The sequence below is a fragment of the Taudactylus pleione genome, unplaced genomic scaffold, assembly GCF_031769625.1.
Source record: "Taudactylus pleione unplaced genomic scaffold, aTauple2 ptg001314l, whole genome shotgun sequence".
NCBI lineage: Eukaryota > Metazoa > Chordata > Amphibia > Anura > Myobatrachidae > Taudactylus > Taudactylus pleione.
Window position 1 is genome coordinate 6606 of NW_028285714.1, and position 72089 is coordinate 78694.

Consider the following 72089-nt stretch of genomic DNA (forward strand, 5'->3'; position numbering starts at 1 on the left):
AACTGTCGTGGGAAACCCTGCATGGGTGACGACACCACTGACTGCTGGGATAAACCCATCGGTGTAAACGCGGGCTGCGGAGCTAACTGGCCCACTAAGGATGTAAGCGCCTGAGCGAAACAAGCCCAGGGCGGCTCCTGTACCGGTGCTGTAACCGTAAGAGGCTGCGCCATGGACAAACACTGCCGGCAAAGGCCCTCCGCGCTACCCTCCCCCTCCGCTAACGGTACTTTACACGTAGTACACTGTAGCCGGAGGGGAAAATCACTTTCGGACATGATGGCACCACGTATGTGACCTCTCTCATCAATTATAACTTAAATAGGCGAGAGACCACCCTGCAGCACCGCACCGCAAGGGCTTAGCAGAAAGAGCAGGGACAGTAATAAAGCTGACAGTTTAGAGAAAAGTTACAGGCAGCAGCGCTAGCACAGTCACATACAATGCAAAGAAAATCAATTCCTGCACTAACAGCGCTGATCACTCAACTACGCAGACACAGGGCCTGGTAGGACACAGCGCTGCATACACAGACCTGACCACAGCGGAGGAGAGGTATGCGGGGGGACCCAGACCACGATGCTTCCGTCCAGCGCTTCCAGCAGCGTTCACCATGCGTTCTGGAAAAGATGGCCGCCGAGGAGCAGAGAGGAGGCTGGCCTGGGGGAGGAGCGCTGCCACAGGACCAGTCGGCAGCGTGGAGAGAGGGGTGTGTGCAGCGGGGGAGGCGCCGGCTGTGAGACAGGGAAGGCGTGCTCCCCTGGCATGCATTTAACCCCTGGGACGCCGCAGCGATACCGCTCTGCTGCGGTCCGCTGTCCCAGGGGGTAGTGGAAAGCGCAGGTTGGTCGCCTGGCTCCACGCTGCAGCCAGTCCCCAGGGAGCCCCCTGCCTGGGGACTTAGGACCATGTGACCAGCGGGTACCCACCGCGGGACCCCGCTGCTTACCTTTGTCCCCCTTGGATCCGGCCATGGTCCGGAACATCTGGGGTCACAGCTAGCTGTGACCCCAGATGCTCACCAGCATCCCCAGATGGGTACCGGCGTTCTGGTACCGGCGGGGGTGTAGGGAAGACAGCATGGACGTCAGGACTGACTGTCCATGCTGTACATCCACTGAAGAAAGCTTCAGGGGCTCTTCTAGCCCCCACTCCGACAGGTGCACTCGACTCCGGCCGGGCACCAAACTAAACTGAGGTGCCTTGGCTCGGGGGCGGGGTATAGGAGGGGGACCCTAGTGCATCCTGGGAGGCTGAAAAGATTAACTCTATGGTGCCCAGTGACTGACGTCACACCTATACCCCAAGGTATCCTGTGGATACCCTATGGACCCTGAAGTAGAAATAAGCCAACATGAAGGAGCCATTTGCGATATCATACACACTTACTGCTTCCATATCAATAAAGTAAGTAATTTTAGCCATGTTGTGGGAAGCAAATGCAGTTCATTATTTGATCAAGAACTGCTAAAACTATAGATCTGGAGCATTCAGGCTTGCAGAATGTCAAAAAGAGGACACCTGTAATAACTTTGTAATGTAATAAAAATGGACGTGGTTCACTCTGTAAGCCTACAGACACCTGCCACCACAGTAAATTCAAGCCCTGATTCGACCATGAAAAAAGACTAAACAAGAGTGGCTTTCCTACAATTAGTACTTTCTTGCCAGAATCTTGCATCTTTCAAAGTATAATCATTTATGTGATAGCACCAAGTGATTGTATGTTGTACAAGCTGTTGCCCGTGGTTTCACCCACAATAACATCTCATCTAACCAACATTTTTTTTTTATTTGAGGGGACATGTCGTGGGAGTAGCAGCGCTGTACAGACTGGTGACCCACCACTGACGCCAATTTTACTGTGTGCCCTGTGCACAGAATGCTATGTAATCTATCCTATTCAAGTGAACGTGGGCCCAAAGCACCTCTCCCTCCACCCCATACAGGCCACAGCATGGTGCCAAACCTTTTTTGCATTTAGGTCAATACATTTAGTTTTTGTTACTGCTCAGCTTTAACTTAACGGATCGATATAACACAAAGTGCATGCGCATGGCATCTATTCATCGGTGGTGATCGCAGCACCGCGGGTGGGGACCGCACCCGGCAGGTTGTCTTAGCGAGGTGCCGCCAAAAGGGCAGGGCGCATTCTACTCTCTTGAAATCAGACGAGGTGTACCACTAAAACAACCTAGCGGGAACGCTAATCCTCCTTACATGCCCCTCTGAGGAAGATGGCGCCATAGAGTTCTGTTCAGCTGAAACCTGCCAAGGAGGGATAGGGCAGGAGCCAACTGCAATGCATTACTGGCAGAGGTAGTGTTCATACTAGCACACTGCACCTGTTAAAACTTGTGCAGTTCCTCTTTCCCGCCTGGAGTGTCGCTCTCTGCTCTGCTGCTTCTAGCACACTCTGGTCTTAAGCTCAGCAGTTTGTTGCATCAGCTGGGTGTACTAGACGAATCACAAGCAGAGAGCGACACCCCTAGCAGAAAAGAGGAACTGCATGGGTTGTGAGAAGAGCAGGGTGCTAGAATGAACACTAAGGGCTCTATTTACTACAATCCGCATACTGAATGCAAATTGTAGTGTGATATTACCGACTGAATTCGCAAGATCACAGGGATTTACTAAAAAATCCCTTGCAGGGACAGAGCTTGCAATAAAGCTCTGTTCCCTGCAAATCCCCTCTGCACACTTATCACGGTATTTTTGCAAAAAATACCGTGACAAGTGCAGACGCATGCACTGACCGACCGTCGCTAAGCCCCACCCTCCGCGATCGCGGACCCCCCCCACGTCCCCACCCTCCATTAATTACACTTACCTGAAGTGATCGGTGCTCCGGTGATGTCCTCCGTGTCTCCGGTCAGCTGACATCCCATCCTGCACTGTGACCCAGTCAGGTGACGACCGGACCCCAGTGCAGGCTGGGAGACCAGCTGACCGGAGGGGAAACATCACCGGACCCCCTAATTATTTTATTTTGTTTTTTTACAGTGTATTAGCGCATGGTCTGTTTAGACCACACAGCTGATCACTGGGGCCGGCTCCGGGCTCTGCTCTGCCCGTTAGAGCAGATCAGGAGTCTGGTAACCGGGGAAGACCCTGGATAATGCCACCTCCAGGTGGCGTTATCACAGGGCTTTCCCCAGTATTTTTTCACAATTTATTTTTAGTAACTTTGGCCAGATCACATTTCCCATTACAATTATGGGAAATGCGATCTGCTTACTAAAAATAAGTGATAATTAGGGCTTGGAGTAGAATTTTTCGAATTCTACTCCAATTGCCCTTTAGTAACTTTACGTGATACTAAAGTAATGTGAAAAGGGTGTGAAAACACCCTTTTTCACTTTATTTTAGTAAAAATAATGTTAATAAATAGAGCCCCAAGAGGGGCGAGTATGGAGTCAAAACACCAAACACACTCCTGCAGTGGCTGTTTAACTAATACCCTTTATCTGCGGAGCAGCTGCTTCCTCCGGTCACAGAATCACCCTGATGTGGTGCTGTATACCGGGGAGTTTGTGCGAGAGTAGCAAACCCAACGCAATCTCAGCAGTAGGCTGTGGCTGTCTTACTAGACTCAGGAGCTCCTCCAGATGGGTGAGCGGAGATCACTCTTAGGGAAACAATGACATTCCTACAGAGCTGGGCACATGGTGGGAGGAGAGAGTGCACCCCACTCACTATCTAATCTGCACTATGGCTGGCGCTCTGAGCCCTGTAAACAGAGACAAAGACGCAGGGGAAAAAAAAAAACATAAAAAAAGAAAAAACTTGCACTAAAAACATGCCTTGCTCCTAAGTCACTTTGCAAAAAAAAAAATGGAGGTCCAGTGGAGGTGGGAGGGGATAGAGCTTTACACTTTCCTTTGTGCCTAGACTCCTGTTCCAGCCCTCTACCCCAATGTCAAGACTGTAGTGTCCCCCAGATTGTATGTGAGTGGAAATTAGCAAAGATATTAGATGCGAAACATTTGCTAAACTGTTCCAGAGGCACTTCGAGGTCATCGCACTAAATTGAATCCTGCCCTACGAAAATCTTTGGTATAGTTTGCTCACAAGCTAACACATGCTACAGTATAAAGTGTAGTTGGGCGATTTCCACACAAGAAAATAAAAACTTTCTGAATCTTGGAATGGCTCTTGAAATGTCATCCATCTAATGACTTTGGAGGTGAAGCACTCATGTGAGTGGGGGAGAGCACGGTCTATCCCATGGTGGAAGCAAAATGATCACATGGTGTTGACTGCAGTGAATACTCCCTCCACTGATCTCAGATGATCCTTAGATCAAGTGATGCAGAAGCAGCTGCTCCAATCACACTCTACTTTATAAAACAGAGCGTTATGACAGCTCTTATTAAATAGCTATCAGACTGGTGGCATAAAGCAGTCTGCTGGCCACAGTAAAAGCTCCCCATTGCACCTCCTGCCCATCAATATCTCAAGTATCATGCTTACACTTGATTACAGTTTTGAGTGGTATTTTGGGAGTCTCAATGCACAAAAAAGAAAACTAAGAAAAGTAGAAAGAGCAAAAAACTAATTAAAAAAATATATATATTTTTACCCGTTTTGGTCCACTGAATATTTTCCGGCCCCCATCTTTGTTTTTATCTCCATGTCTGGAAGCAGGCTTTTTGAAGATTTCAGGTACTGTATATGGATCTTCTAAAAACTCTAAAGTATTCCAAAATAAAAACAAAATATAGCTGCAGTAAACAAATTAAAATTATGAAGGGCAAAGTTAACACACACATTATTTATATATATATATATATATATATATATATATATATATATATATATATATATACATACACACACACACACACACATATACATATATATATATACACATACATATATATACACACACACACACACCTACTCGAGTACAACAAGACATTTAGCACTGGTGTACTGCCAACTGCCACAAGAGCTTAGCACAGCCTCATCTGACGAAGTGGTAGAAATCCACTTTTGTTGGATCTTCTGACTATTCTTGTAGTGTCCCAGTAATCAATCTAAATATAGATCTAATTTAACAGGATAGCAAAGCATCCATTCACTGGTACTAGGAGAGAACAAAGGAGCCTTTACCAGACTACCCACTAGCAATTAGAGGAATGTGTTGCCAATGACAAACTAATACACTGGTCTGATTCCTCCATTAGCCCATACACACTTTATTAACTAGTTTCAAATTCTTTGAACATTTCTGTTACAACAACAGAAACTAAAATATTAAATTGCTTATTTTGAAAAAAATAAATAAAAATACACTAATTATGGAGTGGTACCTTATGCTCTTATACTAAAAAAAGGAATTTCTAGGAATTCAAGGAATGCGTGAGGTGGATGATTTAAATGCAAACTATAAAACTTATTGAAGATTATATCTACCCACAAAATAAATTAATTACCAGCATCTCCAACTTATAGCACTATGGAGAACACATTCCAGAGACTTTGGCAGTATATAAGCTATTGCACTGGACACTCCCTGCTTCAACAACAGAGAAGGCAGTGCCTCGTAAGCAAATCCAGTGCAGCTGTAATAGTATTGAGTACTTCTAGACGGGTTGGGTACGGGATCCCAACAGTGTTAACATACACAGACACTCGTTGGTCGATATGCTAACCCTCCCACTCTCCCTACCCCTCCCTTTTGGTGCCTAACCCTAAACCTAACCTCCCCGCACACTAAACCTATCCCTCTCCCCCTTAGTGCCTAACCCTAATAGTAACAAAGTAAAAACTTCCCAGCGCTTCTAAGCGATCCAACACAGAATAGATCATTTTGTATTTAAACAACAATTTGATTCACATAAGTCTGTACTGCATAAAATTACTTTTAGATATATAAATGCATGAAATACCTCAAAAGAGGGTGTATTTAAAAACAACTAGTAGAATCCACTGTTGATATTGCACAAAATTTCTTAAAAATCATACATATGTAATAATGCACTTGCTATATTAAAAAGTGGGCTTCTATAATCCTAATACCGGTATACATACACAAACAACGACAACATATAATTTATTTAATTCCAATACAGCAACGTTGCATCTGTATAAGTTCTTGGCAAGAGAGGGTATGAATAAAATATAATGAATCCGGTTGTATAATCAAAAAGTTAATACTATATAAATTCCCAAATGTGAGATCGCAAAGTGTGTTGCTCTTGGTAGTAAAAGATTAATCTCCTCCGTAACGAGGATATTCCAGGGGTACAGGAGGGGGGATACACCTCCCGGTGTTTAATTACTCACCCCACTGCCCCAGATTAGTGGTTCTTCAAAGGCGCTCCATTCTGCGGGCCATCCGACTCACGGTGTCACTTGGACTCCTTGCCGTGGTCGCGGCTTTGCAGATGGGCGGTGCAGGGTCTGCTGGCAGACAATACATGCCGACGCTCCCAGCGTGTGTTCGACTTATCCACTATCGACGAGTTTTGCCTCAACAAGGCTTCTTCAGGATGATCGGACCCTGCACCGGCCATCTTAGTTAAAGTCAAGTGTTTAAGCTATCTGAATGCAAAACACTAATACAAGAGACAGAGGAAGACAAATATACAAGTTGGCCACTTTTCTCTATACCAAAAGCATATGGGGCAAGAGAACATCTGACACTACAGCCTTGGACTGTCACTCTGTTGAGGACTGATTCTTCAGTCATCTTTTAAAGGTTTACCTTCATTCCCTCTATGAATCAAGACATGCACTTGCCACATGCAGCTCTGTCCTAGCTAATTTAAATCCCCAAAGGCAGTGATTCTCAACTCAAATTTTGAGGATTTTTGTCTGTGGAAGCAGGTGGGATAATTACTGATCCAGCAACATAGATTAACTCACATGTGCAGGATTAACAAAGAATGACCTGCTGGGAGTACTTGAGGAGTGGAGATGAGAATCACTGACATAAGGGAAGCATACTTAACTCCTTTTGATGGCTATACTGTAAACATTCCAATGATCTGAGCAGCAAGAAAAAGGAGTACATAAAATTAAAACAGTAAGTTGCTCAGGTCTGTGTGAAATACCTGAAAAGTATAAGAGGCTTCAAATAAATAATTCAGGCTATAAACTTACATAAAGGGGATTGGTTATACAAGAGGTGGGGGGGGGGGGGGGGGGGGGAGCAGGTTTCTACATTATAGTTGGTGCAAGTATGCCAAATAGTCCACCGTTACCCTGACAAGAATATCTAAAACGTTACATTTAAACAAAATACCATGAAAGGGATTTAGTGGCTATATTTAAATAATTTAACAAATAGGGGGCGATTTGATTGTTTTTGTGTGCCAGTTGGCCTGTATTCAATTGTTATACCTATGGGCACAAATGCTGCGGGCACCCATTACTTATCAAATGCACAGGGTTTAGTCATGTAAAGCAGCAAAACCCATCTAAAATACTGGATGCCACTAGGTAAGTGCCGTTTGGGCGCCCAAAAAATGAACTTTTTCGCTGATTTCTGCACACCACCTCAGTGAATTAGACCCCCTCTAATTGTGTAAATAGGTAATAAAATAAAATAACTACAATAAAAAGGATACAAATTATGTGAAAGGGTACATTGTGTGACACATCATATTCACAAGGATAATCAAAAAAGTGATTAATAAAAAAAAAAATTTCAAAAGTTGGTGCCCACCACCTATTTTGTGGAGTTATTCAGCTAAAGAACACTCAACATACCTTTATTTTTGCCAGGAAGAGGACTGCTGCTGGTTTGAATGGTAGGTGGTTTCTCTGTAAAATGTGGCGCAAAATATGCATTTTGATCTCATTAAGTCTAGACAAACCAACTTGCAAATCTTTCATCATATATCACAAAACAGTATCTCAATAATGTATACTTACCCATGTTATTTGTAGCCTGAACATTTTGCAGATTCGAACAAGCTCCTGATCTAAGTGCACTGCACTCTGATGGGGCTGTGGTACTCTTTGCTTTCTTCTTTGCTTTTCTCTCTTTGTGATGCCAGTCATCTTCATCTTCATCGTCACTTTCACTCAAGTCATCAAATCCAAAATATTTAATTCTATAACTTGACTGCCCAAACACTTTAGAACCACCATCCTCACCAGCTCCATCGTCTTGGTCAAACCCAAAAAACTCCAATTTGGCATCTTTTTTGGATTTAGTATTGCCAGGGCGAAACCTTGTGGTTGTTTTAGCTGTCGCAAGATCAGCTTTCTTTCGGAGACGCCCAGCTTCCCCTATATCTGTAGACTGGTTTGTAGCAAACTCATCTATACTTCGTTCCATGCTATCCTGTATTGTAACGTTACAGACAGATAAACAAGATGGATGGAGAACGGTGTAATCTCTAGTCCGTCCAATGGTTCTGGTGCCACTGCTTTTATTCACAGTGTTCCCCTTTTCTGCTGCATTATTAGACTTGGTAGTTGTAGAACTTGAGCCATCTAAAACTCTGTCAAAGTTTGAAGAACCCTGTGTAGATTTTGATTTATTAGACCTACAATATGTCCTACAATTACTGAGCTTAACACCACCTTGGAGAACATCCTCACTCATTTGCTCCTCTGGGTTGTCCATTTGCTCCTTAGCGAGGGCAAGAATGTCATCTTCAACTTTGGGATCGGAAGGACTGCTTCCATCCAGACTGAAGTCAAGGTCAGGCATTTCAGAATCTTCTTGAGTCATATCCTCCCAGTCATACAGTACCAGTTTTTGCACACTTCTGGTCTGTTCATCTTGTACTGGAGAATCCAGCCTCTTTACAGTGTCTAACTCCCAATCATCGGTCTCTGTGGTGAAATCAGAAATGAATGGTTCCACATGCTTCTGGCTATTCCAAGACTTTGTGGAAAGACCCAAATGTAATGGGTCTACAGATTTGTTGATATCGTTATCAGTCTTCTTTGGAGCAATGCAACTATTTTTGTCATCTATAAGATTCTGTACATTACCTGTTAAGAGATAAACTAGAAAAGTAAAACTTGATAACAATTAGAACAATAAAACAAAAAACAAGACTTCAACATGCCATGTTTAGAAAAACTTACAACCAACTATTCAAAGTTCTACTTGTTTGTTATTATAGCTTGCATTTATTTTGCTAAGAAAAAAATTAAAGTTTCATTGAAAAATGCTCAGTGATGCACATTTGACAACGGGAATAGCTAATCTCTCCTCAGAATTTGCTTAAGCTACAAAATAAAAAAAATGTAAAAAAAAATTTCAAATTGCTCTACATACTGTAAACCTAAGTCTCCTGGAGGGTGCCTAACCACAACCTCCTCCCGGGGGTGCCTAGCCCTAACCCCCTTCCCCTAACCTAACCCTCCTCCCCTGCGGCTGTCTGCGCCCAGCTTACCTTCGATCGGTATGCTGGGCTCCCGGCGTAGGTATGACTGGCGTCGGGATTTTGACGACTGTCATTAGTACCCTGCCGGGATTTGACAGTCGGGAAGGCTTCCTGACTGCATCCCCCCAAACCAGAACTTTGCATGGATTTAGGCTAAACTCCAATTTCCATAACAAGTAGAAAAAATAATTGTGACCCGTTGCTCTACATGTCCAACCCTCTTATGACAGGCGGCTCGCAACAATAGCAGCAGGAAGTGGGGATAGTGTGATCAGCTATAAGGGAATCTCTCAAATTATCTATTGAAGCAACCAGTATTTGCATGCGCCAATCAGATAAAAGGGGCATGCGCAGGCTGGTAATGTAAGCTTGTTCGGTTCACAAATGCAGGCTGCCACTGCATGTGTAATGAAGATTAACATATAAGCTAAAACTGTAATGACCAATATAGTATTAACACCACACCCCAAAACATTTATGTATGAATCATGAAATTGCTGGCTCCTGACGGTTTGAGAATTGTGTTAAGGTATATCTTAAAGTAAAAATGATTTAAAAAAGGACAACGACCTAAAGGAAATATATTCCTGTAAACACCTGGGGGGGATATTAGCATAGTGGGGGTTCCAAGGTTAAGTGCCCGGAGCTATTAGCTCATGCTGTAACCCCCAACTACCAAGAAAGCCACACTAGCTAGTGCCTCAGGGCTAGTTGCAGCATTACCGCTTGCTGCAACAGCATCACATCTGGCACCTAACCTGGGAGATTTAGTTTACTGCAACTAAGCCTCGGAAAATAGGTGCAGTGACTGCACATCCCAGGTTAAATGCCTCACGTGATAATGTCAACTGAAGCTCTCCGGGCACTTAAGCAGAGAGTTACATCTTCGCAACGTTAAATTAATTTCTTTCCCGGTTACTCGGCAGAGGGAGCTAACCATTTTATGTAAATTGTAAAGTTACACAGTACAGGTTGAGTCTCCCATATCCGTAATTCGTAAAAACGAAATATTACAAAAAAACTGAATATTTCAGGGCAGCTGTGACGTCACTAGTATCAATTGCCAATGGCTAGCAGCGTGGTCCACACACTCGACTGCCTCCCACAGCACACGCCAACCCACCTCCAGCAGCACCCGCCAGCCCCACAGCGATACCTGCCAGACCCACTCGAAGCTCACGTCAGGCCTCCCGTGACACCCACCAGGTCCCCCCCAGGTATTTCGAAAACACGCAATGCTCCTGGTCCCGGGCATTTCGGATATGGGAGACTACCTGTAGCATACATTAAATGTATTAATTCCACTAAAGTTCACCTTGACTATATTGTCAGTTTTGGCTCATTTTTAATGTTGGCAGTGTAATAACTACACACTATGTATTGTGTGGGAATATGTATATACACTAGATGTGTAGATTTTACCTGTTGTCTTTATATGCAAACATTAAGAGACTTAAAATTAGGACACTGCAACAATAAAAAACAAATTCATTGTGCAGAGCAGTCTCACAAATGTACTGTGGTTGCAGTTTAAACTCAAGCTGCTTTTATGTCTTTTAAACCCTGCAGAAATAATAAATTATGAACATTTGTATTAATCTCTTATTTCAAATGTCAATACAAAACTTAGGTTCAACAGCAACATTGTATCTAACTGTTCCTCTCTGAATGAAAAATAGAAAAAACACTAGCTGATTAATTGCTATGGTTTAATCTTTGAGCAATTTTAGTAAAGAACCTGCATATTATTTATATAGGCACTTTAGTAAACTACAAACAGTTCTCTAATAAACACTATTTCTGCAACAGAAGAGCACAGTCATTGTCCTTAATAGACCTAAGGGCAAAATGTTTGCTTTGTATACTGAACAAAAAAAAAATCTAAAAAAACAGTTAAGTCAAATACCTACAATTAAACTCATCAAAAAACAAACAAAAAAAAGTTAGTTTATGTAAGAGCTACAAACATTCATGCATATTGCATATATATGTAAACAATCTCATTGAAGTAAAATGGACAAACTTTCATACATGATAAATGTGGGTGGGGTAAGAGGGTTGATATACTGACTTAGGTCAGGTATACACTTCGAAGATACCGGCCAAAATTTGGTAAAATCGAAAAGACAAATCATGATTGTTGATTTAGGCGCAGGTGGCTCATCCTCCTCAATGATCAGGGCTGCTTTTACAGCTTGTATTAGCCCTGGAATATAATATATATATAGCGTTCCCGCTAGGCTGTTTTAGCAGGGTGCGGCACCCTGCCCTCCTTCTGGAGGGCAAAAAGCACCCTGCCCTCCAGAAGGAGGGCAAAAAGCACCCTGCCCTCACAGGCTGCGGGTGCAGTCTTCACCCGCGGGACGCAGTGTCCCGTGGGTGGATAAATGTGCAGTGACCCGGTCACCGCCGGAGAATAGACGCCGGGCGCATGCGCCCGGCATCTGTTCTACCTGTCTGCAGTGCTTGGGGGCTGCCCGGCATGTCCGGAAGTGCCGGGCATGCCCCCAAGTATGGTGAAAAAGGGGACGCGTCTTATACACGCCCCCTTTTATGGCCACGCCACCTTTTCGCCCGCGCGCACAAAGTTGCCCTCTCTAGCTCCGGCACCTTGCCTGCCGCCGGAGCTACAGTGAACACTAATATATATATATATATATATATATATATATATATATATATATATATATATATATATATATATATATATTAGACTTGACCCCCGCCTCCAGAGGAGGTAGCTCAGAGTCAGACTCATACACCAGTGTGTATGCCGATTGCGCACTCCCGCGGGTCGCATGCTATATCGGGTCTGTGCATCATGAAAGACGAAACAAGTGATTGTTCTGTCGTTCATTAAATCTGCCTAGTGCGTACTGACAATCTTGAAATCGTCCGGAGAAATGGGTAATCACACCAACCATTGGCAAGATTGCTGGTCATTCTAGTGTGTACCCACCCTTAAAACCAACATGTTAGACATTGAAAGTTTTTTTATAAACATTCCCCAAAATTGAAAACCTGCACTAAAATCATAACATGAACTAAAACATTTGATTTCACAATTGAAAGAAATCTAATAGCCGATTGGTAAGTATGGTTTGGTCTTTGAGCAACCTTAATACTCTCATTGGGTTTACCCAGGTTATTCAATAAAGCATAAACCATCATTTTCTTTTATCTGCCATATCTAATTTATGCTAAGCATGCACTGTTTAATTATCCACCCGATCAATGGATAAATTAAGAGTTATGGTAGACTTACCTTTGTTAACTCTATTTCTTCGAAGTCCATAGGATCCACAGGGACACCATGGGGTGTGTGGTTGGAGTGATCCAGGCACCAAACAGTTAAGCTTTAGCTCCCAGGATGCATCGGTCCTTCTCCACATATACCTTGCCCCCAGCCACAGGCAGACAGTTTGTAAACAAGCCCAAGGCAGGAGCAAGAAAAAAGAAGGAAGAAAATTACTCTCAAGAAACTCTCCCAGAAAATAAAAGGAATCTGTGTTTAAGAGAGAAAAATACCCAATGAGGCCAGGTGTGTCAGGATGGGCACCCTGTAGATCCTATGGACTTCAAAGAAATAGAGTTAACAAGAGTAACTCTTAATTTCTTCTTAAAGGTCCATAGGGGATCCACAGGGATACCATGGGGATGTCCCATAGCATTGTCCCTAAGGGTGGGGCGCTCCTGAGCAGAAAGGAGAATCCTACGCCCAAAAGGAAGCATCCTGAGTGGCAAAGGTATCAAAGGCATAATACCTCAAAAAGGTCTGGATAGAAGACCACGTGACCACCTTACAAAGCTGTACAGCTGAGGCACCACGACAAGCTGCCCACAAAGGACCCACAGACCACGTAGAATGAGCAGTAACAGAGGGCGGCACTGGAAGGCCCTCATGTGTGTAAGCCTTAGAGACAGTCATGCGAATCCATCGAGCCAAAGTTTGTTTATTGGCTGGCCATCCTCTCTTGTGGAAACCATAAAGAACAAACAAGGAGTCCGATTTCCGAAGAGAACTGGTACGGTCCACATAAATGCTGAGGGCACGTACCACATCCAATGAGGCCTCCCCTGCCAAGAGGACTGAGGAATAAAAGGAAATAATTTCTTCATTAATGTGGAAACTAGAGACCACCTTAGGAAGGAACCCAGGGCGAGTTTGAAACACTGCCCTGTCCATATGAAAAACTAGAAATGGGGAACGACGAGAGCCCCTAAATCAGAAACTCTTCTGGCGGAAGCAGTAAGCCATTTGAGATCCACTGCTGGAACCACACTGAAAGGGCCGAGATATGGACCTTCAGTGTAGCAAGGCGGATACCAAGGTCTAAACCTGCTTGCAGGAAAGCCAACACTCTGGGTATCCTAAATACTTGGGGGTTGGGACGACACCATTCAAAGTAGGTATGCCATACCCTGTGGTAAATCTTGGCAGAGGCAGGTTTCCGTGCTCGGAGCACGGTGTTAATCACAGAGCCGGAAAAACCTTTGGACCTTAGGAGGGATGTCTCAAGAGCCACGCCGTCAAAGACAGATGACCGAGATCTGGGTAGAAGCAAGGACCCTGAGACAACAGTTCCGGACATTGAGGCAACAGTGACGGAGTATCGATGGAGAGACTCCTAAGATCTGAGTACCATGGGCGTCGGGGGGGCCACGCTGGAGCCACCAGCAGGACCATGCCTCCATCTTATTTGAACTTCCAAATTACTTGAGGAAGGAGGGAGATTGGAGGAAACAGGTACACAAAATAGGAAAGTTCACTTGACTGACAGAACGTCCACCAAGAGCACTGGCGTTTCTTGTCCTGGTCTCGTACTGATGCAGCTTGTGATTTAGTCGAGAGACCATGGAGGTCCACGTCTGGAAGCCCCACCTGTCCACTAGGAGTTGAAACACTTCTTGGTGAAGAGGCCATTCCCCTGGATGCACATTGTGTCGGCTGAGGAAGTCAGCTTCCCAATTCAGCAATCCTGGACTGAACACAGTCGATACGGCTGGTAGATGGCCTTCCGCCCATGTCAGAAAGCGTGACACCTCTGTCATTGCCACCTGACTTCGAGTTCCTCCTTGACATTTTAGATAAGCCACTGTCATGGCATTGTCTGACTGTACTTGCACAGGTTTTCTGTGAAGCAAAAGCCTGGCTTGCTGCAGAGCCCTGAAGACTGCCCGTAGTTCCAATATATTGATTGGAAGCACAGATTCCTCTTTTGACCACCTTCTCTGAAATGTGTGGACAAGTCATTGCGCCCCAGCCCCGAAGACTGGCATCCGTCGTCAGAAGTACCCAGTCTGAGATCCAAAAGGGACGCCCTTGGTGAGGTGAGCCGTCTGTAGCCCCCAGGTTAGCGACAGGCATACCTGCGAAGAGAGCAACATAATTTGAGTCCGTCTATGATATGAAAATCTGTCCCACTTGGAGAGCATCAATAGCTGCAGAGACGGGAATGAAACTGGGCATACTCCACCATGTCGAATGTCGACACCATGGATCCCAGTAACTGCATTGCTGAGTGGACTGACACTCGGCAATTGTGAAGGCATCTGCATACACGCGTCTGCAAAGTGGAGATCTTTTCTGCTGTCAGAAAAATCCTTTGCTGTTGTGAATCCAACAGGGCTCCCAGATGGAGCATCCTTTGAGACGGAATCAGTGAGGACTTTTTTCAATTTATCAACCTCCCGTGTACCTGGAGCACAAATATCATTAGCTGCAGGTGGGTGGTGGTGAAGTACCTGAGGACCCTGCTAGTAGCAAGAGTTTGTCTAGATATGGTAACAGGCGGATCCCCTGTATCCACAGATGGGCTGTCATTACCGCCATGACCTTTGTAAACACCCGAGGTTGGCAAGGCCAAACGGCAGAGCCTGAAACTGGAAATGTTGTTGTGACACAGCGAAACTGAGAAAACATTGGTGAGCTGAAACAATCAGAATATGCAGGTATACATCCTGAATATCCAGGGATACCATAAAATCCCCAGGTTCCACAGCCAGTATAACTGAGCATAGGGTCTCCATTCTGAACCTGGGTACCTTGAGGAATTTGTTCAGGGACCGAAGATTGAGAATAGGACGGTAAGAACCATTTGGCTTCTGGACTAGAAAAAGGCTGGAATAATACCCTATTGCTCTTTGAGACATCGGGACCGGTACAATGACTCCTGTCTGCAGCATGGATTGTACCACCTGTTAACTAGTCAAAGCCTTGTCCGAGTTTTTCGGTAGCCCTGTGCAAAAGAATTGATGGGGAGGCCTTCTGCGTAAGGAGAGGGCGTACCCCAGAGAGACCACTTCCTTCATCCATGAATCCGTGGTAGTTTGACAGCAGTACTGGGCAAACTGAAGAAGTCGGCCTGCCACCCTGGGGTCCCCCCAGGTGGAGGCCCGTCCCGTCAAGCGGAAGGCTTGTCACCAGGCTTTGCAGCCGGACATCTGGTACTCCAGGGCTGCTTCTTAGGCCTGGCAGATTTCTTGGTGGTGGATGACCTGGGAAAGGATTGAGTTTTAGCCTTACCTGTGGTACGACAGGTCAGAGAGGACGGAGTTGAACCCCGAAGAGGCCAGAGCAGAAGGCAGATCAGCAGACTTAGCTGCTGCTAAAGGTATTCAGAATCTTGACCAGATCAGGGCCAAACAAGACTTTACCATCATAAGGCAAACATTCCAACCCCTTCTTGGATTCCACAGCTCTCCAAGAACGGAGCCACAGAGAACGGCGAGCAGCAATGGCATTTGGTAGGCCGATATCCAATGCTGCCTCATTTATATAGATAGCCGAATCTCAGATTTCCCACCAGATTCAGCTGTTCCCTGGTAGCATTAGAGGCTAAGGATGTTTCAAGGCTATTAGCCCAACATTCCATGGCCCGAGCCAACCAGCAAATTACCATAGCTGGTCTGCACACAGCCCCCCAAAAGGGTATAAACAGATTTTAGGGCATACCTTTCTATCTAACATCCTTAAGGGACGACATGGAAGGCATAGGAAGTGTTGCGCTTCTTACCAAGCATGTGACATGGGAATCCACCACCGGTGGAGACTCCCATTTGGATAAATAATTCTCAGCAAAAGGGTAAGCAGAGACTAGTTGCTTCTGCGGTTGATACTGCTTTCCAGGCATTTGCCAAGCCACCTCCAAGTGATTCACCAATTGGTTAGACAATGGGAATGTAGCCTCAGTCACCTTTTCTTCCATGAAATATGCATGCCTAGGTTTAGATGCAGGAGACGACTCCTCCTCAATGATCAGGGCTGCATTTACAGCTTGTATTAGCCCTGGAAAATATTTATATCTATCTATATATATCTATATATATATATATATATATCTATATATATATATCTATATATCTATCTATCTATCTATACATATCTATCTATCTATCTATCTATCTATCTATATATATATATATATATATATATATATATATATATATACATATCTACATATCTATCTATATCTATCTATATCTATCTATATCTATATCTATCTATATCTATATATATATATATATAAGACTTAACCCCCGCCTCCAGAGGAGGAAGTTCAGAGTCAGACTTATCCAGAAGCAGTCTATCTTCAGATGACACATCATCATCATCATCATCATCCCAGGATTGCGACGATAGCAAGACCCTTTTAGCTGGTCAGCTTATAGGTGCGTCCTGCTGACGTATCTCAGTCGCATCCTGCAATATAGCAGGAACTGTATTAACCCACTGAGGGGGAAACACCTGTGAAGGTGTAGGAGGTTGCAGCAGGTTTTGTGCTGGCAAGAGGTGCCATTGTTGAAAACTGAACTGTGGATACATAGGCCCTGAAATGGTTGTTAGTGCTTTTGCAAAGCACTCTCATGGTGGCTCCTGCTGAACGGCAGAAGCCTTAGAAGGACCCAGGGCAGTGTAACACCGGAAACATAACTCCCTCAACACTGGAGGAAAAAGACAGTCTCAGCAAGCACCACTGCAGTGTGTGTCGCTTACCTGCACCCCGTAGCATCCATCCGCAGTCTAGGAATCCTCCGATATCCCTGCTAGCAAAGACCCAAGGCCCGCCAAGAGGCACGGATCAGTACCGGCTTCTCAGCACCAGCAGGGTAATGATGCGGCCGTGCGAACTTCCACTGGATTGTTCACGCTAACCGCACTTAAAAAAAAAACTTGACATTTTCAGGGCTGTTAGTAACAGCCCCACTGCAATACAGTGACCCGACACCGGCCAATCACCTAACGAAACAAAGGGGCTTCCAGTCCCAGGGCGGGGTATAGAGGGAGGCACCGTTGCATCCTGGGAGAAAAAAAAATTAACTGCATGGTGCCCGGATGTCTTCGCCATCACCTATACCCCAAGGTTTCCTTTGGACCTTCTATGAACCCTAAAGTAGAAATAGGAGATAATGGTCAGCTGTTCTCTGGAAACACTGAAAAAGTATTTTCAAGTGCCCCTGTCCATTCTTCAATGGCCTTAGCTACCAAGGCCGTGGCCAGGTGGGTAACAGTCCCTGACAGAGAAAAACCCGCCTTGAGACAGGCTTCAAGTCTTCTATCTGTGGAATCCTTAAGGGAGGATCCAAATGTATTGGCAATGTGGTGCTCCTAACCAGATGTGCCACATGAGCATCCACAGTTGCGAAACTTCCCACCTAGCGCATTCGTCAGCTGGGAGGGGGTATAAAGCTGTAACCTTCTTTGTAACATGAAATCATCTATCCAGAGAACTCCATGCTTCCCCCATAAGTTCAGATTTGGGAAACTCCACCTTAGCGACCTTCTGGCGCTTGAACACCAGAGCCTTCACTGGCTCTTCACTATTTATGTGTAAAATAGTTTTGACGGCCCTAATCAAGGAGGGAACAACCGCTGTTGGAAAATGGTCCTCCTCTACTGAGAGAGACTCCCGAGAGGAGCCCTGTATATCTTCAAATTCATCTGAAGATGCATAAGAATCTGCAGGCTGTACGGACTGATAGGAAGAAGCCGACCACCTTCTGGTCTTAAGCCCTGCCTGCCTGCACCATCTGCTGGAATGTAATAGGGGACGGAGCCATACTCTGGCTTGAGTGGGCATAAACATCCATCCAGGACGGATGCATAGAAGGCATAAACATAGTAGGTTTTAGCTGCTGAGGGTACCCTATAGTAGTGCTTAGCATGGGTGTTGACTGCGCCATTATCGGGGAAAAAAGCCCAAGGGGGTTCCTGCCCATGAGCTGGTAGGCTGGACTGATGTGGTTACTCCTTAGAATAGTGACCACATAATACATCCTGTATGAAATCCTGACAGGCCATACAAGAAACCAGCACAGGGGCTTTAGCCTCCTGCTTCTCTTTCTCTTTAAACATAACACAATACAATGTGACAGTGTTCACCCCCAAAACAACCCACACACCTATAGCAGAGGGTTATGAGGATAAATAGAAGTGATAGTTGTAACTGACAGTTATTCAGGAAAAAGGAAGTAGAACACACAGCAGCTTACACAAGTCACATACAATTCAAATGATATAAAATATATATATATATATATATATATATATATATAAAATAAGCTCTTAGTCAACTACGAACAGCACAAAAGCTTAGTAGGATATTGAGCACTGTATAACCTGACCACCTAAGGAAAGGTATACAGGACTGACCAAACCTCATGAGCTGATTCGCAACTACAGAGAGCACCTGAAAGTAGTCTCTGGGCGACTCATAACAGGGAGGAGCAACCCGGACGCGGGAAACCTCATCTCTGGACCTCATCTCTGGGTTGGGGGAGGGGCCGCCAGGGGAAGCCTACCTCCCCTAGGCTGTAAGGATCCACCAGGCGCACCAGGCGCACTGGCTATACATGGTCGCCGCCTTTTACTATCCCCAGTGCCAGAATTTTATGCCCCAGTGGTCTAGTGGAGAAGCAGTCGTCCCTGGTTCCTCACATCAGCGGCCTCCGGCACGTCACTACTGCTGGAGGCACGGACTGCCATGCGGTTCCAGTGGGGAACTACCTTACCTGCATCCCAGATGTCTCCGGCTGCAGTACTGGGCCCAGCGCTATCAACTCCGCTGGCGTCCGCCGAAATCACCAGTTCCCTCACTGGTGTTGTGGCACCGGCGGGGTAGACTGAGCAGCAGCACAGTCATCCATACGGACGCCTAGGGCTGCTTACTCATAGTGGAAAAAAAAAAAAAACCTTGCTTGGGACTGCCAAAGCAGTCCCCTGTTCATAAGGTGCACTCCTGCGCACCAAACAAGAAAACTGAGTGCCTGTAGCCAGGGGCACGGCATATATGAAGGAGGACCCAGTGCATCCTGGGAGCTAAAGCTTGTAACTGTTTGGTGCTTGGATCACTCCAACCACATACCCAAAGGTAATTCCTGTGGACCCTATGGAACCCGAAGAAGAAAGTGAGGGCGTGCACTGCACAAAGCTCATTGGTAGGTGACTGCTCTCTGTGCACTGCACGAAGCTCTAATATATTTATTGGTAGGTGACTTTCCTGAACCGACCACCTTCCCTGGAATGTGTTGTGACCTGTCACCGCTCCCCATCCTCGCAGACTTGCGTCTGTAATGAGAAGTACCCAATCTTGCACCTATAACGGACGACCCTTGTTTAAATGAGTCGTCTCCAGGAACCAGGCAAGGGAGAACCGAACCTCTGGCGAGTTGCAATTCATCTGGGACTTTACCTGATGATACTGACCATCCCAATGAGCCAGGATCCATTGTTGCAGGGAACTGGAGTGGAACTGGGCATAGGCCACCATATCGAATGGAGCCCAGCACCTGCATTGCCAAGTGTACCGACACTCTTTGCTTGCAGAGCAGACTGCGCACCAGAGATAGTAGTGCCACAATCTTGTCCTCCGATAGAAGAATCATCGGTCCCAGAGAATCCAGCAGCATCCCCAAGTGCACAATCTGCTGATTTTTTAGAAAGAGATGACTTCTTCCAATTTATTACCCAGCCGTGCTCTTGTAGACAAACAATGGTCATCTGGAGATTACATTGTAACATCTCCTGAGATTGTGCTAATATTAGGAGATCGTCCAAATATGGCAGTATCCTGACTCCGTGTCTCCTGAGATGAGTTGTCATGACTCACTCGCGGTGCTGTGGCCAGTCCAAATGGTAAAGCCTGAAATTGGTAATGTTGCTGATCTACCGCCAATGTAAGAAATCTTTGGTGGGATCGTGTAATCGGAACATGCAGAAATGCATCCTGTATGTCCAAGGATACCATGAAATCCCCAGCATAATTGACCATAGGGTTTACATACAGAATTTTGGCACATGGATGAACCTGTTGAGAGACTTCATATTCAAGACAGGGCGATGTGACCCATTTGGTTTTTGAACCAAAAATAAATTTGAATAATAAACCTTTCCCTGTTGCATCACAGGGACGGAGACTATGACTCCTGACCTCTGGAGGGCCCCAATAGACTCCCGGTAGATCGAAGCCCTGCCCGGGTCTAAAGGAAGGTTTGTAGCCACAAACCTCTGATGGGGATATCACATGATGGCATAACCCTGGGAGACCAGCTCTCGAACCCAGGCATCCGTAGTTGTCTGATACCAGGACTGGGAGAACTGTATGAGTCGTCCTCAAGCCCTGAGACCCCCCAGGAGGAGGCCCGCCCCATCAGACAGTATATTTAGTATCTGACTTGGAGGCAGGACGTTTGCCTGACCAAGATTTCTTGGGGTGACGTGTCCTGCGGGGCTGACTCTGTCTAGAGGAAGAATGACCCTTCGCCCTACTCTGTGGGTGAAAGGACCGAGCTGCTGGCTGCCTAAATTTAGGAGTAGTCGTGGATGGCAATTCAGCTGACGTCGGTGTTGCCAGAGAAGTCATTATGTCCTCCAGCTCTGGTCCAAACAGTACCTTCCCAGCAAAAGGCAAAGATTCAAGAGCCTTCTTGGATCCTGCATCCGCCTTCCAGGTCTTTAGCCAAAGGGATCTACGGGCTGCAAAGGAAGTCACGAGACCCTAGAAGCCAAAATACCTGCGTCAATGACCGCTTTCCCCATATACACAGCTGCTTCCCACATCTGATAAGAGAAAAGACTCCTGTTCTCTGGTAGCATCAGATACAGTACCTTCTAGAGCTGTCGTCCATTCTTCAATAGCTTTCGCTACTCAGGCTACAGCCATAGCTGGTCTGGTAATAGCTCCAGATAATGAAAATATTGATTTCAAATGATTTTCAAGCTTCTTATCCATAATCTAAAGAGTATGCTGCAGGAATGGGTAACGTAGCATTTCTAATCAACCTCGTGACATGAGCGTCTATCGTTGGGGGAACATCCCATTTGTTACACTTACCCAGTGCAAATGGGTAACGAGAGGTTATATTCGTTGTAGCATGGAAATGCTTCCCAGGAGTACTCCATGCCTCAGACATAACATTCGTCAATTGTTCAGACTGAGGAAAAATAGTACTTAGCCCCCTTTTGATGCCTAAAGACCACCTTGGTTGTCGGCAGGGCCTCCTCTTACTCTATACTGAGGACAGTTCTAACCACTTTCACCAGAGAGGACATTCACCAGAGACGGAATGTCTTATACCGAGTAAAACCCAGAACAGAGTCAGAATCTGAAGAGGAGTCCGGGTTGTCATGAGGCAACTGATCGGAACCTCTCTTATGCCCCTGCTTTGCCGCCACCTGTCTATCTGGCTGCTGAGGAGCTATAGACTGTGGTATACTCTCTCTAGAGTGAGCAGTAGAATTAACCCAACAGAAATTCATGGGGGGCATATACATGGAAGGATACAACTGCTGTGAATACCCCATAGCATGGGGAAATACCACAGCCGGAGCCCGCGCTTCTGTGACTTTGTCCACGAAGTGCGATAAAACCTGATACCACCCGAGTGGTTCTAGCGCTTGAGCTCCACATGTATTGGCTTGAACAGGTAGCGGTTTACAACAGAGGCTACACAAATGATCCAGGTTAAAAGCCTGCTCAGATAGGCCTGCCAAACAAGACACACATGATCTGAGTACTGGCATACCATCCTTCTCACCTACACCTTTAGACATGACAAATGTATAAAATGGTATAAGGTGTACAGCGTAAATGCAATGTGACTCCCTATCAATGAAACCCCCCACACCTTTCAGAGGGATGAGGAGAAACAGTGACAGGTACAACTGACAGTTTGAAACAAAAAGGCAGTACAATACAGCAGCTAGCATTAAAGTCACATACAATCCATAAATACGCACAAATGCTATTGCAAATGTTACTCTGAATCAACTAGCCAGCCCCGGCGGGGTAATAGTAGGATATAGAGTGCTATATACCAGGAGACCGACCAACCTCTGAGACCAACAGCTACAGCAGTACACATACACAAACGTGATCTGCAAGTGTCTCACCACGAGGTGGTCAAATATAGCAAACCAGACGCTGAACTCTGCCCCGGAAGTTGCATCTGGTTCAGGGGTGGAGCGCCTTATCTCCCCTAAGCTGCGATTTTGACGGTACAGGTACGCTGGACCCATAGTAGTAGACACTTACTAGTGCGTCTACTACCCATTTCCGGTGACAGACGATAAGGACCCGGCCGTCACACAGATGCGTCTCCTACACCAGATGCTAGGGCTGCCGCGCACTTACCCGTCATCTCCGTGCCAGACCTGCAGTCCAGACCTCAGCACAGGTGCTAGCTAAGCTACACTGAGGCCCGCCAGGAACCTCAGGGCATAAAGCGATACTGTTTTTTTTGGCCCCAGCGGAGGTAGTAGGAGTCGCAGTAACTGCGTCTTTAACGGCGCCTGGTACTGCTAAACTCGGTAGTCATTGAAACTAAGTAAATCATAAAATAAAAAAGCCTGGGACTGCCTAGGCAGTCCCGCTGTTATAACAGGTGCGTCTGGATACTTGCCGCGCACCACACACAAAAAAAAAAAAAAACTGTGTGCCTGTGGCTGGGTATATAGGGAGGAGGACCGATGCATGCTGAGAGCTTCAAAGCTAGAGCTGTTTGGTGTAATGGATTGTTTCCACTACATACCCCAAGGTAGATGCTGAAGACCCTATGGACTCTGAAGAAGAAAAGGGGAGTAGCAGTCAAACTTACCACACCAGCAGGAGAGAGCAGGAGCATGCTCCGGCGCGCACCTCCACGGAAAGAATCGAGGAGCCTGGGGGTCATGGAAACAGCTACAGTGCAGGGAAAAGACATCACAGGTGGGGACCGCCTCATCAGCTAAGGCCTCGGGCACCCCAGCAGATTCGGGTAAGTTCAGAGATGGGTGCGCAGCATGCGCTGGCGTTACAGCCATGGAGCCTCCCGGTTCCAGCAGGGGAACTAACAGCCCCAGAAAGAGACCACTAATGTCAATCAGAGAAGGGGCAGTGCAGGCAGGATAGAGACGCCAGCAGCAGTGGTACACTGCAGAGTCTCTGGAGACTGAGCATGCTGGCAGGCATGGAGGAAGAAAGGTAGTAGTGTCAGGCGGTATTTGGATCAGATGCTGCCGGCAGCTGTTGGTTAATGAGAAGCCGCCGACTGGTTGAAAAAAGCTGGCGGCAATTGGCTGCTGCACACAGCGCTTCCTGAGAGACCCGGTCAATTTTATAAACTTTGTCCTCAACTTCCTGCACCGCGTAAAAACGCACTATAGCGAGTATTTTGCGATCACTGCAATGCATATAAATATACTTATAATGGGCACTAAATCAAATGCTCAAGCCTCCAAGGGCTGGTAGAACTTGTGCGCTGTATAACCTGGCCCCAGAGAGAGGTACACAGGGAGACTGGACCCAACACTCCCGAGACCTGTAGCTTCTGAAAAGCATTAATTAATGGCTACTGAGCGTCTCATATAGGAGGAGGGTGAGCAGGAGGAGCATCCCTGAAGCGGGAGAACTCTTGAGGGGGTGCCACTGGCTTCACCTGGTCCCCGACACAGCTTTTAACTGCCCCGGTGGTCTAGTGCGGAGCGGATGTACCAGTCACCCCACTACAGCGTCTTCCGGCGGGTCTCCATCACCGAAAGTAAGGACTGCCAACATGCAGTTATCCGCAAGCGGGGAAATCGCCTTACATGATCCGCTCCATTGCCCAGCTGCAGCCCTGGTTCCTCAGTGGAGCGGCTAGCACAGCCCCATTGGCGCCCGCTGAAATCACCAGACCACTGAAATCACCAGACCACTTACTGGTGTTGCGGCGCCGGCAGTTGGAGCAGCAGCTCAGGCGCCCATCAGGACGTCTTGCTGCTTGCTCAGAAGACAGGAAAAAAAAAAAAAACCTAATAAAATTAAAAGCTTGGGACTGCTAAAGCAGTCCCTGTTATAAAAGGTGCGACTAACGCTGTCCAGCACCAAACGAAAAACTGTCTGCCTGTGGCTGGGTATAAGTGGAGGAGGACTGAGGCATCCTAGGAGTAATAAAGCTTAACTGTTTGGTGCCTGGATCACTCCAACCACACACACACACCCCATGGTATCCTTGTGGATCCCCTATGGACCCTGAAGAAGAAATAAGCCGAACGGGGTGATAACTTAACGGTGTATTGCCACAACCGAGCTGCAATTATTGGTCTGTCAGACATGAAAAATGGTTTCCGTACATCTGGTTGCAGTCCAGATCGCAGCATTGCGGCTAGCAAGCTTAGCCGCGATCAGCCGAAATCACCAGCCCAGTTACTGGTGTTGCGGCCCAGCGGAGGTAGATGGAGTGACAGTATATGAGTTTTAATTCAGACGCTTAGTACTGCCAACCCAAAAACATAAAATAAAAGCTTAGGACTGCCTGAGCAGTTCCCCGTTACAAAACATGCATCTTGATCCTGTCGCACAAAACGAACAACTGAAGTCCTATGGCTAGGAGTGGGGTATATATGGAGGAGGACCTAAGGCATCCTGGGAGCTGAAGCTTTAATGGTTTGGTGCCTGGTATCCAACCATAATATTTCCCATGGTATCCCTGTGGATCCCTATGGACCCTGAAGAAGGAAGATTTGATAATTGATGCTCCTATTTTAACTATCTGACATGCTGATATCATCCAATAGTTGTCAGCATGTCAGAACTGGACTGTAGGTGTGACAGATATTTAAATCTGAATGTGTATGCCCAGCATTAGAAACCCAGTTTACTTTAATGGACCTAAATGCAAAATATTTGCTGTGAATATTGGAGGGGGAGGAGCACTAAATTTGCAATTTTATCTTTAATACATACAGTTGTGAAGAGTCCCTCTAGAACTAAAATACAAGTTTCTACTTTGAATAGGTCTACTAATTATATAAAAATTTATCTATCTGAGACAATTTCCAATAAGGTAATAGTGTAGAGTAGAAGGTATATTTTCATGTACTTAATATTTCATTCCAATAAATTCATTGAAGGAAATTAGGTCTTTTTAGCAATTTCTTGCATAAAATGACAGCTTAGTAAATGTCCGATTCAGACTTGTACACAAAACAGATGGTTTGCATAAAAGTCACATGGTGGGTGGGCTGTGCACGCGCAGGACTCGTTCTGCACAGCATCAATGCACGCAGTGCCCCCTAAGCTGCAGCCCGACTGACAGGTCCTTGGGGGACGAGGAGGGGGCAGCGCTACCAAAAATGGACACGTTGTCTCCGTTTTCTTGGACTGCTGAGGCCAGGGTCTGCGTCTTCAAATGCAGATTTACTGGCCTTGGCAGTGCAGATAAGGCGGACAATCTGAGTAACCTTAGGCTTATTCAGATGGGCGATGCTGACATCACGACAGGTGATCCGATCCTGCATCTTCGGACACAGCACTCTGATCTGCGATGCCAGCAGGAGGTGCCTCTTGTCCTCAGATGCCTCTTGCAGCATTAGCATATTTGCACACAGCCGCTGCATTCAAAGTTGCAGATGCAGTGTGCACAGTGTACAACTCTGAATCAGGCCCTATGTTAATCAAGTTTTGTTATGGGAATTTCAAAGCTGAATTACCCATGTGTCTCTTCTAATCTGGTAATTTCACTATCCAGAGTTGCGACATGCAGCAGGAGGACCAGTCTCTGGATTGTAGCTCCTGATTTTTCTCCAGCCATCAGATCCCCACAGTCACACTTTGCTGATGTTACTGTGACAGGCAATCACAGAGATCACTCCCATCAGAAATCCCTCCCCCAGAGGCAACCCACGCAACAAGGATGGCGGAAACATTGCAGAGAGGGTAGATGGGAGTACAGACATGCACCAGCATGAGTTGCTGGACACCATTCTATCTATGTCCAGCCAGTAATTGGGCAATATCTGCAAGAGTTTTTAAAAATATTATCAATATTTTTCATTATTGCGACGTATTACAGTGCCCCCTCCCGGCTATTTCTTAATGGCAACTGGCTGGCAAATTTTTGGGGGTGGAGAACACTGTATAAGTACAGCGTCCTTCCCAAAAAATGTTGCTAGCCATGTGACAATTACAAAGTAGCAAGTTGGGGGCAATGTGATCTGTAGAACTTTTTAAATACTATATTGCCCACTTGCTGGCTGGACAGCAACACACGCTGACACACAGTAAACGTCTGCACTCTCTATCTACCCTTTCTGCAATGTTCTTGAAGCTCATTACATGCATTTCACGGTGGGAGCTAAGCGCAGTCTCTAGTCCAGTGGTGGGCAACAGGTGGCCCAGGAGCTCTGCTCCGACTTGTTCTCTGCCTTACTAAAAATCTGAGAAAATACTTATTCTCTGATTAATAAACTTCCCCTTGTGTAAGTGCTACTGAGGGTGGGAGGTGTGCAGCTTCTGATCAAAAAAAAAAAAAAAAGAGAATGAAGGTAACACTCAACACTCCCTTAGTGCGTGGTTAAGTGTTAAAGCTACTAAAACATTGTTCATCACATTGTCATCAGATTCCACACAAGCTATATATCTGTCAGACAGGACATACACAGGCATTGACTGCAAGTGAAACCTAGGTTCATAAATCCATCTGAATGTGGTAAGAACAGATGTCATCTTTAGAGATTTTAGAACTAGCACTTCAAGTATTGCTGTCACATTAATCAACATTACTTATTGCTCAACCTGTGCACATCCTCAGCACAGTGCCAAGGTCTTGTCATGGAAACCCATTACATCCTAATGGCACAATCAAAAGTTCACTCCGTCCGACATTACCCCAAAATGCACCAATTGAGAAAGTGTGTTCTTCCGCCTTTTATTTTATTGCGACTTAGAGATCACTGACTACATTTAATAACCACATTTACCATATGTGTATTTAGTGATACATCTGTATCAAAATACCACTAACTTATTGTCATTTTCATTAAGTTTATCTGGTGGGCAATTTATCCATTCTTGTTGCGGTTTTCTATTTGACATTTCCCTACTCGACAGTAACAATCTACATCCCACATACTTTGGGGAAGATTCATTCACTGGGAGTTGAATAGAACTGGGAAGTTGGTCCCAGAGCTATTCAGTTCAGTGTGCTGTAAGGGCAACTAAATGGTTTCTTCTTGCACCCTCCTGTGCAGGCCTAATGCTTAACGCATCGAGAACAGTCTTGCGGCCGGCACCCAGGTTAAGTCGTGAGAACTGGCATTCTCCGACTTAACATGTAATAGTCGTACTAAGCAGCACGCTGAATTTAATAGCTCTGGGACCAACTCCCCAATGCTATTCAACTCGCACTGAATTGAATCAGCCCCTTTATTATTCTGACGTATGCACACAACCTCATTTAAGTCAAATTACAAATTCTACTACTTATGTACCAGTTAATCAATTACACTGCTCTATATACTTCCTCTGCAGGTTGCCAGCTCCAGACTAAATATAGTATTCTGACTAAATAAGATAATGAGTGAGGAAGTTTTAACAGCATAGGAGGATGGTCTGCGTGGCAATTGTTGGGTATTTTAGATTACATGTCAGATCTAAGATCATGTGGAAATGTGAGAGTATTCTGTAGCATGTACTTTGGAGAAAGTGGGGGGCATGTTTAAATATGCAATGCATACACTGTGGTCGTTTTGGAGCTACTTTTAAATTATCAAAATAAAGTCCATTTTGAACACATGCCTTTGAAGAACGTCAGGGTTCCCATCAGTGGTCTAGTCCATAATACGGTTGGGGGGGGGATTTAATTAGCCCCTATATATAGAAAATGCACAGAATCCATGAAAAAGTCACGGACCTATATTTTTGCGGCCGCGATAATGGGACTGATTATCGAGGATTTTTTTTCACCTGTCTCAGACAGACAGGTATAAAAAAAAAATAATCCCCAATAACTGCTATCTTTGGGATAATGAACAGCCGCCGGGGTATAAGTTAGCAGCGGTAAATTACCACGGTTAATTGAATTCCCCCATAATATTGTCACTACAAGTACACTTCAAATGTCAGGCAGAAAAAGAATCTGAAATATGTTAAAGTGAAACCTAAAACATGACCTAGCACAAAATCATGACCTGGTTAATCGACCACATTTAATTTGGTCCCCAGCTGAAAAAAAAAAAAAAAAAGGGGCGTTTGATTTTTAGTAAATGTAAAATTTTGAACATTTAATGAAGTCTGCAAATTAGAATATATTTTGCATAGCTGAACTGCACTAGAGAAAGTAACATGCAGCAACCAGAGGAAAGATGAGCTGATCCCAAAGTAATACTGTACATTATAGAAAGAAAATTGTTTACATTTCTATCTGAACTCTAACGTCCAACTTTAAAATTCTAATTGCTCTAGTATTAAAAAAAAAAAATTATCTTAACATTCACAGATTTACCATTCCATAACTTCAAAGTGTGCAGTGACATCTATAATTAATGTAAACAAAAAATAAATATGTCTAATGAATACTACATACCTGTGCTATTTTTCTTAGGCGAACTGTGATGTCTTTTACCATCTTCAATGAGCCTGTTAGCATTTTTTTCTTTCAATCCATGCAATGTTCCATCCATAGCAATAAACTTGTATGACATGGTGGTTTCTGCAGAGATGGTATGATCTGTTTTGCTATTTGTTTCCACTACTGGACTGAAGTTCTCAGATCCAGATCCTCCCAGACGCTCTGAAGGGAGCAGAGCTGTACTTTTAGGCTGGCTGACATTTTTAGAAGATATTGGCTTTGACTCTTCATCACTATCGAAGCCAAATGGATCCTCTGTGAGGTTATCATCATGAACTCTAGCTCTCTTCGGGATATCTGCAACTTCTGGTTTATGATTCTGTCTCTTCTGACTGACTTTGGCCACAAATGTGGTCTCTCCCCATTTTGTACTGAGAGTTGTTCGTTTATTGGAAAACACTTCGTCAAACTTGGAATTTCCATTTCCACCTTTGCGGCTGTATGTTTTCCCAAACCTGGATGTCATGTTGAAGCCTGTTTCATATTCTCTGTAAGAAAACAAATCATAATTATATGAATTATAAAAAAAATATATATATATGTTTGAGCAGACAGTACAATAATTATTTTTTTTTATGACCAATAGTTGAACCCATAGTCTTATTTAAAAGCACAAGCCAATATTTATAAAAAGCTTAATTTAAGTTCTCTAAATGTGGACATTGGTAAACTATATGATGGTGAAGAGCTTTACACATTGCTTAACCAGTTAACAGACTACCATGATAGTTTTACGGCAAGCTATTTAACTTTAGTTACCTCTGTTATAGAGGACCATCACTGGACATAGGCCATCAATGACAGCTGAATAATCAGTAACTACTGCATGCATTGGTATGACAATGTTAACTAACCAGGACTTCTCTTGTGGTGGGTGTACAAATGGTAGCATTGGATAGGTACTATTAAATCCAGTGTTAACATTAACGTAAAGCAGCTTGCTAAGCCAAGAAAGTGCATTATCCATTAAGGTGGAGGGGAGAGTTACTGTAGCTTAAAAAAAAAAAAGCTCCACAAGACTTCAATTGTTGACTCCATGACAAGATCTCATCATGTATTTCACATGACACAGATTCTGTAAGAGTGTAATACAAACAGAACACGATTGTCATGTCAAATCTCTCCAATTCCAACACGAGACTACAAAGACATCTTCCCCACCTTACCCTTATACCTTCAAAGTTTAAAAATGATGCATATACTGTATATCAAATCTACCATAATGGAAATACAGCAGATCAAAGAAAATTAATACAAAATTAAAAATAACTTTAAAAAGTTTACATTCCCATCTTTGTTATTTGTCCATATACTATAAACACAGTATACCAAAGAAATTGCTGAAATTAAAAAAAATAATAATACTTAATGGTTCCAAACTGAAAATTTAACAAGTCACAATAATTTCACATAGGATATTGTAACTTGATGTATGAATATCAACAAACAAGTAGTAGACTAAACAAAAAGGAATGGGCTTCCAAACAGATAAGTAATCAAATAAGATTGGAGCCATATTAAAATGCTGTACTGTACTGACCAGAATTGCTGCAAGGGGAGACTTCAATTGGACAGATTCTATTCAGTGCGCTGTTAGGGTACAAGAAAAAATCATTTGCTCTATTTACGATGCGAGGAGAAATCCAACTAAAGTGCTGGCCGTGAGGTTGTTTTCCGGCTTAGCGCGGCGCTAAAAGCTGCATGGCCAGCACTTTAGTAGGAAAATGCCGGTTTTCACGAATAAACACCCAAGTTAAGTAGCGAGAACCGCCATTCTCAGACTTAACAGACTAAACAACTCGATTAATTGAATAGCTCTGGGAGCTCCCTCCAAGGGCTATCAACAACACGCTGAATTGAATCGCTCCCTTTAACTTTGAAAGACGGCTGAATGTTGGGAACCATATAGCTAGAACTTCAGTGACTACTATAGTCAAATTACTAATATTGCACGAGTATAGGTCTTCCCTAAATGGAACTCCAAGTAAAAAACATCACCAGCCAAGAGCAACAATGGGAGAAATCCATTACTTCATGACTGTAATATCTGTGCATTAATTAAAAGAGAAAAAACAGGTAAGTAACACTGCAAGTTTCAATCTGGGCCACAGAGTTCTGTGATATGAGCACAGACGATCAAGAACTCAGCAATAATGGGAGGGTTACAGGGTCGGAGAAATCACCCTTCATTATTTCTCAATAAATCGATGTGTGGGAAAACTAAAGGAACTTTACAGCCCTGAGTGCTTGTTTGTCATAGTGAAGGGTTAGAGTTATGGCTGTTCCATTATATTGGAGGTGCATTATCCCAATATGGGTAGGTTGCAATAATTCCCTTAAAAAGGCAAGGTCAATGCTAATACTGAAACCAACTTAATAATGAGTGATCATCTTCACTCCATGTTGCCCCATTTCCTTCCTGGCTGGACAAAAATGACGATGTCCAATTTTGCAAAGCTGTCATCCACAAAGCACAAGTGCTCACTCAATGGCTTCACAAGAATGATGCTAGTCTAACCACAATGAAAATCAAGAGCCTATACAATATATTCTGGAAATCCCCCAAAGACATTTTCACTTTCAGGGGTCAGTGACTTTCTTGTATCAGAATTGAGCTTTATGCCTGCTGCAAAATTACAGATATTGGCAGACTCAATGCCATAGAACATACATGACACACCATATTAAGGGTCATAGTTAATTCATAGCAATCATGGATCACAATGTGCAGCTGCGTACTACCGCTACTTGCGGTAATCCAACAGTGGTCATTTTATTGTGCACTCCTGTGGCGGTACAAAGCAAAATGAGTCACGCTGCAGTCACAAAGTCACACTGTTACTAGTATTCCAACACCATTCTGATGGTACATCACAACCATCACTCTGAAGTAAACCCTATGAGAGCAATTTAATTTGTGGCTTGCCCGTGACGCAGGAAAAGTAGTGACAATAAGCTACCATAATAAGTGAAAATGTGAGCAGCTGAACACTGTGGTGAAGTTTGACAGTACATTGCCAATCAAATTGCAACCAGTTTAATTTGTTTCACTTGCGTTTCTTTTGTGTTAACTACTTGAAATTATTGTTTATCATAAAAAACATTTCCAAGTAGATTTACGAATTATGTCCACAGATTCCGACATAGGAAACTGAAGGGCTGCTCCATACAGCCGTTTTTCCCAGAGCTTTTACACCACAGCCATGGGCAAAGCTGAGGTTGTACAATGCTGAATAGTGGTATTTGTAGTAGATCAGTACAAAGCCACAACCAGTGACACTAGCTATCAACTGATCTAGCAGCCACATATCTTTCCAGGTGCCGTTCTAAAATAAAAATCGCACCCCCATGAGTAAGCGGTAGTGCAGCTATACAAAGGGGGGGGGAGCCTAAAAAGATGAAACTAACACAAAAACTGTCATTTATGACAAAGGTAACAGTCAAAAAATCTTTCAGATGATAGCTGCAAAACTATCCCTTCAATGGGCGGTATTCAATTGTTATAGCGCGCCCTTTCTCCCATCTAAAGTGACAGATGGCGGGGCGCTATTCAATTGTTGATGTTTTTGGCGCTGATGGCACCCAAAGTGGTCGGGTTTAGCTGTGTAAAATGGCTACCCCCAACCAAACTGCTGGGAGCAATCGCGAAAAGTGCTGTTTGGGCACCCAAACAGGTCACTTTTCGCCCATTTCAGCTCGCACCCCCCTGGGGCTGCGAGCTGAAATGGTGCACTGGCAGCTGATCGCGCCCTACAGGAACAAACAATTGAATAGCTCCTGTCGGGCATGTAAAGGGGCGAAACAATTGAATACCACCCAAAGGGGCAGATTCAATTAGCCGCGGGATTTACCCCGCTGCTAATTGCCGTGCTGGACCTATTCAATTAGTGGGGAGTCCCCGCTGTCTGATTTTTATCTCGCACCTCATATAGGTGCGAGGTAAAATCTGTGTCCAAACGACCAAATCAACCTTGCGCGTGAGGAAAAAACACATTGTTTACGTGGAATCGTGTTTCCGCGCGCGAGTCCCGATTTTACGGCGCGGGAAAAAGGCTATTTAATTGAATAGCTTCTCCCCGCGCCGCTGGAATTTAGGTCGGTAATTAGTCGCAGGGTAAATCCCACGGCTAATTGAATCTGCCCCAATGTGCCAAAGTATAACTCATTTAGTACAATACTGCCCACAGCAGTTCCATGGTACAGCATTGACGACTAGATACAAATAGTAATGGGACAGGACATCAAATAAAAACATAGGAAGTACCAACGTGTTTAATATCAGTTACAAAACATTGTTATAAAAAAAAAAAAAAAAACATTGGTTCTAAACACCGATATTTACAGATGTTTTAAATCAATAATGATGTGTCTGACTCCATTCCGGTCACTCACTACCCCCCCTTGACGGGCTCTGAGCTTAGCCAACTGGTTATCAGTGTCATCACAACAAGCACCCAATGACCGAAACCAAAGTCACATAATCAGAGGCTCTGGCTCTTAGCGCGCTACTTAAGTTCACTACAGTCAGCAGCAGCTCGCTGACTCACTGAAGAAAATGTCAGGTGGGAATTCCATTGTTTTCTTGCACCTGTAAGTAATGGGAGCCAACAGGAGATATGAAATTGTTTTGCCAACGGGCGTGAGTGCCGTTCAGACCTATTACTTATCTTGCACCCAAATCCACCGTGTTTAGACAGGTAAATTGGCTAAGCCTATGCAAAGTAATGGGCGCCCAAAAGTCTGACTTTTCACAGATTTCTGCTCAGGGTGCGAGCAGAAACAATGGGTACCCGTGGCACTCGCACCCATTAGCATAAACATTTGAATAGCTCTCAGTCACTTTAGATGGGATATCAGATGCCCTAAAAAAACAATTGAATCCCCCCCCCCCACAGTCTACAGTAGTAGTAGTAGGGACTCATTCAGCATGAACCTGCTACTTGCCCACCATCTGAAAAAAAACTAAAGATGGCCACACACATGGCGATCTGCACACGATCAGTCGATGTTTACGATTTCCCTTGAAACTCTCCCCGGCAGCTCTGCACACGATTTAATGACCAATCTTCATACGATCTCTCCTGCATCGCCTCCTAGATTGTCAGATCTGCCCTACTGCACGGCAGATCTGACGATGCGATGTGTGACCAGCGGGGACGCGCATCGCATCGTGAGTGGGGACTCACTATTTACTCTCAATTTGGCCATATGTTACACGATCTGTCATTCCAATGTGTCGGAATCGGCCAGATTGGGTAAAATATCGCTATGTGTGTGGCCAGCTTAACAATGGTGAAGAAACATTGGATCCTCATCACTGCTGGGTCATCCATCTGAACCAATCCTTTGATGGTTCCAAATAAACATTTCGACTTCCATGCCCAATCCTAAGGAACCAAAATGTCACAAATTATATCACATGCACTTTTCAATACGGTAAACTACATTTCATGACATTATCACACAATTCATTCCACAGGGGTTAGAGAACCCATCACAAACAAATCTAAGCTCCCGAATGTCAAACGCGACACACCCAAGACATCCCAATAACACAGCTAGGCTTATTTATAAACAACCAGCTAAATTGTGTCTAGAAGGCTAAACATAAGCGATTTGTTTTGATCTCAGCAGGCACTTTCTATCAGGACACACCATATAATAACAATCACATAAAATAATGCAGCCTTTATATGGACCTTATTGTACACACAGACCGAATCTGAAGACCGTGAGCCACCCTCCCATCTCTGATGCTAAGAGGGTCCCCAGCGCAGTGTGTACCCCCCTATACAGATTCTGGGCCAGTGTTGGGGGAAGTATGATCCTTACTACAGGGCAGCACAGGTGCGGGAGCTGCTGTCACAGCGGGGGGCAGTACAGTTACAGTTCGGGGGTCAGTACAGGGGCACGGGAAGTAGTTGCTGCCAGGGCCGCTGCAAAGTTTCCTGCTCCCTCCCGCAGGCCGGGGGCAGCTCAGGGAAAGTTCCCAGAAAGTCGGCCCTGAGAAGCCGGGGGCGAGCCAGGCCGCAGCGGCCGGTACGGGGGTGACAGGCCGGGGAGGGGCGGTAACAGTGCAGCCCGGCATGCGGTCTCTCCCACCTCCAGCCCCCCCCCAGGGAACAACTCACACGCTCTAATCCCCGGGGCTCCTGGCAGAGCTCGGCCTCCTCCACTCCGCCGACGCCCGGTGTCACTGCCGGCAGAAGCCGGAGCTCCGCTCTTCCACCGCGACAGAGAGCGCAGACCGAGTACGGGAGACAGAGCGGAAACCTCCGGCTGTTATTATTTAAACAGGGCCCGGGAACATCCCTCCGCCATTTGCCCCCCTTCCGTCACTACGCTCTGCTAGCGCCCGACCAGCCAATCAGCGGGAGGCTTACTCAGCCATTAGCCAGAAGCGGGCAGTGCGCAGGCGCGGCGGAGGGCGGGGAGGTAGGGTGACGCAGGGAAAGGTACAGTCGCGAGGGTACAGGGCGCCCGGATCACACCCGGAAGCCGTGCTGCATGCCGGGATACGTAGTCTTTCAGTGGAGTCCGCTACAGTAATAATATTTAGTACTACCGGTAGTAGTCCGTCGTCTACTAATCTTGTCTCTTATAGGATATAATTCGCTTTAGTAATGCTCTGTACTTAGAAAAGTCTCTATTGTCTTTCTACTGACTCCATGGCTGTCAGTGCCTGTGGTTTACAGTTCCACAACATTTATAGGCATACCTAAAGGCCCCCATACATCAGCAATTTATTGCAGCTATTCTGTAATTTGCAATCGATTGTGTATAAAAATCTTTCCCTTTTTGCAATCGATTGCAGAATTGCCACAATCGATTGAAAAAGGGAAAAAAATGTATACATAATCGATTGCAAATTGCAGAACTGCTGCAATCAATTGCTGATGTATGGGGGCCTTTACTTACTAGCTGCACTAGCTCAGCTTTGAGATGCCTTTTTTTTTTTTTCTTTAGTGATGCAGCAATATTTATAGGTGTAAAAATGAAATGTGGGCACCCTCCTAATCACATCCACAAACATATGTATCGACTGTAGATGGATCGACACCAGTGGGGCAAGTAGAAAAAAAATTTAGCGATCAACGGGCGACGGGACCCTGCATAGGCAAGTGCATATACACTTGCATGATGCAGTAGGATGCCATGCTGCTTTTCGCAGCATGGCACTGTACACAATATTTTCTAATTGACCATGCAGCACAGCCAACCAGAAGATATCGCTTGTGACCGCGGGAGTGCGCAAATTGGGCGTACACACAACAACATGCCCGATTTGTCGTTACGATTTGCTCGGGAATGACAAATGTGTAGCCTGATGACTTCAGTTACACTCCACGTGGACATAGATTGGGAATGAAAACCTGTGGCGAGTGTAGTGTTTTATTTTTTAAATATTTTTTTATGCTCTGAGTAATAGGTTCTTTTACATGTCAGAGCACATTCACAAATGCATTTTCAACAGTTTCATATTAAGATATGATACAAGCTGATATTATGACATGATGCAAGTTTTTCCCAATTACACATGTAGCACAGAATGATTATAATTGTCTCACTATACTTCCAGAGATTGGAGATGGGTACTGTTGCTGTACAGTAGGTTTTCAAACCGACTGCTCCCACCTTTGTTATCGTTTGACAAAAAAATATAAATAAAAATGTCTTTACGATAGATTAGATACACCTATAGTGCTAATGAGTATATATATATATATATATACAGAAAACAGCACTCACCATTGTTAAATCACTCACCATAATACATAAATAATGGGTGCAAGTGGCTTACCATAATACATAAATAATAGTGTCACAAGCCACTTGCACCCCGTGCCTGGGAATGGTGAATGCAGGTTTGCACCCAAAACTGGGAGTGGCGAGTGCAGTGGATTTCTGACTTTGTTTATTTGGTTAATTTTTTATTAACCTTTTTGTGATCACAGCTTTCTCATGCACCCCTGTGCAAGCTCATTTATATTAACCAGTGTCAGCTGCCTTTTTGGTAGTATGATAGAAGCTATTTTGGTGACGGTCTTGCCTTTAAAGCCATAAGTTAGTTGGCAGGTGAGCTTTAAACCAGTTAACATTTTTTCAGTTTAAACTCTATGATAGCAGCTACCAGGTTTCCATAAGTATGACAGATAGTAGGATCTGCAGATAAATAAGGTCCCGTCATGTGGGCTGCAGGCTTAAATGCATTGATCAATCCACGAACCAAAACCCCATTATTTATGTATTATGGTGAGTGATTTAACAATGGTGAGTGCTGAGTTTTCTGTTTTTATTTATTTAAGCAATGTGGTCACAAGCCACTTGCACCCTGGGTCTGGGAATGGTGAGTGCAGGTTTGCACCCCAAATCTGGGAGTGGTGAGTGCAGTGGATTTCTGACATATATATGTATTTTGCTCTTTAAATCTATCACAGTTCTGAAAAGTGACCAGGAATATGGAATGCCCCCCTTCCAGCACCTGACCTCCCTCCCATAGGGCTTGCACTTACTAGCATATTATTCTGTGACAGTGACACCATTTCTTTTAGTCACTGCCCACTGCTGCTTTCCAGACTCCAGTGCTCTCCACAGAGTGACAGCCACACCGTCCTTCTCTTAGAATGCCTTCACAATCTCCCGGCGGATCCTCAGTCAGGCTAAGCTCAGATTCGCGGCCGGATGTTACGTGATGTCCGTGGCCTGAGCAGGGCACGGCTCAGAGTTCAGGTTATAGAGGAGGAGCTCCACTGATGCTGATCGGTACTCCGCTCGGTGGCTTCTCTGGACAGTAGGAAGGACACGGAATGGGGGGACAATGGAGGAGTTGCCCTTGGCAACTGGCTCCATTGTCTCCCGCAGTTCCACCACTGCGACTGCACTGAACACAATGACGAGCAGAACTCGGCTTGCTGCAGCCTAAGCTGGAAATTTTCATTTAATGGGGGCGTGTGATGTTCTGGGTTGTTTGTGGACCCGGGGTGGTAGCAGGAGTGATCACAGAAGCAGATTTGAAAATAAAACTAGGATTTTTAATAAGTGCTTGAGTAGACATATAATGGCAGTAAATAAAAGTCCAGGAATATATAAATGTGCACAAGAGTTCTGTGGTGGGAGTAAAAGGGTTAATGTCCAAGTAGAAACAATTAGAGCTGTCCAGGTGTGCAGGTAGTGAAACTGAAAATAATCAAACCAGGTATGCAGGTAGTGAACTGAAAATAAACAAGCCAGGTATACAGGTAGTGAACTGAAGCGCAGGATGTCAGCAGGCTCAGGCACTCAGGTATGGGCAAGGGTGGTGGAGGAAGCGGGGTAGTCCAGTGGGAGCTAGGAGCTGACTGGCAGACAGCGAATTCACAGGAACAGGAAAGCACAGAGAACTCCCTCTCAGCTAGGCTGAGATACACGTTGCACTGGCAAAGAAGGAAGGCACTGACCCTTCCTAAATACCCCATGCCGTGCTGTTACTGGCCGGAGGGAACATGTGACTCACCAGGATTGGCAAGCCGCATCACATGGCCAGAAGGCAAGATGGCGGCGCCCATGCCAAACGGAATGGAGACGCCGCCAGACCTTACCAGCGCAGAGTGACAACAGGCCCGCACAACAATGCGCGCAGCCAAAGCCCCCCGCCAGACACCAGCTCCGCCACCAGACAGCCCGCGCCACAATGACCTCACAGGTAACACTCGCCTACCGCCATGCTGAAATACCCTGGCCGTGACAGTACCCCCCCTTTTGGGGTGGCCTCAGGACACTCACCAGGCTTCTCCGGATGGGCAGAATGGAATCTCCTGATGAGCGTGGGAGCGTGGACATCACGAGCATCGGTCCAGCAACGTTCCTCTGGACCGTAACCTTTCCAGTCCAGCAAATACTGTAGATCACCTCTGTGTAGACGAGAGTCCAAGATCTGGGTGACCTCAAACTCAACTCCTCTCTCCGTCTGGACTCGAGGAGAAGCAGGTAGAGCACTATGGAATTTATTCAGGACCAGGGGCTTCAATAAGGAAATATGGAAGGAATTAGGGATTTTTAGGTATGGGGGTAACTGTAGACGATAGGCCACTGGATTAATGACTTCTGTTATGGAGAAGGGACCGATGAAGCGTGGTGCAAATTTCATAGAAGGAACCCTCAGACGAAGATTCCGGGTGGATAACCAGACCTGGCTTCCAACTTGCATGCGTGGAACTATTCTACGCTTCTTATCGACCTGGGTCTTATAGCGAGAGGATGCCTTCAGCAAATCAGACCGTACTTTAGTCCAGATGGCAGCAAAATTCTGCACCGTGTCCTCCACGGCCGGAACATCGAAAACAGGCAGGCTTCGGAATTCGGGAACACGAGGATGAAGGCCATATACAACCTGAAATGGCATTTGGTTAGTTGACGAGTGGTAGGAAGCATTATGTGTAAACTCAGCCCACGGCAGCAAGGCAGCCCATTTGTCCTGGGAAGATGGCATAAAAATTCTTAAGAAAGTCTCTAGATCTTGATTAACTCTCTCGGTGGAGCCGTTGCTTTGCGTATGGTAGGCCGTGGAAAAGTTTAACTTCACTTGAAGAACAGAACACAAAGCCCTCCAGAATTTTGCAGTAAACTGCACATCACGGTCAGAGACAATTTCAGCAGGAAGGCCATGTAGACGAAATATGTGTTGGACAAACAACTGTGCCAGGTCAGGGGCAGAAGGTAACTTCTTCAACGGTATATAGTGGACCATCTTAGAAAATCGGTCTATTACAACCCAGATATTGTTGAAACCTTGAGAGACTGGCAGGTCTGTGACGAAATCCATGGAGAGATGCGTCCATGGACGTGATGGAGTAGATAATGGAAGCAATTCCCCAGCTGGAGCTTGTCGTGATGATTTATGCTGGGCAGGGCCGCCATCAGGGGGGGACTGCCGGTACTGGAGTCCCGGGCCCGAACACTTGGGGGGCCTGTCTGGCACCTGCTAGTGCCAGTTCACCCGCTACTACCCCCTGCAATGACAGACCCAGTGGCAGTACGCTGCAGGCATGCAGCCACCCGCACAAGTGCCCACCACTATTCCCCCGGCCGGGCCCCCCCCGCTGCACAATACTGTGAGTAAATGACTCGATGTGAGTCATTTCTCACCCACCTGCGCCGCCTCCCGCTCCGCCTCCCACATTGGCTGCTACCCTGCCCTCAATAAAGTTTTGTTTTTTTTTACACTGAAGCAGGCGCGGCATGTCGTCACACCGCGCCGCTGAATGAGAGAGAGGAGCAGCGGTGGGCGGGTAGTGTGAGGAGCCGGCGTCCGGAGCATACAGGTTGACAGAAGAAGAAGCGAGACAGGTAAGTTAAATGTGTGTGTGTGTCCTTTCTTCCAGGCCCGGGCCAGGCCATTATGTTGGAGTGTTTAGTACATTTCAGGCAGTTGAGACAGTCGATGGGACAGAGTCTGGGAGAACCAGACTCAGTCCTTGTGCTTAATGGAATTCTACCCTCCCATGCTGCCTGGCAGACTCCAGCATTACTGTAAGTCTCTGTATTGGGCGCTAATTGCACATCAGCAGAGTACTTTAATAAAAGGTATAGGTGGCCTCCTGCACATTATATCAGAATATAGGGGGTCATTCAGACCCACTCGCGAGCGGCAGTTCGCTCGCAAGAGGGTCGATGTTCCCCACTGCGCATGCGCACGACGGAGGGAGCTCCGTCGTGCGCATGCGCGAGACCCGGCGAGCGAAGGACTTTCCTTCGCTCGGAGTCTCGCATCAAAGGGGGCGTGCTGTCAATGTTGATTGACAGCACGCCCCCTTTGGTGGGCGTGCCGGGGGCGTACCTGCCAGACGGAGGCGTTCCTATGGGAACGCCTACCATCTGAAGCCGGCCCCACTGACATCACTAGTGATGTCAGTGGGAGTGATTTTGGCTCTGATAGAGCCAAAATCACTCCTGGCCTTGCGGTTGAGAAACCCGACCACAGGGTTTCACTCGCAAGTCCGATGGTCGTGATGGTCAAGACCATCGCGACCATCTTGTTGGACGCTCGTATATGCTGTGGGTGGTGACCCACAGCTATACGAGCGTCCAGGAGGACGCTCCATTTTAATGGAGGTTGGCCCTGATTCAGAGCGAGCGCTCTGGTCAGAGCGTCCGGCTCTGAATCAGGGCCATAGTTTCTAATGACCAACATAGAGGATACAGTAATTATGTGCAGTTGTATAGTGGGGGGGGGGTGGAGAAGGGATGGGGGCCCTGCCTACTTTGTCAGTCCCGGGCCCCATAATTTCTGATGGCAGCCCTGATGCTGGGCACAGGAGGAGCAGGAAGAGATAAACTCCATTATATCTGCCTTCATAGAAGGCCACCAATAGTGTCTTTTCAGGAACTCCAAGGTCTTCCGAGTGCCTGAGTGCCCTGCGAAGTGAGAGGAATGTGCCCAAGTGAGAAGCTGCTTCCTTAATTCCGGGGCCACAAATGATTTTCCCGTAGGAGGCTGAAGTTGTAATGCGGCGAAAACTCTTGATTCCAAGACAGGGGAATTGCTTTGATTTTCAGATTGATCATCACAGAGGAGAGATCTCGATAGGGCATCAGCCTTCTGATTAAGTGCTCCAGACCGGAAGGTCAGGGTGAACTGAAACCTGGCAAAGAATATTGCCCAGCGGGCCAAACGAGGACTCACACATTGGAGGTTTTTGAGAAATAGGAGATTTCTATGGTCCGTAAATACAGTAAATGGAAACTTGGCGACTTCTAGCAAATATCTCCATTCCTTTAACGCCAACTTTACAGCTAGTAGTTCTTGCTCACCTATGGCGTAGTTCCTTTCGGCAGGTGAGAATTTTTTAGAAAAGAACCCACATGGATGGACTCGGTTGTCCTCATAACGTTGAGACAAGACTGCTCCCACAGCTTCAGATGATGCGTCTACTTCCAACAAAAAAGGCCTGTCCAGATCTGGTTGTCGAAGAACTGGTGCTGAGATAAAGGCCTGTTTTAGAAGATGAAAGGCAGACTCTGCCTCAGGTGACCATTGGGCAGGATTAGCACCTTTGCGGGTCAAGGCTGTAATGGGAGCCAGCAGTGTAGAAAATCCCTTAATGAAGCGTCTATAATAATTGGCGAAGCCCAACAATCTCTGGATGGCCTTCAGTGTCTGAGGTCGGGTCCAATCCAGAATTGCTTGTACCTTCTTGGGGTCCATTTCTAAACTGGAGCCAGATATTACATAGCCGAGAAAAGGTACACTGGGCACTCCAAAGACGCACTTCTCCAGTTTGCAGTAAAGGTGGTTTTCTCTCAAACGGGTCAGAAGTTCTTTAACATGTTCTTGATGTTTAGCCACAGAGGGTGAAAAAATCAGTATGTCATCCAGATAGACAACAACCGAAACATATAACAGATCCCGGAAAATCTCATTAACGAAACTTTGAAAGACAGCAGGGGCGTTACACAATCCAAAAGGAATTACTAAATACTCGAAATGTCCATCTCTGGTACTAAAAGCGGTCTTCCATTCATCGCCAACTCGGATACGAATGAGGTTGTAAGCCCCTCTTAGATCTAATTTAGAAAAAATGACAGAGCCCTTGACCCTATCAAACAACTCAGTAATCAGGGGAAGAGGGTATCGATTCTTTACAGTTATGTCATTAAGGCATCGATAATCGATACATGGTCTTAGACCACCGTCCTTCTTGCCAACGAAGAAAAACCCAGCTCCGGCAGGTGAAGTAGAGGGGCGAATTAACCCCTTTGCCAGGTTGTCCCGGATGTACTCGGTCATGGCTTGAGTCTCAGGCAAGGACAGCGGATAGGTACAACCACGAGGTGGTATCTTACCAGGTATCAATTCAATTGGACAGTCCCATTCCCTATGAGGGGGTAAGATATTTGTTTGTTGTTCAGAGAAAACATCGGCGAACATCTGATATTCCTTGGGAATGGCAGAAGAAACTAATGGAACTGTCTCACAGGTCGAATTTTTGGAAGACAGGATTTCTGACAGTCCATACCCCATGACAGAATCTGCATAGAACTCCAATCAATCCTGGGATTATGTTGACGTAACCAGGGTAGACCAAGAACAATTTCTTGAGAGGCCTCTAATATCACCAGGAATTTTAAGGACTCAGAATGAAGTGGCCCAATTCGGACCAATACTGGTTGAGTCTCTTTGGTGACTATCCCGTTAGTTAGAGGGCGTCCGTCTATAGAGGTCAGAGAGATGGCATGGTTGAGAGACAAACAAGGAATCTGAAACTTATCTATGAAACTAGACGTTATGAAATTTCCGGCTGCTCCTGAGTCGAGTAGAGCAGTAGCAAAGACAGGTTTGGGTTTAAGATCCAAGGCTAGGGTAATCGTGAAATCTTTAATTTTTGGAGACGGGTTCATAACTCCTAACTTGATGTCTCCAGGGTCAGTTAGGATTTGGCATTTCCCGGTTTACGGGGGCAGGAGATCAGCAGGTGACCGGACTCTCTGCAGTACAGACAGAGGTTCTTTTGCATTCTTCTCTGACATTCTTCTTTGGAGAGGTATGTATGATTCACCTGCATAGGCTCCTCTTCAGTAGGAGAAGGAATGGGACGGGTAAAAATGGAGGGGGTAAATGACCTTTGCCGGTCAGTTCTGTTTTTTTCAGCCTGACGTTCCCTGAAGTGTAGGTCAACTTCGATACACAACGAAATCATGTCGTTCAGATTAGTAGGAAGCTCTCGAGTGACTAGATCATCCTTTAGTCGGTCTGACAACCCATGCCAGAAGGTCGAGGTGAGGGCTTCCTCATTCCATTTGAGCTCTGATGCTAAAATTTGAAATTGCACGGCATATTGACTGACAGGACGGACCCCATGTCTCAGTGTCATGATGTTTGATGATGCTGATACAGTACGCCCAGGTTCATCGAAAATCCTACTGAAGGATCACACAAAGCCTTCATAATTATCCAGCAGCGGGTCTGAGCGCTCCCAGAGTGGGGAAGCCCATTCCAAGGCCTGGCCGGATAACAGAGAGACTATATAAGCCACTTTAGTTCTTGCAGTTAGAAAGTTGTCAGGCTGCAGGGTAAAATGTATGTCACACTGATTTAGGAATCCTCGGTAGAGTTTAGGATTGCCGTCAAATTTATTTGGTAAAGGAAGATGTAAGCGGGGAGATGATCTGCCTCCTGTATTCCCAGATGCTGATGCGGATGTAGATGCTTGTACTTCAGGGGTAGAAAAGGAAGTTTGCAAACTATCCTGTCGCTTGGACATCTCTTGCAGAAATTGAGCCATCTGATGCTGCATGTTTTCCAGATTTTCTAGACGACCAGAAATGCATCGGAACAAATCCACTCCTGATCCGTGGCCGGCTCCATGGGGCCAGTGCAAACTGTAATGTTCTGGGTTGTTTGTGGACCCAGGGTGGTAGCAGGAGCTATCACAGAAGCAGATTTGAAAATAAAACTAGGATTTTTAATAAGTGCTTGAGTAGACATATAATGGCAGTAAATAAGAGTCCAGGAATATATAAATGTGCACAAGAGTTCTGTGGTGGGAGTAAAAGGGTTAATGTCCAAGTAGAAACAATTAGAGCTGTGCAGGTAGTGAAACTGAAAATAATCAAACCAGGTATGCAGGTAGTGAACTGAAAATAAACAAGCCAGGTATACAGGTAGTGAACTGAAGCGCAGGATGTCAGCAGGCTCAGGCACTCAGGTATGGGCAAGGGTGATGGAGGAAGCGGGGTAGTCCAGTGGGAGCTAGGAGCTGACAGGCGGACTGGCAGACAGCGAATTCACAGGAACAGGAAAGCACAGAGAACTCCCTCTCAGCTAGGCTGAGATACACGTTGCACTGGCAAAGAAGGAAGGCACTGACCCTTCCTAAATACCCCATGCCGTGCTGTTACTGGCCGGAGGGAACATGTGACTCACCAGGATTGGCAAGCCGCATCACATGGCCAGAAGGCAAGATGGCGGCGCCCATGCCAAACGGAATGGAGACACCGCCAGGCCTCACCAGCGCAGAGTGACAACAGGCCCGCACAACAACGCGCGCAGCCAAAGCCCCCCACCAGACACCAGCTCCGCCACCAGACAGCCCGTGCCACAATGACTTCACAGGTAACACTCGCCTAGCGCCATGCTGAAATACCCTGGCCGTGACAGGGCGATTGCCCTGATCGCCCCCCCCTGGATCCGCCACTGTGCACACGCTTCACAAAAATGGGCGTGGCCACTTGGAGGCATTTCACTCCATTCCATTCCAAATACACCTTACCTTTATGGTGGGGATCCTCTGAAGAAACTGACCCTCCCAGAGCAGACGGTCTTGAGTCGGTATTCACTATTCATGTAGGAGATCACATTGTCCAGAAGATGCCTGTTTGTGTAGGAGTATAACCAACATCATACAACAGAGGTTCAACCAGACGCATGTCACCTCCTGCCCCTGTGTCCTCTCCAGCCTCTTGCCTCGCCTTTCAAGCTTCCTGTCCCCTGCCCTGTCACTCCAGTCTCCTGCACCGTCACTCTAGCCTCCTTCCCCATTACTCCAGTCTCCTGTCTTTCCAACCTCCTGTGTTTCTCAGCCTCAGCTCCTCCCCTGCGTCTCTCAGTCTCCCCCTCACCCTGTGTCCCTCAACCTCCCCCTCACCCTGTGCCTCTCAGCCACTCTCACACTGTCTCTCAGACAGTTAGGGTTAGGCACTAGGAGGAGGGTTAGGGTTCGGCACTAGGGGGAAGATTAGGATTAGGGGAACATTTTTTTTTTTTTCAAGTGTCGACCATAAGTGTGTCAACTATTTGACCTTTTAACCCTGTCCACCTTCTGCACTGTCAACCTTTTGGACCTGTCGACCTATTGCATGCCGACCATTTGGTGTCGACCCATTGACTGCCGACCTTTACATTGTCAATCTTTTGTACCACACCCAAATAGATAGATAGATATGGAAGAGAGGGCGGAAGTGGAGATTTCTGCCCAGACTTTCCACAAAAATAAGAAAGTTGGCCCCCTTGCGGGCTCGCTTCGCTCGGCACGCTGCGGGCACGGTGGCTCGCTTAGCTTGCCACATGATTATATATTCCCCTCTATGCCCACTTGGATGGTAGGGAATGACGTTGGACACTGGCAGATGACGTCATCGTACATCTACGGAAGGGGATCTATCTCTTCCCAGATAGATATGCACAGCTACATCTCCATTTGACATGGGTAAAAATTGGTGCAAAATGCATGAACTCAAACAGTGAAATAAAAACTCAAAAATTCAAGTTAGGGGACCATATACAGTTGTTTTTAGCTAATCAGTTTTATTTCTAGTACCGATGTAAAATGTCTGAATATTATGGAGTTTGCATTACATAAAAAAAGTAAAATATAATGTTCACCTGAGAGAAATTGTAATTTATGAGCCTAATACGTATATGATAATTTACAGTATGTGTTCTGTAATGTACTGTAGTACTATATTGTACAGTATTTGGAATTTATGTACGTTACTATAACATGAACATTTGCAGTAATATAGGTACAGCAGAAAAATGTCTACAAAATTATAACAGTAAAAAATGAATAGAAAAGAAACCACAGGTCCAAAGTTGTCCAGACGTTTATGTAAACAGTCTGCAAATTCAACGGTTAACCTTTCTGAAGGGGCATGGGATTGGTTAGAGGAGAGGAAGCCTGCCAGCTCAGCAAGTGAAACTCCAGAAACATACAGTCTAGGGCCTTATTCAGCAAGAAACGCAAAGGAGAGAATGCACGCACTTGGCCGATGTTTTTGCACTGCGCATGCACGAACTAGCCAGTGCAATCGGGTTATGATACGCAGACTACACGCAGTGTGTACGCAGACCCTTTCCGATATTGATTGAGAGGAAGTGCCATTTGTGGGTGGTGACGGGGGGTAGTCAGGCAAACGCAGGCGTTATAACGCCGTTATAGGGGCGTGCATACCGTAAGCTGTACACAGGAAGCGTTCAAAATCCTGCTGCAGGTCAGGTCAACCACTATTGTGCGTATGAGTCCAATGGTTCTTGATGTTACCGATGTTTACACTATCTTGCGTACTGATCAGACTGTGAGTAAAGGGAGATGGGCGGCTTAATATGGGGCTGGGCGTCTGCATCTTGTGCTGCGGTCTCCGTTCAACAGTGACCGCAGCACAAGATGCAGACGCTCAGCCCCATATTAACATATTTTGCAGGGGACGGGTGCGTGCGTCTGCTAGCGTGCGTTCCTTGCTGAATCAGGCCCTGAGATCACATCTACTCTTACTAGTTTGATATATATTATTAGGTTAACTCTTTGGCTTCCAAGTGTAACTGAACTCTTACTCTGGCATCTTGGAAAAGTCACACATAGGTACTGTAATGCGTCAGGTATATATGATTAGGTGTGAGTTACAAACAATGCTGCCACAATCACCCTTTCACTACAGAGCAAGCAACAGCATGCAGTTTTGCTTATAGGTGTTGTATGTTTAAATTGATAACTACCAGAACAAACAACCTACTGCAGCTTGTATTCCAAAGGCATTCTTATACAACCAGGCTGTAAGTAATAGCTAAACTTCCATTTGTAAACTGCTCTGAGGATTAATATCTAAAACAAACCCTTGATATAGGGACAATTGTTCTGGATGGTTACTAGCATATTTGCGATTATTTGATTTCATGTGGATAATAATGAAGCTGTCCTTGTAATTATGGACCTCATTCAGAGTCGGTCGAAGCGGCTGCACGGTCGTACGCCACCGATGTTCGCTATACTGCGCATGCGTAAAGTTCGCAATGCGCGTGCGCAAACTAGCCGCTGCGATCACAAATTTCTCTCTCCTTGAACACAGCCAGGTCGGTAGTTTGAGTGACAGAATGAGGCGTTTGTGGGTGGTAACAGGGGAAGGTGCTTGAAAACGGGGGAGTGGAGATCCGAACGCAGCCGTGCCTAATTATGCGAACGGCGTTTTGTGGGAGTGCATACGGTTTATGGGAGTGCATAATTAACAAAGTAACGTCATGGCACATGTGATATGGGAGGTTTTTACACTGACATGATCGTAGAGCTTAAGAGAGGGTATGGTCAACCTTAAGCTCTATGACCAGTTTCGATGGTTGCCGATGGTCTCGATTAATCTTTATATGCCCGGAGATGACGTGCAATGCGTACGAGAAGGGGGCGTATTTTTTTGTCTTCCGACCGCTTCCTCCTCTTGGTCGGGCAGCTACCGATCCGAACTTAGGGACGCAACTTGTGAGGGAATCATTTGCATATCCGACCCCTTTTCGCGTACGACCATGCGGCCACTTCGACCGACTCTGAATAGGTCCTATGTCTCTTTGTATGTCACCATAATGTATTTAGATTGTGTGTATTTGCTGATGTCTTTTACATTTGTATTTTATTTAAAAAAATAGTCAAATCATCTTGTTTTTACTGAATACTGTTAATGACATGGTGGGAGACAGAAACCTCCTCCTTCGTTCCTATTAGAGACCTTGGCCCTCATTCAGAGCCGTACGCTCTGAGCAGAGCGCACGCTCTGAATGAGGGCCGGGCTCCATTTTCATGGAGCGTCCTCTTGGACGCTCGTATAGCTGTGGGTCACCACCCACAGGCTATACGAGCGTGCATTGTGATGGTCGCGATGGTCGAGACCATCGCGACCATCGAATTTGCGAGCCGGAGCCTGCGGTTGAGGTTTTCAACCGCAAGCTCCGGAGTGATTTTGGCTCTATCAGAGCCAAAATCACTCCCACTGACATCACTAGTGATGTCAGTGGGCCGGCTTCTGACGGGAGGCGTTCCCGTGGGAACGCCCCCGTCAGGGAGGCACGCCCCCGGCACGCCCACCAAAGGGGGCGTGCTGTCAATCAACATTGACAGCACGCCCCCTTTGATCGGACACAACGAGCGAAGGACTTTCCTTCGCTCGTCGCGTCTGGCGCATGCGCACGACGGAGCTCCCTCCGTCGTGTGCATGCTCAGTCCATAACATCGACCCACTTGCAAGCGGACAGCCGCTCGCGAGTGGGTCTGAATCAGGCCCCTTGTTTATACCAGAATTTAACGCTGCTCCAGCATCCTGCACCTCTACCCGTTTGCAGCATACAATCACCGGCTGGTGAGATGTATGAAAACCCCACTCTGCACCATCACCAGTGTGCATGTAACAGTGAGTACTGCTGTACCTACTATATGTCAATAAACCAACACTACTGGTTAAGTAACTGAACTGTTCATAATTTGTGTCATCTGCCTGTGTGTGCCTACATAACTTTGCAATATTAACACATGCAGACACATCATTTCCAACAGTTGTATCATTATTGTTTTTCCTGAGTTTTTTAGCGCTTTCTTAACTGTGTTAACTCTGACCATGCCTACTGATAATTCTCTAGCTTCCCAGGATACCAGTTCTTTGGCATTAACACTTACCTTGGTTTTGGATTACTTTCTAGCTTTCCAGTATACTAAAACCTAGGTATTATCTCTTATCACAGTTACAGATGTGTGGCCTCTACCCACTGAGTTTGGTAAAATTAAGAACACTGCAAGTAATGTTTATTAAGGTGTAGAGGAGAATCCTGATACAGGCACATCTCTCCTTTGGTTCTTGGGTGTGGACATTTTCTGAATTCCTATGGGCCCAACAAGTACCACAGAAACATTCAGGCTTCTCACAGTAGAACACTATTTGTTCTAATAAAGTTGATTTCAAAAACTTCACCCTTCGAAGTAGTGAGTTTGGAAAAAATTAACAAACATCAGAAAAAAAAGAGTATCAGGCTTGGGACCCAAAGTTTGGTAAGCCGCCTCTACATTTGGTAAGGCAGTGATTAACCAAAATGTAGCAATTCTACATCTGGAGGTTCCATCAAGAAAAGCCATTTTGTCTTTAATTTCCTTGTTCAGCCCTAATTGAAAGTGATTTTGATGTGGTGTAAAATTCCCGTGTGTGACAGCAACACACATCTTGAATTCTGTTGTAAATTACAGCACCTATTGGAAACTTGGGCAAAGGTCACACTTTGATTTGTTTATGGATCCGGACTTGGGCTATGAACTGGTCTGAGGTCAGAGTGAGAGAAGCTGACTGACTTGAGATGTGTGCAGGAATCTCTGCGAATAGCTATGGACCGGAACACTGGATCACCAGAATGGGACCGGATGCTGGATAGCTGGAATGGAACCAAATTGGCTTAAACACTGGAATGGGACCAAATTGGCATGAACAACGGAATGAATGGATTCAGGTATCGGACTGGAACCACTGGTTCTGGTTATCGGACTGGAACCGATGGTGCTAGTTATCGGACTGGAACTGATGGTATCAGGTGTCAGACTGGAACCGATGGTATCAGGTGTTGGACTGGAACCGTTGGTGCAGGATATCAGACTGAAACGGATATATGGTATCAGACTGGAACCAATGGTGCTGGATATCGACTGGAACTTATGGTGCAGGATATCGGATTGCAGGATCACTGGGATGGAACCAGATTGCAGAATCATCGGGATGGAACTGGATTGCAGAATCACCGGGATGGAACCAGATTGCAGAATCACTGGGATGGAACCAGATACTGGAGCCAGCAGTGCAGCAAAATCGTAAACTGCACTTAGAGGCTCTGGAGAATAATAAGAATCTGCAGGAGCTCACTAGGAAGCACAAAGCTAGGAAGTGGACAACATTGCACTGGCAGGTGCTGTGTGCAGGAAGAGTCCTGGCTTGTCAGGGATTGGCTGCAGGCATCATGTGACTGCATACTGGTTTTCTATTGAGGATGGGCAGTCACCTGATTCAGATTATCATGGCTGAGCCCAGCAGCCAGGAGTGGAGGGAATGCTGCATGTGGCATCCAGGGAGACTACAGGAGATGAGAAGAAGCTGCAGCTGGATAGAGTCTGTCACAGAGCAGGATCATGGAGTGGGAAACCAGATAAATTACCCAGTGGCTGCAGCAAGTGGCCTCAGGACACTTCTTGGCCTTGTAAGGTTACGTGGAAAGGAAAATATTCCTGAACATAACTGGTAGGGCAAATTCAAGATCTTCGATGATTCCTTTTTCTACGAGAACGTCTTAACCCAACCAAATGAAGCGGAATTTCTGTAAGAAGAAAACTTTGTCAGGAAACATGGGACCATCAAGGAAAGGAATAGCATCATGATCATAATCAGAGTCCAAGTCTAATGTGATTATCGGCTTTTCTTCCCTGGAAGCTTCATTTTCAAAAGATTCCTGAATATACCCTGAAGCAAAGGATCCAAAGCATATTACCAGATTCATATGTCTGGAGGTTTGAGAATCATCAGAGCACTTGGAAGACTGAGTGAATGATGAAGCCAAATTATCAAGATGTTTAATCAATTCACAATTTGTAGAAGACAGAGAAGTGCATTGAAGGAAATTCTGTGTCGACCTGGGAGCGACTTCCTGATGAATGGGTTTAATGAACTGATGCCTTTGGGAGGAGACACTTGAATTATCCTTGGAAGGACAGAATGATCGTCTTTTTGAAGCAGACGGTTGAAGTTTGAAAGAAGGAAAAGAGCTTAGATCTTCTCCAGGACAGACATTCTTAGAAGAGTCCGATTTTGAGGGTTTTGGACCAAATTCTTTAATTATTGTACGACTGAAGGTCAGTAAATCTTGAAGCACTGGATCAATGATCTCGATAAGTGGGTTAGCCCATTTCAAAGTTTTTACTGAAGGTCAAAAACAAGTATCGGGTAATGTTGAAAGGAGTGATTCCAGATGAAGGGTTTGACTCCATCAGGGTGAGATATCAGTTAACCAGTGCTCTAAATCTCTATCGAAGTAGGCGATGGATGGAGCATCAGATGGACATTTTGAAACTGAAGCTTGTGCTACACAATGCGGAGCAGAAGTAAAGTCGGCTTTGAAAACTTCGGACTGAGAAGTGGATATTATCTCTAAAGCTGACTTGCTGAAGTCCCCAACTAAAACTGACAGGACACTTCGAAGTACTATCCTGGGGCAGAATGTTAAAACTCCATTGGAGTTGAGACATTTGCATCTCTTTCTGAGTTTATGGACTTAGGACTCTTTGTTAAGAGAACTGAATCAGAATCCCTTCTTGAGGCAGGTTGAAGTCTTTTACTGGCAATGGAAGATGGGAGTTTTTCCTGGGAGTCAAATCTTTGCTTAACTTCACTACAAAAGGCTTGAAGATTATTAAGAACTGGATAGAATCAGTGAGCTGATTAGCCCACTCCAAGGCTGTTCCCCTAAAGGCTGAGATTAAGAATTTTACTGCCAATGTGATAGGAATCATGGATGTGGTCTGAAAGTACATATGACACTGGTGTGTCAAGGTGTGGAATTGAGCAAAATTTCCATCAAAGTAGAGGGAAGGCTGTGCATCGCCAGAAGACAAAATTGTATTGGGTCTGGAAGCACTTGTACCGGCTGAAACCAGAGGAAATAGAACTGGATTGGAATCTGATGTACTTGAACCGGCAGGAACTGGAGAAGACTATACTGGATTGAAATCGGATTTACTTGGAGCTCCTGGAATCACAGGAGACAAAACCGGATTGGAATCGGATTTACTTGAACCGGAAAAGAAAACGTACAGTAATCAGATTTACTTGAACCGCCTGGAACTGAAGGATACAAAACCGGATTGGAATCGGTTTTACTTGAACCAGCTGGAACCGGAGAATACAGAATTGGACATACAAATGGAACCAGATTGAGTCCAGATGAACTTGAAACAGATGGAACCAAAGTATCTGATGGCCCTTCTTGGGCCAGAACCATACTGGTAGTCAACATGGTAGTGCTCTCAGGATGTGGCAGACAGGAGTCCTTAGCTGAATCTGTGGCACTGATTCCTTCCTGGGATCGAGGTTCTGGAGAACCCTCTGGGGCTAAGGCTCTGGAGACCCCCTCTGAGTCTGAGGCTCTGGAGACTCCCTTTGGGGATGAAGTTCTGGAGACCCCCCTCTGTGGCTGGCAACTCAGACACCTCTCCTGGGGTTAGCTACTCAGACACCTCTCTTGTGGTTGGCAACTCAGGCACCCCTTCTGGGGTTGGCAGATTAGACATTTCTCCTGGAGTTGGAGACTCAGATGCCCTTCCTCTAGCTAGAACATCTGACACCCCTCCTGGAGTTAGAATATCAGACACCCCTCCTGGGGTTGGAACATTGGACACCCCACCTGGGGCCAGAGCATTGGATACCGCTCCTAGGACTGTAGAATCAGACACCTCTGGATTTAAGAGATTTGAATATTCTTATTTGGTCACCCAACTTGGAATAGAGTCGTCTTGTCACAGGACCCCAATCATAAATTTGAGACTTCTTCTAGGCAACCTTCTTGACGGCCATATTAAGAGTAGTTGGAGTGAAAACTGCAGAGGATACACAGAATGGCTTGGAGACACAAATACTATGACACTGTGACTTGTGACCATCTCTTGGCTTGCGAAGGATGTAATCTTTAATGAAGTGATCAGAATTTCCACAGTAAAGGCATATATCAAACTCCTTGCACCACTGGCATTCAGCTTCGGAAAGCTTGGACCATGGGTAGCTCTGATGTATTTCTTTTATCTGCATGGAGGAAGAGACTTTAGTTCCAAAGAAACCTAAATCAGAGAGCTCTTTAGGTGTTGGATATTTAGTGACAGTCTTTACTGTGTCTGAAGGATTCCCCAGGAATTTAGGTGTTACCTAGATAATGCTGGTCAGAAGACCTTGTAGCTGTACTAGCATTAGATGAAGAATCCTCAGTTGATCAGCATTCACTACATTGGGAGTCTGAGAAGCCAGAGTTCTGTTAGCATAATGTTCAGGATGGGATAGAGCTCAAAGGCCCTCATTCAGAGGCGGTCTCTAGGGCGCGATCGATCGTATCATAAAGGAGCGAGAAAATGCAAATCATGTGCAAAATCGCAGCGCACATCGTAGGCAAGGAAACTCCCAACACAATGAAAACATACCTCCTGAGTCTCGTAAAGGGGTGAGCGAGGACTACAGTCGCAGAAATTTGTCGGTTGCTGGCGCCAAGCTATGCGACCATCGTGTTTTTTTGGCAGAGTCAAGTTTCCACATCTGTACTTTCGATGGTTCTTTTGCCTATTTCGATGCGGATGCAAGCAGAATGCAAATGCTTTGTTTTTTTTGGTCTATTCTTCTAATGTAAATTTAGCATGCGTTTTTTGATGTTTGGTTTAAGAAATCTGGCTATGGGCTTTATTATTAAAAAAAAGGGAATTATGATTATTAAATGTATTTTAAATGGTTTTGCAAACAAATGTAATATAAATATCACATACCAAGACCAACCAAATGTAATGTCCTTTTAAAAAGAAAAAAAAGCCAATTAACGCAACCACTTTGCTAATATACATTGCAATGAGAAACACCTGTTACTTGTTAATTGACTCCAGACATCGGCAGAGGCAGAAACCATCGCCTGCAGTCACAGTGCTTGAGGTAGACCCTGGGCTCACTCAAGCACTACGAGAAGTAGCAACTTAAGGCTGCGGTATGACGTGTGCGATGACCCGCTCAGTAATTTATGCACCCCTTGAAATCTCTCTTTCTACGACAGACACGCCTGCGTTCGCTGCGCCACGCCCCCGTTCACATGCACCTTCCCCTGTTACCACCCACAAACGGAACTATCTGTCAATCAGAGCTATGACTGACGACAGACTCCATTTAGCTCGCAAGAACTGGCTTGCGCACGCGCAATGCCGACTACATGCATGCGCACATGACAAAAAATCGCTCGTTGCGATCGACCATGCCCTAACGACCGCCTCTGAATCAGGGCCCTCCTCCCTGAAAATGGAGCGGCCTTATGGACGCTCGCATAGCTGTGGGTTACCACCCACAGCTTATGCGAGCATCCATGATGATAGTCGCGATGGTCAAGACCATCGCAACCATCGGGCTTGCGACGGAGACCCTGCGGTAGGGTCTCGCTGCCGCAAGCCCTGGAGTGATTTTGGCTCTATCAGAGCCAAAATCATTTCCACTGACATCACTAGTGATGTCAGTGGGGCCGGCTTCAGACGGTAGGCGTTCCCATGGGAAAGCCTCCGTCTGGCAGCCACGCCCACCAAAGGGGGCGTGCTGTCAATCAACATCGACAGCACGCCCCCTTTGGTGCGAGACCCAGAGCGACGGAGAGCCCGTCGCTATCCGGGTCTCGCGCATGCGCACGACGGAGCTCTCTCCGTCGTGCGCATGCGCAGTGGGGCAACATCGACCCGCTTGCGAGCATTCTGCGCTCGCGAGCGGGTCTGAATGACCCCCAGAGTAACTTGGAGGTTATGTTGTCTGGCAGAAATTTCTTGTAAGCACTGGACTAGCTGACTTTGTGATGTCCCCAGACACTCCAGCTCTCGACGAGAACACTGGATTACCAGACTGGAACCGATGGTGCTGGCTATCGGACTGGAACTGATGGTGCTGGCTATTGGACTGGAACCGATGGTCCTGGCTATCGGATCGCAGGAGCACCAGAATGGAACTGGTTTGCAGAATCACTGGGACATATACGGAGTGCAGGATTACTGGGATTAAACTGGATTACAGAATCAATGGGATGGAACTGGAATGCAGGATCGCCGGGAAGGAACCGGAATGCAGGATCACCGGGATGGAACTGGATTGCAGAATTACCAAAATAGAACCAGATTGAAGGATCACCAGGATAGAACTGGCCAGCAGTGCAACAAGATGGGAAACTGCACTTGAGTCTCTGGAGAATAATAAGAATCTGCAGGAGATCACTGGGAAGCACACAGCTAGGCTGTGGACAACATTACTCTAGCAAGTGCTGTATGCAGTCCTTATATATTCTTGGCTTGTCAGGGATCATGCATCATGTGACTGCATACTGGTCTCCTGTTGGAGGATGAACAGTCACCTGATTCATAAAAAATGCAATAATAAGAGTCCTATAAAAAATGAGTGTCATTCATGTAGGTGCTCCTTATAATAAGGTTAGAATAAGTTAATTTAATGAGCAATGTCTCACATATGCTTCTTCGTGTTGTTTCTCTTTATGGTACTCAGTATTGGGTCCCCTTCTATGCAATTCCTGTGGCTTTTAGTTCCAAAGCAATCCATTCTGTATTTCTTCTCATTATGGAGTACTCCTCCCAACATGCAAATAAATGGAGAAGGAATAGGATAGTGTAACGCCTTTTATTGAGAGTGATTCTAAAGGGGTGACCGCGTAAAATATAAATATAAAGTGCATAAATAAATAGATTGGATTCCTATCATTTGGAGTTGAGACAAATGCCTCAATAATAGCAGTATTTAAAGTAGGGATGAGCGGGTTCGGTTCCCTGAGAACCGAACACACCCGAATTTTGGCGATTCGAGGCACCCCTTGGATCTCTCCTCCTGCCCCGGATCCCTAATCGAGGCAAAACCTCGAGATCCTCTGTGTCGGATCTCGAGGTTTTGCCTCGAGCGGCCATTTTTAAAAAGCCAGTCAGCGTTATGGTGCTCATTTGCATGTAGCACGGACCCGGGAGATCCGTGCTACATGCATCTGTGTGATTGACACAGAGCATGCATGGGTCAGTGAGACCAGTCTATGCTGCTGTGTATTTCAATGACACAGATGCACGAACGGACCAGGAGATCCATGCTACTTGCATCTGTGTCATTGACACAGAGGGCCTGATTCAGAGCCGGACACTCTGACCAGAGCGCTCGCTCTGAATCAGGGCCCTCCTACCTGAAAATGGAGCGGCCTCTTGGATGCTCGCATAGCTGTGGGTGACCACCCACAGCTATAGAGAGCGTCCATGATGATGGTCAAGACCATCGCGACCATCGGGCTTGCGACGGAGACCCTGCGGTAGGGTCTCGCTGCCGCAAGCCCTGGAGTGATTTTGGCTCTATCAGAGCCAAAATCACTCCCACTGACATCACTACTGATGTCAGTGGGGCCGGCTTCAGACGGTAGGCGTTCCCATGGGAACGCCTCCGTCTGGCAGCAACGGCCCCGGCACGCCCACCAAAGGGGGCATGATGTCAATCAACATCGACAGCACGCCCCCTTTGGTGCGAGACCCATAACGACGGCTACCCTGTCGCTAGCCGGGTCTCGCGCATGCGCACGACGGAGCTCCCTCCGACGTGCGCATGCGCAGTAGGGCACCATCGACCCGCTTGCGAGCGTCCTGCGGGTCTGAATCAGGCCAAGAGCACTGACGGGTCCGTGAGACCCATCTGTGCTGCCGCTGTGAAAAAAACCTGTGTAAAAAAAGAAGAAAAAAATGGCGTTCCCCCCTTAAAAAAAGAGCAACCTTCCCCGGGCATTAATGACCCAGTGCTGGGTGTGCTTAAATACAGGAGACAAATGATGTATGGGTCCCCTGTACTTAAGCACAACCAGCACCAGGCTAGTCAGAACCAGCCCTGGTTGCCAAATTACGGGGGACAAACAACCAGCACTGGGCTCTGATCCGGTCCTGGTTCTGGAAATACAGGGGAAAAAAATGAGTAGGGTTCCCCTGTATCTTCCAGAACCAGCTCCAAACTTTTTCTAGCGGGGGGCTGATGCCATAGCCAGGGGAGCCCTTTCACAAGGCCCTCCAGCCACAGCATCAGCCCTGACCACTAGTCAGCCCAGGCTGGGGATCCCTGGAGAGCTAGAGACCCCCCCAATAAAGGGGTCCCCATCTCCAGGGCACCCCAGGCCCAGGCTGATAGCCCGGGGCTATCCCCGCCACCTCTGGTGGCGGTGGGTAGCAGGTTAATTGTGTGGTGTGGTGTAAATAAATAATAGTAAACATTGTCGAAGTAGAACTGCAGGTCCCAGCAAGCCTGCCCCGCATGCTGGTACTTGGAGAACCACAAGTACCAGCATGCAGGGCATTAGTACTTGTAGTTCACATGTAAAAAAATGTTTAAAAAAAAACACAGGACACACACACACCGTGACAGTATAAGTTTATTAAACATACATGCACTCACACATGTTCACACACATGTACACATACTCACCTATGTATCCCTGTAGCTATCGGTCCACTTCTCTGGTAAACTATCCACAGGGGACCTGTGAAAAAAAAACTATACTCACCATCTCCTATGCGAGGTTCTGTCCCCTTCGTTCCAAAGTAGGCATCCCACGGACTTGGAAAAAAACCCCCGAAAATCCCGATCCACTTACTTAAGTATCGTTCAGTAGAATGGTACTTCCTGAATGACAGCTTAGTGGCAGGATATCACCATGGAAACCTCGCCGCTAAGCATTCATTTGCTGAGAGAGGTCATCCCCCGTCTCTCAGCCAATGAACGGCTCCCTCCATTCTAGTCAATGGTGGGAACCACAGGGTAAACTTTAATAACCCTACGGCTCTCCATTGACTACAATAGAGGGAGCTGTTCATTGGCTGAGAGACGAGGGATGACCTCTCTCAGCCAATGAACGCTTAGCGGCGGGTTTCCATGGTGAAATCCCGCCGCTAAGCTCTCATTTTGGGAAAGTGCCGTTCTATTGAACAGTACTTCAGTTTGTTGGTCCGCGTTTATCGGTTTGTTTTTCTGCCAAGTCCGTGAGATGCCTACTTTGGCACGAAGAGGACAGAACCTCGCATAGGAGATGGTGAGTATAGTTTTTTTTCACAGGTCCCCTATGGATACTTTACCGGAGAAGTGGACCAATAGCTACAGGGATACATAGGTGAGTATGTGTACATGTGTGAGTGCATGTATGTTTAATAAACTTACACTGTCACGGTGTGTCACCTGTGTTTTTTTTAAAAAACATTTTTTACAGGTGAACTACAGGTACTAGTGGGCCCTTAATGCCCTACATGCTGGTACTTGTGGTTCCATGTGGGGCAGGCTTGCTGGTACCTGCAATTCTACTTGTAAAGACAATGGGCCTGATTCAGAGTCGCTCACGCTGTGCGTTCCAAAGCGGCCCGATGTAATACATACGTGCATGTTCCGTTCTGCGCGTGCACGAACTACACACTGCGATCGCATCCCTCTCGCTCGCTCAGCAAAGGCAGCCCAGGGTAATGAGTGACAGGAGAGGCCATTTGTGGGTGGTAACAAGGGCAGGACACTAATAACGGGGGGTTGGAGATGCGAACGCAGGCGTGCCTGAGTATTTCAACACCGTTTTAGAGGCGTGCATAATTAACAGGCAGCGTCATAGTACACGTCACTTTCCTTTTTTTTACACTGATTTCCACGCAATGTTTGCGGTAGGTTAAAGTTACCTCAAGCACTGCGTTCACATCCATTGGTGCTCGATGTACCATTGTTTTAATACACTTCCTGGAGATGACGTGTTGCTGGTGGGTGGCTCTGCCTGTGCGATTGGGCGTACGCATACACAAAGACATGGTGGGCATGCTTATGCCTTGGCGAGCGATCGCTTCCCGTGGCATCACTTTGACAAATTTGCATACGCATCCAGCGAGCGTACACAGATAGCGACTGAGTCTGAATCAGGCCCTATATTTGCTATTATTTGCTATTATTTATTTAGATCACACAATCAACCCGCCACCCACCACCACCAGGGGTGGCGGGGATAGCTCCGGGCTATCAGCCTGGGCCTGGGGTGCCCTGGAGAGGGGGACCCCTTTATTGGGGGGGTCCCCAGCTCTCTAGGTATCCCCGGCCTGGGCTGACTAGCAGTCAGGGCTGATGCTGTGGCTGGGGGGGCCCTGGCTGTGGCATCAGTCCCCCTCTAGAAGAAGTTTGGTGCTGGTTCTGGAAGATACAGGGGAACCCTACGTCGTTTGTCCCCCTTATTTTGGCAACCAGGGCTGGTTCTGACTAGCCTGGTGCTGGTTGTGCTTAAGTACAGGGGACCCCTACGTCATTTGTCCCCTGTATTTAATCACACCCAGCACTGGATCACTAATGCCCGGGGCTGGGTTTTAGTGCACACAATGACACAGATGCAAGTAGCATGGATCTCCTCGTCCGTGCGTGCATCTGTGTAATTGAAACACAGCAGCACAGACGGGTCTCACTGACCCGTCCAAGGTCTGTGTCAATCACACAGATGCATGTAGCACGGATCTCCCAAGTCCATGCTATATGCAAATGGGCACCATAACACTGACTGGCTTCCTGTCTGCCACTGCAGTGCCACTCCTAGATGGACCATGTGTTTGTCCCGCCCACTTGTGTCGCTTAGCATAGTCATCCAGCTACCTCTGTGCAACCTTTTGGCCTAAATACAATATTGTGAGGTATTCAGAATAGACTGGAAATGGGTGGAATGCATGTTATTGAGGTTATTAATAGCTTAGGAACAAAAAAAGGCCCATTTTATGTGATTTTAGCTGTTTTTTTTTATTTTTTAAGAAAAAAATCCAGATCCAAACCCGAAAACAAAACACGGAGGTGAGGTTTTGGCAAAACCAATCCAGATCCAAAACCAGGGGAGATCCAGATCCAAAACATGGGGGTCGGCGCACATCTCTAATATAACGATGATGTTAGGCCGGGCAATCCGTAAATTTCAGATGGGAGGCTGAAAAGGAGACTTGGGAGGTGTGAATAAACCTGGGAGGCTTGAGCAAGGACTTCCTCATGTATTGCTGTGAGGAGGTAGAGGAGCTGCAGAGGATTATGGGCCCGAAGGTGAGAACAAGAATGGAATGTCTTTATTAAACAGCCAGTTGGAATGAGAACTGGAGATGATAATACTGAATGAATGAGCAGAATCAGATTGGGACTGATGATGCTGGATTGAGAGCTATATCGATTTAAGGGCCTGATTCAGACTCGCTTGCTAGATGCGTTCGCATGCAGCCAAAGTATGCAAATCCTGCTATCGCGGGAGGGAACTCTAGCATGCAGCTTGTGTGCCATCATTCTGGGAAGACACACTGTGAGCAAGGAGCTGCGGAGAGCCATCTCCATGTTCAGTGACAGTACAAGCCGGGAGTGATGTGCAGCGTAAGCGAATCTCTGTGTTATCCTGGACAGGCAGCAGATGGTAAAAAAGTGGTTTCAATAGTCCCTTTAATGCAGGGATGGGGAACCTCATGCCCGGAGGCCGTATAAGGCACTTGGAATCATTTGGTCTGGCCCTCTGAGCTTTTTTCTGCTAGCCTCATCTGGCTAGCAGGGTGCCTAGAATGACACACTGCAGCCAGAATCTATGCAGCAGTACCACCTTGAGTGCCCTTAGGGCGCTTCAGACGGTCACAGCGCTGCTCTTACAGCTCCCGGGAGTATCCTCAGGATTCTCTGGGCATTGTTGTAATCACCGGCGATTGTGGCCCCACCCCCGTGTGATGTCATGTGGAGGGGGCATGTCCTGTACCGGGCCCTCAAATGTTATATATATCAAAATGGCCCTTGGCAGAAATAAAGTTTCCCACCCCTGCTTTAATGGGTGGCCCAGGACACCACCTAGGCTTTCAAGGAAACTTTACATGGAATGCTTGGATCAACTGAAGAGCATGGACGTCAGAGGCAAAAGTCCAGGAATGTTCTTCTGGGCCATAGCCCTTCCAGTAAATTTAAGTATTGGAGGCATCCATACCGGATTTAAGAGTCCAAAATCTTTGCCACGTCGTAATCAAGACCTGATTCAGACCCGTTTGCTAGGCTGCGTTTGCACGTAGTCTGCCGATGTTTGCAATCTGTGTATGCGTATAAGACGCAGTGCGCTTGCGTAAACCAGTCCAGCTTGCAACCTGTACACAGACACCCCACTAGAAAGACTGACAGGACATGCCATTTGTGGGTGGTGACAGGGGGTGGTCGATGGAAACAGGGGTGTGGTGGTGCGCATGCAGGCATGTCTGTGCGTCTGAATGCCATTTTAGGAGCGTGCATAATTAAGATGCAGCGTTCAGCATACACGTCACATGGCTGAATTTGCAGCACTCACAGTGCTTGCGGGAGGGTATGGCCAGCCACAAGTGCTGCGTATGGGTCCGATGTTACTCGATGTTTCTGATTGTTTCATACACTTCTTTGATATTACGTGTGTTACTAAGGGAAAGTGGGTGTCTTGTGACAGGCTGGTGAGCGTCTAAATATATATCGCGATTGTACGGAAAGACATAGTGGGCGTGCTAATGTCTTGCTAGCAATCGCAGGATTTGCATACTTTGGCTGCTGATGGCTGTGTGCGAACGCATCCTAGCGAACAAGTCTGAATCAGGCCCTCAACTCCATGATGTGTCTGGACTTTGGGTGCATTTGATAGAGCAGAATGAAACCGGTTGTGTATGAGTGGTTTCAATAAAGAAATATGGAAGGAATTTGGTATCCACAGAAATGGAGGTAGCTTGAGTTTGAATGAAACTGGGTTGATTACACGCTCAATGGCGAATGGCCCAATGTAGCTGGGCGCAAATTTCATGGATGGCATTTTTAACTACAGATTTCGTGTAGAGAGCCAAACTCGATCACCTTCCTTGAGCTTGGGAACTGCTCTCCTCTTCCTGTCAGCAGAGATTTTGTACCGCTCAGAAGCCACAAGGGAGGAGTGGATCTCTGTCCAAATCTTGGAGAAGTGCTGCAAGGTGCGGTCAGCAACTGGAACCTATGAGGCAGGAAGAGGCTGAAACTCAGGAACTCGAGGGTGGAGGCCAAAAGTGGCATAGAAGGGCATGGAACCAGATGAATAATGGGACTGATTGTTGTGTGAATAAAGGTACTGATTCTGGTGACAAAATTCTGCCCAAAGAAGTAGTTCAGCACAGTTGTCCTGAGAGGAGGATACGTATAAACGAAGAAAAGACTTTAGTTATTGGTTTACTGTTTCTGTCTGGCCATTAAACTGGGGGTGGTAGGCAGTGGAGCCCAATGTAGCAGTTTCTTGCATAATGCAGGCTTGACAAGAGTTTTCCCAACAGGTGGTGAGGATTGTAATCCAACTGCAGAGAAAGCTACTGGATCAACGATGATGTGATTCTCAGTGGATGTAGTCTCATTTTCTTGCTCCATGGAGCGAGAGAGGGCATCAGCCTTTCAGTTCTGGACCCCTGGATGAAAAGACAATTTGAAATTAAATTGTGAGAAGGAGAGAGCCCATCTGGCTTGCCTCAGCTTAAAACACTGGGCTGTCTTAAGATGCAAGAGGTTTTTGGGGCCTGTGAGAATGGAAATGGGATGCACAGCTCCTTCCAAAAGATAGTGCCACTCCTCCAAGGCTAACTTAACAGTGAGACATTCTTGATTTCGAATAGATTAGTTGCACTCAGCCGGAGTGAATTTTCTGAAGAAAAATCAACAGGGGAAGAGAAGCATCAACTTCCAAGATGAATGGCTGTGTGACATCAGGTTGATGAAGAACAGGAGCTGAAATGAACTTCTGTTTGATTCTTTTGAAGGCTTCCTTTGCTTCCTCTGACTATCGGGATGGATTGGCACCTTTCTGGGTGAGAGCAGTTATAGGTGCAATGATGGTAGAAAAGTTATTTATGAGTTTGCAATAGCAGTTTGCAAACCCTATGAAGCGCTGAATAGTCCTAAATGTATTAGGAAGCAGCCATTCCTGAATTGCTTGGAGCTTTTCTGGGTCCATTTTGAGACCAGAACCTGAAATTATATATCCCAGGAAGGGAATAGTCTTGACCTTGAAGACACACTTCTCCAATTTTCAGTACAGGTGATTGAAACAGAGACATGTCAGAACCTCCTATACTTGCCAGCTATGTTCTTCCAGATCATTGACGAATATGAGAATATTTTCAAGATAGACAACAACATGTTTATACAACAGATTTCAGAAGATCTCATTGACATAGTGCTGGAATACTGTGGGAGCATTTCTGAGATTGAAGAGCATAACGAGGTGCTCATAGTGACCGTCACAGGTGTTAAATGCGGTCTTCAACTTATCTCCTTCCCGAATTCGTATGAGATTATATGTTCCTCGCAAGTCCAGTTTGGTGAATATGGTGGCTCCACTGACTTGGTCAAAAAGCTCTGTGATCAGAGGGAGAGGATAGTGGTTTTTAATGGTCATTCAGTCCCCCGTAGTCGATACAGGGGCGCAAACCTCCATCTTTTTTTTTACGAAAAAGAAGCCTGCACCAGCGGAACAGGTGGAAGGGCAGATGAACCCTTTTTACAAATTCTCTTGGATATAGTCAGTCATTGCCTTTGTTTCAGAGAACGATAGCGGATAAATTCACGATCTGAGAGGAGATTTTCCAGGGATTAATCCAATTAATTCAGGTTTACCTATTCTACCTGGAAGACGACATACAGTCTGATGCCAGATGGAGCATTCAAGTACAGCTTCTACTATAAATGAATCATCAGGATGCAGAGGAAGTAATTAATACACATGGAGAACTATTCAGCTTCACAGATGATGAAGCAGAAAATGTACTTTTTAAGGAGCAACTTACCTTGGCAGATACAACAATGATAAATGAGGATAGTTTTTGACAATTTTTGAAAATGAAAAAGAGAGAAAAAGACTTCCAGTTACACAGAATTTCATTGTTGAATTATTACCATGAAAAACTAGTTTAGGGTAAAAAAATACGCAGACGATTGGCCGTTATAATCCAGATTTCTGCCGTAGATGGGTGGGAATTCTAAACAAATGTGGCATGGACCTGATGCTCCTCGAAATTGAGGAGGCAGGTAGGGAACTGAAAATGAGCAGAGATACAATTCGAAAACACCAACAAACAAATTCTTGAACAGGAAGCTGCACAAGAACTCCATCAGAAACTTAAAAATCAATGTGAAAGCTATCGCAGAGACCTCATCAGGTTCAAGCAAAATAAACCTCAAATAGGCAAAGCTGACTACGAGGAAAATAAGGTGTACCGCTGGTTAATGGTGTCACAAGCCGACCGCACTGCCAATGCTGTGCGGGGTGAACGCCGGGCAAGCGTTCGCTGAAGTCTCCTCCTTGCACCTGTTTGGATCTGTGGTTAGCAGCATATTGTTTGCAGTTCCAGTCTTGGTTGCTGCTGAGCCTCTGCACTAATTACTGCCTGTTTGTGTGCACACTGATTCTCCTGTCTGTGCACAGCCAGGTGCTTACTGGTCTGTCATTAGGGAGACTTGCTCTAAGCGCACTTCAGCGTGCAGAGTACACTGTACAACCGCTGGTGTCATCCCGTCAGCACGTAGCGCACCCCAGTGTCTCCTTGCCAAGTTCATCCAGCCCTCAAGGCTGCTGCACAACCTGGAGGCTGCCTCACAGCCCATAGGCTGCGACTCCTTTCAGTGACTGCTAGTACTGGTCCTCAGGCCACAACCAGCCCAGAGGCTGCTACTGGTCCTCAGGCCACAACCAGCCCAGAGGCTGCTACCGGCCCAAAGGCTGGACCTCATCCTATTGGCCCTCAGGCCACAACCAGCCCAGGCTGCTACCGGCACAAAGGCCGCATCTCAACCTAACGGCCCACAGGCCTCATCCAAACAGGCACCTTCAGCCCTCAAGGCTGCTACACAGCCTTATCAAGCCAAGGTATACCGGCCCTCAGGCCGTAGCAGGACTAATACCCAATTATCTGACCCGAGCCTTATCAAATGGGGGCGAACAGAGACGACAACCGTTCTTTAGGTCCAAATAGGGCTGAAGGAGAAGACGAGAAAATATCTCCAGTGACTTTGTGAAATCAAACAGTCACAGTGATTTTGCAGCCCCGGACCCGACAATACAAGACCTCTCCCTTTAGAGGAAGCATCCCCTGCCATAACAGAACCAACAAGACTCCCACCCGTCGGAGTGGCCAGAACCAGAGGACAAGGAGGCAAGAACTTAGTGTATAATTTATCCTCAAGAAATTTCAATGATATTGAATTGCGTCACAGAACCAACAAGACTCCCACCCGTCGGAGTGGCCAGACCCAGAGGACGAGGAGGCAAGAACTTAGTGTATAATTTATCCTCAAGAAATTTCAATGATATTGAATTGAGGGTACTGAACAAGGGATCTGCTTTTGTACCCACCAGTCCACACAATGAGTTCCAATTGCAATTAGATCTTCATCGACTCTCCCGCAAGTTAAGTCTACGGGAGTTTTTTCAAAACAAAAAAGACAATATGGAAACACAACAATTTTCAAATTTTCTACAAGAAAGATCAACATCAAGATTCGATCTACAGTCATATAACTCCTCTATAAAAACATATACAAGTCTACTTGACAACTCAGTGCATAGATAAAATCAGGCAAAACCAAAGATACATTATAACTTAACAAAAGATGAAAGTGAGGCACCTAGACAAGTTGGAAACTACAGAGACATCATCTTTTGTCCGGCGGACAAAGGCAGTGCCATAGTAGTACAGGATCAATCTGATTATAAAAATAAAATGGAGCGCCAATTATCCAATCAAATGGTGTACCAGCCGCTACAGAGGGATCCTACGACCCAGTATAAAATAGAATTAGATGACCTCCTGAAAATGGCAGAGCAAGAAGGGAAAATTACTAAAAAGCTACGAATAGCATTAACATGATCTAATGTGGTGGTGCCAATATTGTATTTAGTACCTAAAATACATAAGAATTTGGAGCAGCCACCTGGCCACCCTATAATCTCTGAAAGGAATTCCCTCTATCAGCCGGTGACACAACTGTTGGATACAAACCTCCAACCATACTTAACTAAACAACATACAGTTTTAAAGGATACCACATCATTACGAATCCATCTGGAACGGATACAAAAGGTACCAGAAAATCCCCTTATCTGCGTTATGGATGTCTGTAAATTATACACAGTGATCCCTCACAATCAAGGTTTGAGGGCTACAGGGGAGTTACTTATCACTGAGAAATAAACTAACTTTCCAGTTTAGCACGACAACCCTTAATTATCTGGATGTACAAGTCTCAATTGTTGGAGGAAATATTACGACTACTGTATACAGTAAACCGACGGACAAGAATAATCTGCTCTTAGCTTCCAGCCACCATCCAGCGTCTCTAAAGCATGGCCTCCCTAGATCACAGATGATGAGAGCAGCTAGGATCACGAGTGATCCCACTAAATTAGAAATCGCTCTGGATCAAATAGTTGATAAATTCAGTAACAGAGGTTATAACATCAAACAACTAAAACAATAAAAGATGAAAGTTCTCGAACTAAATAGCACAGCACTCTGTCAGCCCTCAACTAAAAGGAATAAACCTGTGGTCACCTGGAAACAACATCACGTTTGACGCTTCACCATGTCAAGCCCGGTTATTCAACATGCCAGTAAAATTTCATGGCCCAATTTAGCTACAGACAGTGAACTACTTTGTTTGAGTGGTATAAAACCAATGACATGCTTTCTGAGAGGACGCAACATCAGAGACAGGATCGTACACACAGACATCACTGAATTTGACAAAGATAAAGAACAAGGTTCCACCTTTCCAAGAAAAGCTAAGGGGTGCTACAAGTGTCTCAAGTGCACTACATGCCAAAATATGATGGTTGGGGGAGAATTCAAACATCCACATAACAAAACCTTTAAATCAACCATATCCTGACATGTATGTCCTCCTTTATTATTTATACCATAGTATGCCCCTGCGAGCTTTACTAGGTGGGAAAAACCACCAGGACAATGCGCACGGCTATAAGGTCAGCATTAACCGGCAAAAGCAAAGATCGACAGGTAGCACGTCACTATGCAGAGAAACGACACAGTTTGGCAACTTTTCAGCACAAAATAATTGATCATATTCCTGTAACATTAAGAGGTGGAAATAGGGCCAATCAATTATTATGCCTTGAAGCCAGGACTCAATGATAAAATCTGTTGGAACTCTGATAAAATTAATTAATATATCTAACCAATGTTGCAAACAACTACATGCATGAGTGATTTCAGTACCAATTTATTATGTATTTGTATGTTCAGATATTGTGACTTTGTTATTAATGTATCCAGTTAGTATGCACTTAGTATCGCTATTCTATATATAAGTTTGCCCCAAAGTTGTATTTGTGTGTATATATTAACATATGCATCTTGTGGTGTTGGTTTATTTTCACATAGCCCTGTATCTTTTATACAGATGATGCTGCACGAACAGCGTTTGGTTTCCACGGAGACCAGTGTAGCCGACTGCACCATAAGTCATCAGCGGGAGATGCAACCTGCAGCGTGCAGATGTGCGCGACTCCTGGAGCTAGCTCAAGCACACACTGGTGATACTACTTAAAGGTAAGACCTTTTTACCTGTACGGTACTTTATGCAACCTTGACAACAGGGCCATTGTGGGCTCTGAGACGTTGGAATAAAATTTATATTTCCAGACCTTCGGTGCCGCCTTCACTATCCACTATATATATATATAATACTTGCCAACGATCAGCTTCATCCAGCCTTCCGGGAGGGAGCTGATTGTCGGCTAACAGTGGGGGGCGGCCATTGACGTCTCATTTGGGGCGGGGCCGGCCATTGACGTTACATTGTGGGTGGAGTCAGGGTGGGGCCGCACGATCGCGGCATCGTGGCCCTGCCCCCTCTTCACAATTCCTTTATTTTCGGCATTGTGAAGCAGAGGGCGGGGCTACGATGACGCGATTCAGTGCCAATCGTGTCCCCGACCGACCCCCCCCCCCCCTCCGCTGTGGGGATTTCTATTTTTTTCTGGGGGGAGGTCGGGAGGGTCACAGGCTTCCGGGAGGCTTGCTTGCCTACCTTTCCGGGGGGCCAGGAGCGGCACCCGAAAATCGGAAGGCTCCCGATCAAATCAGGAGGGTAGGCAAGCCTGTTATATATACATATATACTGTGTGTGTTTATATATATATATATATATATATACATATATATATAGCAGACGAATGGCTGCGGCGGCACTCACAAGAAATAATTACAAAGGCCGGGTCATCAGGCCTCTACTGTTTTACCTCAACGTTTCAGTCCATTCGGACCTTTGAATAATTCCTAACGAAAGTCCGAAAGGACTGAAACGAAGTAAAACAGTAGAGGTCTGATGACCCGGCCTTTGTAATTATTTCTTGTGAGTGCCGCCGCAGCCATTCGTCTGCTGTTTATTTCATTTGCGGAGGGCACTCAGGTTACATTACTTCTGGAGGAAGAGTGCCGAGCCAGTGGCTATATATATTTATATATATATATATATATATATATATATATATATATACTGTACATAGAAAATGTAAGTTAGATATGCAACAACTTGTGATGGAGGTGACAGCTTATGATAATAATAGCATGCATTAAAAAATGTACAATACACATTTTATTACCTTTTGTATTTGCCTTTACTCTAGAATTATTGTTAATGCTCTAAGGGCCTGATTCTGCGAGTGTGCAGAATCTGTCCTGTGTAGTCGTACACAGACCCTTGAATACATCTGTCGTCCACCATCGCATTCATCGACCACCGATGGTCGCGATGGTGATCCCAGTCTCCGTTGCAGCACAAATGCAGCAGGGGGTGTCGTGTCATCCACCTCCTGCTGCATTTGGATAATAGCAAGGATCGCATTTGCAAAGCGGCCTGCGTGCAGCTTTGCAATTGCGATCCTTGCTGAATCAGGGCCTAAATCTGTTGCAAACAGGATACCCACCAGTATTTTTTATCCATAGAATCATTTCTGTTTGCAGAGTAAATATTCTGTTTATGAATCACAGCTGAGTAACTCATTTCAAATAAAACAATTTGGTCCTGATTATACAGTTTGTCTCCTGGTGTCTGTGTCTTCATAAGTAAACAAAAATATTAAATTTAAGGAACTGGTGACAGGTGGTACCCTGTAATTAGTGGTCTACAGTGACATCTTGTGGCTGATATTCATTTTAGAAAAAGATGCTATTAAAAAATTGAAAGCCAAAACTTTACCTTTCACAGCAAGAATATAAAAGAGTATAATTTACTTTTTGTAAACCCATATACAGAACAAATTTGTTTAAAAAATACATGTTTGGTAAAATATTCTGTACAAAGACACATCAACTTTAAAACTTATTGAATTATGTTATCTTCTAGAAAACTTGTGGTTCTTAATGTTACAATGTGCTTTTAAAAAATAGCATCTAATATTGGATATTTACCAAAATTAGCTTCCTACCCAATCCATTTCACTGTGAGAAAACTGTTTCTCACTTATTGTATTACATATTAAAGCAACCTTAGTGGAAATAAATAACTGATATAAGAAACACAATACTTCACTTTAGCATAGAGTACTTGTATATGAAACTAAATAGGGAAATTATGATCAGACTATTGTATACACCATCAGATGATGAAACTGTATAGTAGAAATTTAACTGTGAACTTGTTAATATTTCAGAGAAGAAAAACTACAGATCTATTGGCTACGGAGCATCGGCATAAAGTTGATGAGTTATTGTACTCTAAGGGGTATATTTACTAAAGTGCGGGTTTTTAGAAATGGAGATGTTGCCCATAGCAAACGATAAGATTCTACTTAACATTTATCTAGCACCTTCTAGAACAGTGGTTTTCATCTAGTGTGCCACGGTGGGTTGTGAAGTGTGCTGCGGAGCAGTGGTCAGAGCCGCCGGTCACATTACAGATCTGCGTATCGGGCAGTCCTGCTGCTGAGCTCCTCTAGGAGGTCAGATGCACCTGGGCCATGACCTGCCTAGACAGCCATGACCTGCCTAGACACGGCGGCGTAACATCACAGGTCAGCTAGCCAGCCCACAATGCCTGCTCTGCAAGACAGCCAGACTGTTCTCCCTCCCGCCCCCTGCCCGCATACTTGCACTGACAGGTAGGTATGTGGAAATCAATATGCTTGATATTTTTCTATGAGAGTAGCCCATGTTTTTTGTTTTTTGTGGGAATGTGGTTTATATTTATTCTGTGTGGCCTGTCAATGTGATTGTTGTTCCTGAGGGAAGCAATGTATTATTTTTTGTTTCTGTGGGGGCCAATGTGTGTGCATTTTATTCCTGTGGAGGCCAATGTATGTGCATTTTATTCCTGTGGAGGCCAATGTAGTGTGTTTTATTCCTGTGGAGGCCAATGTAGCGTGTTTTATTCCTGTGGAGGCCAATGTAGTATGGTTTTTTTTTTTCATGTGGGAGCTAATGTGTATTTTTATCATAGGTCGCACACGCCGTACGGTGTGCCTTGGCAATTTTAAAATCTTGCATAGTGTGCCTAGAGTTTAAAAAGGTTGAAAATCACTGTTCTAGAAGATAATAGCTAGAATCTGATTGGTTGCTATGGGCAATATCTCCACTTTTAAAAACCCGCACTTTAGTAAATTTACCCCTAAAAGTAACACACCCACATATGTATAAAAGAACAGCTTTAAATATTCTTGAACCTTATTTGCTGTAGTATTTATAGTTTTACAGATAGTTACTTAACAACTGCTGCTTAGTCTAATAATTCCAAACATTCTTACAGTATATGTGACAGGCATCTGCTAATGTGATGAATAGGCAGGGCCGGACTGGCCATCGGGCACTTCTGGCATATGCCAGAAGGGCCGATGGCCTAAGGAGCTGCTCGAGGAGGGGGGAAAGGAAAGAGTCACCCGCCCTCCACCCCACGGCTCCGGAATCACTGTAATACCACGGAGACGAAAGGGGTGGAGGCATAGATGGGCCGGCAGCTGCTGTGCTGGGCCGGGGAGATATGGGGGCATGCCGGGAGGCCAGCCCCGTAACTCGCGGCACACCCCCTTGATTTAACCATGCCCCCCTTCACAGCGAGCGCAGGGCGGGCTGCCAGGGCTGAAATACAGCCCCAGTCCGTCCCTGTGAATAGGTAATACATTATCTTGAAAAACAGTATCATCCACCTGTAATTAATTATACACTTCTATAAATGTCTAGCACACTTGAGAGGGAGGAGTAGGCAGCACTACAGTAAAGCAGGAAGCATGTGCTGTGTATTATAGGAATAGGCTGTACGGCCACTGCACTGCACGGAGTAGGAGGTGTAATGTGCAGCCTTTTAACTTAA

At 45.8% G+C, this 72089-nt stretch overlaps 1 protein-coding gene across 1 annotated transcript; it reads right to left on the reverse strand.

Moving 5' to 3' along the window:
* Positions 1–4582: 4582 nt before the first annotated feature.
* On the reverse strand, positions 4583–35616 carry LOC148443183 (wings apart-like protein homolog; the record flags this gene model as incomplete). The annotated part of the gene is made up of 5 exons (XM_088463092.1): positions 35354–35616; positions 29178–29710; positions 7885–8958; positions 7720–7773; positions 4583–4692 (listed from the first exon to the last, which is right to left on the reverse strand). Coding segments are annotated over exons 2-5 (1749 nt in total), but the record flags the coding sequence as incomplete, so codon positions are not given.
* Positions 35617–72089: the final 36473 nt, after the last annotated feature.